This window comes from Theobroma cacao, chromosome 1 (assembly GCF_000208745.1).
Source record: "Theobroma cacao cultivar B97-61/B2 chromosome 1, Criollo_cocoa_genome_V2, whole genome shotgun sequence".
Classification (NCBI taxonomy): Eukaryota; Viridiplantae; Streptophyta; class Magnoliopsida; order Malvales; family Malvaceae; genus Theobroma; species Theobroma cacao.
In genome coordinates this window covers 1378208-1432538 of record NC_030850.1, presented here as the reverse complement: position 1 = coordinate 1432538, position 54331 = coordinate 1378208, and the positions used below count along the sequence as shown (strand labels likewise).

Sequence of the window (54331 nt, the reverse complement as noted above, 5' to 3'; positions counted from 1 at the left end):
AAGAGAAATGTGGGTTTGTTTATGACAAAGTGAGAACACTGCTACTTTACATATTTGGCTAGTGGCAGGCTATATTGGGGACAAAAGCCAAAGCAATGAAATGAAAAGAAGATACTGTCAATTGTTTAACTAGTTTGCATTTTGGATGCCCCAGACGAATAGAACCTAGATTACATCTTTTTATTTTGGACAAATGATGCAAAAGTATTAGGTTTTTTAACAAGGTAGCCATGGCTGGGGATAAATCATTGTTCATAGGCTCTTGGCAATCATGTCTTCATTGCTGTCATAAGTTTAGTTTAAAGTTTTCTGTCCCAAGAAGGTTTTAAGTATAATAAACCCTATTGATTTTATTGAAAAAAGGAAGAAAGAGAACCCTGTCTGTGCATGAACCAGATGCAACAAAAAAGCTGATCATGGTGGTCCAAACCCACAGCCAGAGGCACTAATGCAAATAAAAATGGGGCTATGAAAACGTTGGCCAAGGTCAAAATCAAGTTCAGCCAATTCAAAAATAAATTGGACCGCTTTGGAACCAGGGTTGCAGCCAAAGCCAAACCAACTGTTTAATGTTGGCCACCCCGTCCACTGGCGGTACAGTTACCTCTGCCCTCCTGGATGCCTGCAATAATCTTACAGTCGCTATCAGCTCCTTCCCCAGAGGAAGATGTGCATGTTTATCTACTGGCTTTTATGGACACTTTCCCCCATCTTTAACTCTTCCTTTGTTTGCCAGCTGCTAGTTTTCATGCACATAACCATAATTCTTTCTAGTTGGGGCCAATGGTTAGCTCAGCCTCTCACCTCTCACTTGGATTCACAGTTATATTCCCAACCATCCTTCTTCTTTACTCATTTCTTCCCTTTTGATACCCAAATTCTCATTAAATCAAATTCTGATATCTGTCAAAATGAGAGGAGATGGAACTAACTGAAGAGAACGTGAGCAAGGATTGAATGATTAGGGGGTTTAACTGAGACAGCTGGAAGCTTTGAAAATTATCAAACATAATATAAAAACCTTATACTGTGGAGGAGGGACCAAAGATAATTCTGTCTTGATAAGATGTCCGAATATTAACAATTAAGACTTAAAAGAGAGTTGAAAATCTTGGGTTACCACCAAATGATTTGCTGGCTTTTCAATCCAAGTGATTCGGCTGATCTCACCTTAATTCTTGTTTCACACCTCACACTTTCCTTGCCCGCCCCACCCCCCTCTCTTCATTCCCCCATCACATCAACCCTTCTCCTCCTCCTTTAGCTATGTCTAAATCATGATATCTTCTGTTGAATTCCCCAAATGGTTCAACTCTCAACTACCCGAAAAAGAAAAAAATATATATTTAAATATTAAAAGAAACCCAAGGGTACAAAACTAGGATAATTTTCAAAGAAAAAGACAAAGAAAAAAGGGTTTCAAGTTACAACAAGGATTTTTTCAAATTTCATGCACACACCCTAGTCTCCAAGGAATCAATAATAAGGCCAAAAGAACAAAAGAAAAATAAAAAGGGCCCAATGCCTCCAAACAAGTTCTGTACAGTAAAACAGTTTGGGGTTTGTCCCTTACGCTATATCATGTCATCTTCACTCTTACTTCGTTCCTAATTTTAGTACCACCTTCTTGTTACCTAATATACGACACCCTTGCTTGCAACTTCTCAACCACAATTCATTCTTTCTTACATAAATAAATGTAAAATAAACAAAAAGATAATTATTTAAAAATGTAAAATTAATTAAATAATTTATCTATCTCAAATTAATCGATGTTGTGGTAATTTTTTTAAAAATAAAGATGTTTAAAAGGTAAAAATAATTAGTAATTTTTTAATGTGATCCTTGCCGCAACTATCTCCATTTTCCCGCGTTGTCACCGGTTACCGGCTGCGTCCGTCGTTTAAAAAGTCACGGAGTGGTACAACAACGCGTCGCGGATTTTTTTTCTTAATTCTAACAGCAATTTTAAATTAGTAGTAAATAAAGTAATGCATGAAGTCCTTTTCCGTCATTTCGGGACTGTCCTTTATTATTAATTTATTTTTTAATGTTTCCTTTTTCGTCGTCCTCCTTCCGACTCTCTCTCTTCAGTCTGCCAGGTACTCTTGCAAACACAGAAAACACACAGGCGAAAAATAAATATATTTATATATTTTTGAAAAAAATAGAAAAAGAAGAAAGCTTCTTCTCATTGTGGAGCCCTAGAAGCTTTCGTTGTTGTCATGGAAAATCTCTCGCATTCTCGAAAGCCAAGCAGGGGTTCTTCTCAAGCTGCACTCACCAAGCGAACAGCGACTTGCAATGGCGCCACCCACTTCTCCGGAAAAACCATTTACGATGACGTATTCGGCGGCCCGCCGAGGTTCGGTACTGGTGGCCCGACTCTGTCGCCTAGGCCCGAGGACTATACCGAGATTTTCGGCGGATTTCACGCGTCTCGAGGAGCGTCGATTCCGGTGCTGGATCTTCCCTTGGTGGACGACAGCGACGAGGTGATGTTTGATGTGCGGAACCCGAGGTTTAACTACGCCGAGGTTTTCGGTGGATTCGACGGCTTGGACTTCGCTGCTTCGTACGAGGAGCTGATGAGACAAGCCAACGGTGGTGGCGATCATGATCGTGATGGTGATTCATCTGAAGAAGCTTGGTATGCTCATTTTTTCTTCTTTCTTTTTCTTTGTTAGTTTACTATTGAGGTAGTTTAATATAATAGTTACTGAACTGCAAAGTTTTGAATAATTATTCTTCTTTTTTGATGTTTTTGTATGTGGATTTAAGCAAAGAAGGGAATTTTTTTTTGGGAATTTTTAGCTTCCATTATCGTAATGGTATGATCAAGTGTTTGAGTTTGCTGTAGAAAAGATATAAAATTTCGACTGGAAATTTACCTCTTCCTTGAGGAATCTAAGGGGGTTTGGCAAAAGCTTGTTTCTTTGATTGACTTTGGCAGTTTGCTCTACGTATTATAGGGAGCAAAATTGTGTGCTTCTTAGATTCTAGATTTTTGCTTCTTCATTGAAGGGTAAAATGCATAAAAGAATCTCAATGTGCTGAAGGGTATTCATGCAAATGTTCTTTTGGTGTTTGGATATACATTGTTTCGAACAATGGATTTGTATTAATGCTATGGGTTCTATGCAAGAGTTCTAGATATGTTATGTTTTGCGGTTCCCTGCTTAATTTTTTCTAAGGTAGTGAGGGCATAATTTTGATGATAGTAAATGCATTTGTTTCCTCTCATAGGATGCAGGCAGAAACTGAGTCTCTGTCAGAAGGGTCAGATCACTCTGGAAAATATCAGTATTTCTCAAATGGAGATTATTATGAGCAGATTGATAGCAGTATGGAGTTCAATATATCATACCATAAAGCTAATCTTAGAAGAAACAGGGATATGTCAAATGGGGTTACGCACGTTGCTCAGCTGCATGCTGATCCTGAGTATGCTTATGTAATTGAAACTCCCTTGCAAAAGACAGACAACCTGAATCCACCATTGCATGTGACTGATGATATTGATCTTGAGTTCACTAGCAGAGTTACAAAGAAAAAACATCTTAGGAAGACTCTGTCTCATCCTTCTAATTGGACTGCTGGTGGTGGACAAACATTTACAAATGACTCGATTCAAAGAGAATATCGAAGAAATGGCTCCTCTTCCAATGAGATGTTTGTAACCATTTCAGAAATCAACCTAAGAACTCTGCCATCTGATGTGCCACCTCCCTCTAGGCCTCCGCCACTTGTCGATGTCAAAAATGGAGACTATGAAAATGGTCAAACTGCTGCTTCTGGAGGGAGAATGGGTGATGGTTCACCTCCTTTCTTTGATGTTGAGATAGATTCTAGCTCAGCTGCTGCAGCCTCTGCTGCTGCTATGAAAGAAGCTATGGACAAAGCTCAAGCTAAGCTGAAGAGTGCAAAAGAACTGCTGGAGAGGAAGAGGGAGGGCATCAAAAACTCTACAAAACCAGGTTCAAAGTCTAACGGAAAAGGTAAGAAGGAAAGGGCCAGTAAGGCTGTTCATGGATCCAGTGATATAAAAGATGAGAGACTGCAGGGCATCTATGAAAAAGAAGATGGTGGAATCGAAAGATCTGTTAGAGAGGAGAGGCAAAAAGGTGTGAAAACCCAGGCACCTATTTCACTGGAAGGTGAGAAAATTTTTAATGTGCCCAAAAGATTTGTAGTTGAGAAGCATGGGAAGGAATCCCAATCAATTCTAGAGGTCGATGACATTGATGCAGCTGATGAATGGCAGGAAGCAACTCAATTTTTTGAATTGGTTAGAACAGATAAGTCAAGAATGGGTTTTGAGCAGACAAACAATGACAAAGTTTTGATGCAGAGCATGCAATCTAATGAGCTTCAGCATAAAGCTAAAAAGGAAAGCATTGGAGCACTGGAGCTGCAACTAGACAGTGACAACAAAGTAGAAGCTGTTAGGGAAGACCATGAACTTGAGAAAGTGGAGAGAGACATGAAAACAGCAAAAGAAAGTTGTGAAAGGGGGGAACCAACCGGGATATCAAAAGCAGCTAAAGAGGCTCGTAGGCATAAAGGGCATGAGAAAAAGGTAAAAGAAGCTCAAGAGGTCAGTGTACTGGAGGAGAATGGGCAATCTATAACAGCACGGAAACCCTTGCGAAATGGGAAGAAACCAACTGGAGCTGATGAATTAGAACAACGTGAGAAGCGGGTAAATGCTCAACAAACAGAAATTAAAGTTGAAGTTGGGCTGGCTATGGAACTGAAAGAGAATGGGCAGCAGGAGAAAGAGACTAGTAAAAGTATTGAAAATGCGAAGAGAGTCGAGGAGAGTCAAGAAAGGGAAGGTCAGAAAAGGTGGAGGGAGGTTTTTGAGCAGGAAAAAAATGAGACAAAACGTAAACAAGCAGAGAATGAGAAGAGGCTGAGTGAGGCTCTTGAGCAGGAAGAAAAAGAGAAGAGATTGAAGGAAGCTCGAGAACGAGAAGAAATCAAGAAGAAAGAGAAGGAGGCTTGTGAACTAGAAGAAAGTGAGAAGATATGGAGAATGGCTCTTGAACAGATAGAGAATGAGAAAAGACTAAAACAAGCACATATGCAGGAAGTAAATGAGAGGAGACAGAGAAAGGCTCTTGAACAGGAAGAGATGGAGAAGAAACAAAGAGAGGTTCATGAGAAAGAAGAAAGTAAGAGACGATTAGAGCAGGTTACTGAGCAAGGAAAAGAAGAGAGGCAACAAAAGGAGGTTATTCAAAGAGAGGAAACCGAGAATAAAATTAAAGAGGCTTGTGAAAAAGTAGCAATTGACAAAGGGCTCAAAGAAGCTTGTGAAAAAGAAGAGACTGCAAAGAGACTCAAAGAGGCTCATGAAAAAGAAAATATTGAGAAAATGCTAAAAGAGGCAGTTGAGCAAAAGGATTACAGCAAACCAGTGAAAGAGGCCCAAGATACAGAAGATGAAGTCAAACAAAAAGTGGTTGAGCAGGTAGAAACTGAAGAAGTGCAGGGAGTTAATTGTGTGCACCAGCATACTGAAAGGGTTGAAAACGGGAAGAAACTCAAAATTGCTGAAGGAACTCACCAGCATGTGGAGGGAGAGGATCCTGTGGTATCTGATGAGGTAAATAAACTGGACTGTGGCAAGAAACATCAAGAAAATCAATTGGTTGGAAATAATGATCAAAATTGTGATGAGCTGGAACAAACTGAAGAGTCCAGGCTTGAAGAAAATGGGAAGAAGGAGGCTGAGTTCAGAGATGGTGAAAAGAAATCAGAAGCAATGGGGAAAGGGAATGTTGATGGTAAGTTCAATGCATCTGAAATGGCACCTGGTGACTTAGAAGTTAAAGTTAACCAGTTTAGAAAGGATGAGGTCTCAGACTTGTGTCATCAAGATGACGGTGTTAAGAAAGCTGGTGAAGCTGGAATTGGCATTGGACAAAGAAATGCTGAGAAGATTAACAGTGTGCCTGGAATGGACTCTGATAATAACAATCAAGGGTTAAAATTTGCTTATGAATGGAGGGAAAGAGCAAGGAATAACAAGGAGGCCCAGGTTCCCTCACATCTTGAAGAAAACAAGGATAAGTTTGTGTCAGCTCAATCAGTGAAAGAGTCTGTTGAAACTGGAAGGAAACCAGAAGTGGCTAAGTCATCTGTGTTGGAAGGGAAAGGAAGCACTCAGAGAACCGTTCAGCAGGTTAAGATACGTCAGAGCACAGAAAGGAGAGACAAGAATATGAATGACAGCCTTACACCTGAAGAGAAGGAGGCTGAAAGGCTGAAAAGAGAAAGAGAACTGGAAATGGAACGTCTTAGAAAGATGGAAGAAGAGAGAGAGAGGGAGAGGGAAAGGGAAAAAGATAGGATGGCTGTTGACAGAGCAGCTCTTGAAGCTCGTGAAAGGGGATATGCTGAAACCCGTGAGAGGGCAGCAAGGGCTGCTGTAGAAAGAGCAACTGCTGAAGCTCGTCAAAGAGCAATGGCAGAGGCACGTGACAGATTAGAGAAGGCATGTGCAGAAGCTAGGGAGAAGTCTTCTATGGAGGCCAGGCTCAGAGCAGAGCGTGCTGCTGTGGAGAGAGCAACTGCAGAGGCTCGAGAGCGTGCTGTGGAAAAAGCAATGGCTGAAAGGGCTGCTTTTGAGGCAAGAGAGAGAGTAGAACGGTCTATGTCAGATAAATTTTCAACTTCTTCTAGAAACAGTGGAATGAGAACAAGCACTTCATCCTCTGTGAGTGTGTCATTAATTTCTGTTTTTTATGACTTTCATGGTTCCAGACAGCATTTTAATGGATCTTAATTGGCAGGATCCACAGGATCAGCATTTCCAGAGCACTGGCTCTTTTGGTGGTCTAAGATATCCATATTCCTCTGCTTATAATGGTAGGTTATTTTGTGAAGTACTAGCTGTATTTTCTTAATACACATACACTGCTTCATAAGATCACCCGAGAAGAAGAAAAAAAAAAAATCTAATTTGCTTTTCTGCTACTGAACAAGTTTCTTTCTGTGCTTGAAGGAGTTGAAGGTGAATCAGCTCAGAGGTGTAAAGCTAGACTGGAGAGATATCGACGAACAGCTGAACGTGCGGTATGATATTTTTCTTCCTCTTTCACAAAATCTGGAATGTTTATTCATCCATACAAAAATAACATCTAGCTTTTGGATTTTTGCAGGCAAAAGCTCTTGAAGAAAAGAATATGCGTGATCTTATTGCTCAAAGAGAGCAAGCGGAAAGAAATGTAATCTGTCGTCTTCTTACCTGTGAAGATATTTCTTGATTGCAAACAGTCTTTGCATTTTTCCCTGACCGTCTTGGATCTTTCCTCTTTGCAGAGATTAGCAGAAACTCTGGATGCTGATGTCAAGAGGTGGTCAAGTGGGAAAGAAGGGAACCTACGTGCATTGCTTTCAACTTTGCAATATGTATGTTATATCATCCAAAATCTGTTTCGCCAAGCTTTTATTATCATTTCCCTTGTTTACTAGGTTCTTTAATTGGCTTGATGATTTGGTTACCATCATTAGGAGGCAACAAATTGTTGGTCTACCAAATGTTCTTATGGCTAATGTAGTTTGGTGCCTTAGCTTTTTGATTATGATTGCCATATAATGTGTGATTTATCACAAACTAATTGAACTTGGCGCTGGAACTTTTCTATAATGTTAGGTTTTGCCTGACTAATGATAAGTGACTTAACGTTTTCTCTTCAGTTATTATAATTTAAAGCTCTTGAGGGAGTTAACTAAAACTGAGCTTTTTCTCATTGGCAGATCCTTGGGCCTGATAGTGGCTGGCATCCAATTCCACTAACAGAAGTCATAACTTCAGCTGCTGTAAAGAAAGCTTACCGGAAAGCCACTCTTTGTGTTCATCCTGACAAATTACAGCAAAGGGGTGCAAGTATTCAGCAGAAGTACATTTGTGAAAAGGTCTTTGATCTTCTAAAGGTCAGTTACTGGCGTGCCACTTCTTTCCTGAACTTGGCTTGTACCGTTAATGCTCGCTGCTTTAGAAATAAAGGCCACCAAACTATGTTCTACACTAACATTTTTGTTGCCTGTTGATCTCAGGAAGCTTGGAACAAATTCAATTCAGAAGAGCGATAGCCCGATAGCCGAGTCTTGGTATGGATGCCAATTGCATCATATTACAAATTATTACTATGTTTTTGTAAATTTACACCCTTAGCTAGTAAATATCCTCATGTCTATTTTATACTTCTAGTGCTCCATGTAATTTGAGTGTAATTTAAGCCCAAAGAAATAGGTGAAACGATTTTTGGTTACAAGGATCTCTCTTTTCTTAGTAACCGAAAAAAGGGATCATCAATTATCATAACTCATGCAGATAATTTATGTTTTATTACTGGATTTAAGAGACTTTTACCAAGGTAGAGACAATGCATCCAGAACTGCAAAAAGATATGAAGGTCATTCTTCTTTCAACCTGACAGCTTACAAGTCTATGCTTCCTTCAAACAAACAGGTAGTAAATTTATTGCCACAGAAGTAAAACCAACATCTAAAACCATGATGTTATGGATTTTGCCAACAGCGGCATGGTCATTGTCGTTTAAACAACGAGGAATCAGTCCCTTCTCAATACAGGTTTTAATGGCTCCTGTGTACATGTTCTCGAAGCCATACTTGAACTGGAACCCCAGGTCCGTCAATGTCTTAGAGGAGAAAGAGATCACTTCCAAGTGTTCTTCGACACCCCTGAACCTGAAACATGTGCATGTTACTTACTGTTTAGAACAAAGTCTTACATTATCCTAAAGGTTGAAGACAAAGTTCATAGTGTATTGGATGGGGATGTCGTATCCTGGGTATTTCTGCCGAAGCATTTCCGCCAGATCGAATATGGTTGCATCATGAGAAGAGCAAATGTATCGACCATGGGCTTCAGGGTTCTCGTACAGGAAAACAAGAGCATTACAAAGATCATCCAAATGCACATACTGGCATTGCTTTATGATAGAGTAATGCCCTTCATTTCCTGCAAGCAATATGTGATGACTAATTTAGGGATATCAGATTAGAATAAAGCTCTGATAAATGATATGGTATGATGTACTCGTTATCAAGGAAAGTGCAGTGATCAGGCTTGGTGGCATCGATGGGATGATGAATGGGCCAACAACGAGAGTTGGTTTAACGCTGATGAAATCAATGTCGTTCTCTTGAGCAGCTCCCCATGCTGCTTTCTCTGCCAAAGTTTTGGATTCGAAATACATCTGAAACAAGAAATAAAGAAATGCTCACTGTTTTGGATAAGTATTCCATCTTAATAGTAATATATGTAATAATATGTACGCAAATGTAGAAGTGGACAAACGGGTTTAATTTAATTAATTCGATTAAGTAATTTTTTAATTAAATTAATTGAACCGATCCAAAATAAAATTTTAATCAATTAACTAAATTAAAACGGTTAGTTATTGAATTAACCTAATTTTTATATTATTATATAAACATATATTATATAATTGTAATTTATAAATTGTTTATAATATAAATCGATTAATTTAACAAAAAAAATCAAAATGGAAATTGACTGAATTAATTGTGTTTATTTTTGAATTAATTTATTAATCAAATTAACCAAAACCATTTTTATCAAATTTTTTCAATAATTCAATCGTAACTGAAAATTGCTCACCTCTGTGTAAATGTGTATATAGCGTTAGGGTATTTATATCTTTTTCCTCCAATGTATACATATAAACCTAACGAACCCTAATTTTTGTTATTAAATGAAAAGCAGTCTTCGTCATCTAAATCCGATATAACAATACCAACCCATCCGGTCATCTTCTTAGCTCTGATGAAATCAACATCGCTCCAACAAGTCTCATCATACTGGACAAGTTTCCGCTCCTGCATGGCAACAGTTCCACCGGATGACACAAACAACAACCTTTCCACAGTTTTTGCATTAGCGCATGACTTTAAGATGCTCAACGCCCCATCTACTGTCAGCTTAATCACTTCATTCTGTCCAAAAAACAAAACAGAAGACAACATTAGAGATGAGGTTGGAGCCACAAAGTTCACTATTCCACATGGTTGCAGTAATGGAACAGTGCTGTTCGACATGGTTGGGTCATATGCAAGCATAGTTTTGATGAAACGATAAGGAAAAACGTTGATATATAAAAACATTGTTTGTGCACAACCTCAGGGTCTTGTGACTCGAAGTCCTTAGGCGTGGCTACATGGAAGACTCCCGAGCAACCTCTGACGGCCTCGTCGAAGCTGCCTTCTTCCATAAGGTCTGCCTTCCACAATATCAAGTTTTCATCAGCTTTTGGCAGCTCTAGCAAATGCTTCACCTTGTTTAAATTTGCTGCAAACCAACCCCGGAATTCTGTGTTAGAACTACTTTAATCTTTTATCAAGAAAGCAAATTATTATAATTAGCTGATAATTGAGGGATACCGGGGTCGCGAACGGTTGCTTTAACTGTGTAGCCCCGTTGAAGAAGCCTCATGACAAGCCAGGAACCAATGAAACCGGCAGCTCCTGTGACACAAACCCTGGCAGCTGTTTGGCCTTCCATAAATTTACTGTTTTTCCGTAGTTTGCATTAGTGCCACCCCAACATACTATTTATATATATAGCTGGTAACCAAGTCCCTTGCATTAATTACTATATTCACAACTTGAACGTACAAAAGTTTCAAATTTCGAACAAAACAAATCCAATAATCCTAGGATCTTTTGTTGCCAATGAGGTTACCAAATGGCTGCGACTAAACTAACTAACCTAATTGCCAACCACTATTCTCTCCATGTTGGTGAAAACCATAGTTGTTTTGTAGTAAAGCATAATTCATATGTAACAGCTATCCTTCGTTAGCATTTACACTACAAAAAATCAACTCATTTTCGATAAAAAAAAAGAGGATATTTTCGATGAAAAATTTTGCAGAAAAAACTTTAAACAATAAAAATCTTCCGTAAAAAATTATTGATAAAGAGTCGATGAGAGAAATAATTAATAAAGAGTTACAACAAATATAATCGATTGGTAGAGATATAATACGTCCAATAATTTTTAGTTGGATGACAAGAAAACTAATTTCAAAATCTTCCAGTGGAGCCAATAAATCTAAATTTCTGTGGCAAGAGAAGGGAAAGTTTGAATATCTCCATTGAATAGTCGATGAAATTATGTATATACGAAACAAATGTTAATTAATCCAAATTTTGATTCAATAGATTAAGCTAATTTTATTTAATTATTAAAGTGGATATATATATATATATATATTCATCTTCTGTCTCGTTTTGAAAAGGTCAAAATGAAAAAAAAAAAAAGAAAAAAAGAAAGAAGAATGGTAGATGGTGTGGATGGTAGATGGTAGATGACAGAAGATGAAACTTTAAGCGTAGAAAAGAAAGCTTTTATGAGATGAACTCACAGATGATTTTGAGCCGAAGTCCGATGTAAGGGTGCATAAGTGGTGATTCCATTGTGGTGGTGGACCCGAGTGAAAGCATTGGTAATACTCATTGCAACATAAAAGAAGAGACATATGTAAACCCTTTTTCAGTAAACCCCATAGATTCTTGATAAAAGCTGAAATTTTAGAAACAAACTTGAACTTGAATTTCACACAAAAATTCGTGCCAACTTCTTTGTCGGATAATTTTGAAAAATGAAAGAGGTAAAGTGGGGACCATGATTTTTTAAATTTTTTTTTATTTTTGATTGGAAAATAAAGATTTTTGGCACGTTTGGTATAGAGAACAGCAAAAAGCTATTTTCTATCTATTCCCACGTTATCTGCTTACCTCCGTTTGGTACCGCGCCGCCACAAAGAATAGCTATTACCCATAATGGCTATTTCTTTAAAATGAGGTAAAACTTAGGCATAGTTATACCCGAGTTTCTCCATAGTTTTTGCTATTCAATGATTGAGAGAATAGCTCTGAATTATGATAAGACTAAAATACCCCTTGTAATTTAAAAATATTACAACTCTAGACATATAAATATTTTTTTTTCTTCTCATTTTCCCTTCTTCTTTCTCTCTCTTCTCATGTTCTTTCCTTTCTCATTCTCTCTCTAAGTGGCACCAACGTCGAAAATAACGTTCGTGGCAGCGGTGACGACGGTGGAAGCGACGACGACGGAGGTTTCACGACTGAATATGGTCGAAAAAGATTCAAACGGAAGATCTAGCCAGATCTGGCACTCAACGGCCAGATCTGATCGTAGGAAGCACCGGATCTGGTGCTTCTCGACCAGATTTCACGGTTGGATCTAGCACTCCACGATTAGATCCAGCCGTGGAAAAGCATCGATCTGGCGCCGTAGTGGCCAGATTCGGCCACATGGTGAGCCAGATCGACGTTTTGTTACACAGGTCGTCTTTCCGGCGATTGGCCCATGAAAAAGAAAAAGAGAAAAAATAGAATAAAAAAGAAAAATTATTTGTAAAATTTAAAATATTAATATTTTATATATATTTTTAAAAAATTTATTAATTATTTTNTTAATATTTTATTTATTAAATTATTAATATATTAAACTTTTAATGAGTATAAATAAAAAATAAAAATTAACCCTATTTTAATCATAATAATATTAAATTATAAATAAAAATTATTAAATAAATTATACTAAAATATTGATATTTAAATTATTAATTATTAATATTTTAATTAATTATAAATTATTAATATTTAAAAATAAAATAAAATAAATAATTATATATAATAAATGGTATTTTTGTCTTTTTATTTTTTATTCCTTTCTTATTCTAAAGTTATTGTTATCAACAAAATACTGAAATAAGTCATAATAATTATTTCTACTCTATTTCATTCATCGTACCAAACTACGTAATACTTATTCTATTCTATTCCCACCTCATTCTATTCCCACGTAATAACTATTCTATTTGATTCCTATCTATTTCACGAACCAAACGTGCCATTTAAGGGGAAACATGGTAATTAAAAGAAACTACTTGTTCATTTGTATTGTTACTTTTTGCAAACAAAATAACTTTAAAAAAAAATGAAAAAATATATAGGCTTTTTAAATTTTTAATCATAATTTCTCGTAATGTCTATTAATTTTTAAAATAAAAACTCTGTCTCGAAAGAATATCTTTGTTGGCCACATAAGTCCAATTGTTAATTAACTCAGTTAACTTGATGATGTGTCAATAATAAAAAGATAATTTTATCTTTTATTAATTTTAAAAAGTTACAAAATTATAATTTTTTTTTTTAAAAAAAGCTACCTACCTCCGTCGGCCGACCACTCCCTGCTAGATGGGTGCCCCCAAGGAGCACTAGATCTCGATGCTTCCTAGAGAGCACCCATCGTGGTGCTTTAAGGGAGCACCGATCTAGTGGTCGGCCAATAAGAAATGTCACCGATCGACTTAAAAGAAAGAAAAGAGTAAAAAACGAAGAAAGGCATCTTAGATATTTTATGATGAAATATTAACGTTGTTTACACGTTTGAGATTAAGTTTTCATTTTAAAAATTAATAAATTCGTATAAAATTATGATTAAAAATTGAAAGAGTCTGTATTGTATCTTAAAAAAGTCAAAAGTGAATTCCAAAAATGCTATACAAAGTCGAAAATTCCAAATTTACGTAGAAGGAAAAAACATTAATTGCAAACCAAAAAAAAGTAGAGAGAAAAGAAAGGCAAAAACTGCATGAATTGTTAATTTTCTCATTAATGGGTTTGGAGTGGTCATCACTCAAAATATTAAAAGAGCCACGTTAAGGTCTACTGTTGTCGAAAGGAGTCTCTAAGGTTTTGAGATACGTTACATGGCTTATTAATATGGAAAATCCCCAGGAATTGCCCAATTGTCCCTGTGTCGGTAAATTCAGTGGCTCTGCATCTCTCCTAACAGCGAGATATATTTTGGCAACATAACCTGACCAACGTTAACGGGTACCTTCCAACACCACTACTGCATTATTACACCGAATGCTGAGCTTGACACACGACACAATCCTAGGTGAAATCACGGAGAAAACGTACATTGAGAGGGACGGTTAATAATTTCAAAAACCTATAAAGTTAAATATTTAAATATAATTTTTTATTGAAATTAAGAAAAAACTTTTATTAAAATTTTTAATTCAATAAATCAATTATTATATAAAATAAAAATAATATAATATTAAAATATAAACTCTTAATTAAAGTAAAAAAGTTTACAAGGATTAGAATAACATTAACTAATTGTTGAATGCTTATTGCAAACAGCAAATGAAGTTCATAACTTTATGAAAATAATAGTATAATAAATTTTTTACATATTTTTTTTAAAAAATTGAAGTTAAAAGAAGAAAGAGCAAATGAGAAAGAATAATTCAAAAATTGATATTATAAATTAAATAAAAATAATTAATTATATATATAAAAAATAGCTACCGAATATAATTAAATATGTTAATTGATTAAAAAAATAGTTAAAAAAATTATTAGAGATCATTAAATACATATTAATATTAGTTTATTAAAAATATCAAAAATAATTGAGAATTAATAGTATTGCAAGAATTGAGAAACGATAAAAAATTGAGATTTATTAAGCATATAATTAGAGAAGTGAAAAAATATATTATTTAATTAATTATCTTGATTTTTATATGAAAAATGAATCAAATAGTTGAGAATCAATAAAAATGTAAAAGATGGATAAAATAGATATTTATTAAGTCTAAGAGAATAAATAAATATTTGATTAATTATTTTAATTTTTATATATTTTTATTTTATAAAATTAAAGGTTTATAAAAATTTAAAACCTAAAACTACCTTTGGTGGCTTTACCCTTGAGCCGGTGCCGTAACATTGGAAAGTGAAGGGAAAGCTACCCAGGAGGCCTAGAGGCCAGCGCTGAGAAGAGTGAAAATATGGAAAAAAAAAAAAAAACTTGGCTTCTCAAGGGTATTATTCCATCCCCTTTATTCATCCATGTCAGATTCTTTAATGCTTTAAAGTCCTTTCCAAATCAAATGACAGGCTTATATCTACAGGAATGCAACATAGGAATAGAGGGTTTCTTATCCTTTTTGGGTTTAGTCCTTTCCAAGTCCATTAAATTTCTGCACGAGCCTTCCTGCGGCCCTTTCCTTCCATCATTTATTTTTATTTTCGGTTGTTGGCTTTTCTTTTATTGAATCGTGGGATACATTTGGATTTCTTGAATTAGCTAACTGGTGGAGTACTGGGTTGATGGTTTTTGGAAGGTTCCAATCAGGCTGCATGGTAAATCATGTGCCTTTTGTCTATGTCCATGCTCACACAGCATATGCCTACTTATTTATCAGAAAGAGTTCCAGTGAGCCAATCACCTTTTATATATGATGAATTGTGATAACTTGCCCTAACTTTTCATTATTTAATGCCACTTGATGTAATGCCTTTTTTAAATTGGAGTATTTTGCAAGGAAATTTTCCTGTTTTCTCCACCGACCCTCTTTCTAGCTTATTCTTCATTATCAAGAGAAATGAAAAGAAAAACGTGATTGATTAGATACATTTTTTTTAAATTTTTCTTAATATTGTCGATGTTTTAATTCTATCTTCTAACATATCTGTTTTTCCTAGCTGCTTCCTTTTTTTGTCCATGGAGGATAGCTTTGAAGTCCCACCAGACGAAAATTTCGTCGTGTTTGTTGAGAATGGCGACGAAAAGTCAAAAGTCCAAATCAAAAGAAGAAATTTACGAAGCCAAAAGAGTTCGTAGCAAGCTTTGCCAACATGTACCACACCTGATAATAAATTTTATGTTAAAAAATGGAGCAGCCCGCAACACACCTAACTACGACCAGTTTTAATCAAAGAAGGCGGTGCATATCCTCTGCCAGTATGACTGTTTTATTTTTCTCCAGTCAACCATTGTCACCCACCTTCGTTTTCTATATTTCCAACTCTGTGCTATTCACATAACCATCTTTGCTAGCTACCTACCTATATTCCTCTTCTTGTCACGCCATGGCCATGCTTAGAGCTTTCAGCACGAGGAGAAGCCGTGGCGGCTACGAACGGTTACTTGAAGTTGATGTTGAAGTTGACGAGCCTGTTACGAGCACTGGTCACTTGGAAGCACAGCTGAAGAGGGCTAGGAGTGTGCCAGCTCGAGTTTTTGGTTTGTCAAGAAGGTTTACCCCGGCCTTGGCCTTGCCTGAAAATTCTCAAGTGAAGTCGAAGTCGTCGTCGTCGTCCACCAAGAAGGTTACCAAGAGTCACCCACTTTTCAGCCTCTTCGATGCTCGTCGTAAGAAGAAAACAACAGCAAAACCAGAATTCGCGAGGTATATAGAGTATCTGAAGGAAGGAGGGATGTGGGACATGAAGGCAAACATGCCTGTGATATACTACAAATGAACAGGTGTTTTCCTACTTGTTATTGAGCCAATCGCTCGATTATTTGAAAGAAAGAAGATTCGAATTTTTTTTTTTCAAAGTACATATATTGATGGTTTAATGAATTAAACGATCAAATGTAATTTTTATGATTTTTCATTAGTTGATTTAAATAGTTCTTTAAATTTCCAGAAGGCTTCACTTTCATCAACTGGTGCATTGATTTTGCAGTTGGAGTAATTAATTCCAACAGTGAAATTCTACTCTAAATTGCATCAGCAAATTCACTTACAATGAAAGATTTTGCTTTTATGTTAATTGTTTTCATTTTAGTTGATAGAGTTACTTAGTCCAATCAAAGTAATGTTCAATGCATCCATCAATCAAAAAATTAGGTAAAGAAATGCAACCTTAAAGTGTTTTTTTAATAGATTATAATTATAATTAAAAATTTTAATTATAATCAATAATTTTCATATATGTCACATTTACGAATCAATATATATAAAATTAAATTAAACTTATGTACTGTTAAACTTAAATTTGAAACATAAAGATTTCGAAATTCGTTTCTTACCATGCAGACAAGACCTCATTGACAATCTCTTCCTAAAACCCAACATTGTGTGAACAATTTGAAAAAAGTGCAATTGAATATTGGAAGTTCTAATGCTATATATTTCAAACTGTTCATGTTCCATGAGTAAAGTCATAATTCAAATCACCACTAGTTTTAGTTTTTAAAAAATATGTGTAATTGCTAGTAGCCTAGTAGCTAGTAACATAAAATAGTCCATTTTTCCATCATCATCATCACTAGAACCACTAGATAATGGAAAGGTATATAAACATAAGTGGCCTCCCAATTCCAACCCATTTCCCCACCTTAGATTCAGAATCCCAACAATTGGGATTTTCCCAAATAGTTTCGTTCACTTCCATGCTTGGAGATATTGACAGGATCTAGCTTGGATATTTCTGGGCCCAATCACCAAGAGAATATGGGCCTAAACGGCCCTATTTCTAAAAGGCAAAGGCTTTTCTTTCTTTGATATGATAATGACCGATTCCATTTCTTTGGTAGCCTAGGTCAGCCATTACTTAAGCACTGCCCTCAAAATAAATAAAAAATTAACACGTGTTGAGTTTCTCCCTGGACCGTCAATTTCCAGATTCCAGATGTTTATTTTATTTGACAAAATCATCACAAGATTCTTGTTGCTCGGAACAACTAGAAAAAAAGCTTTGGTCAAGGCACATGCACACCCCTTTGACATCGAAACCACAATAAACGAAGAAATTAATCTTGTTATGTTTTTTAATTTTATTTTTTCTAATTAAATTGTTTAGAGCTAAAACTAATTTGGTTTACCAATGAAAAGAATTTCCAATATAAGTAATTAATTAATTATTTTCCCCAAAAATATGGAGCCGTTGATTTTTGGCACGTGGAGATTTAATGATTATAAAATTTGATAGGGTGATGGTGAGGAAGTTGTTCCCCAAAATAAATAAAGCTCATGGACCATTCAACTAGCTTTAATGTCACGTTCTTTTCACCACACCACCCAAAGATATTTTCTTTTATTCAAATTTTTGAATTCATACCGTTTCAAAGTACAATGCTTTGTCAACACGTAACATATAATTATTAATTATAAATTTTTATTTAATTTAAAATAAAAATAAAAAAATTTAATTGAATGTAATAAAATAATAAAAAGTTAGTTAATTTTTTATAAATAATTTAAGAATTTTTTAAGTCTTATGCCTTATTTTAAGAACTAAATGAAAAGGGAGATTTTTAATTTAATTTTTTAAGCAATGAAGAAGGAGATCTATCTATCACAATTGTCATTTGTTCAAAAGAAAAAAAAATCATGCTTCATTAAATCATTATGCTCTTTTTAATGAAAATATGTAGTTTTAAGCTAAATAGAATTATTCAAATTAATAAATTTTAAATTAAAATATTAATATTTAAATTAGTCAATGCTATTAAAATAAAAAAATATTTTTAATGAAAACGTTTAATGCAATTAAAATTTGTTATTTATAAATTAAATAAATTTTACTAATAATTATGATAAAAAAATTATTTTAGTTATCGTCAGGTGATGAATTAAAATTTTTATATACACATTTAATAGATTTATTTAATATTTATAATAGAAATGTAAAATTATAATGAGTGAAAAAATTCACTTCATTGAGTCCAAAAAAATTGAATAAAATGTAAAGAGTCCTTGCTTAATTTTGCCGCTGCCACTTCATTCATAAGCTGACCTACCCCCCGGTCTGTTAATTATTTCGCCGTTTTGCCAAGGCAAGGAAGGTTCCAGTTTCAAACTTATCACAACGAAAAATATACATAAATCAGTCCAAACGATGTCGTATGACCTCACAAAACGGCAAAGTAGCGGATGTTTCGTTGTTTCCCCCAATCTTCCGGTTCCGAACACTTTGGAGACATCCTACATATATTATCAAAAACCCGAAAATGTCCCTTCCCAACGAATCCCTGCTTTCCTCCCCTAGTCAAGGTCAAATCCGACATTTCGGCAGCTAGGAATAGCAAAAATTTTTAGCGTTTGAAATATTTGCGGAGAGAAGTGGAGGCGGTCCTCGCGACAAAAACTTGGGGAAGAGGTTTCCATCTTCTTTTCTTCATTTGGGAAGATCAGAGAAGGGTTTTAATTTTTTAGTTTCTTTTAGGAATCTGAATATTTAAATTCCCCGTAGCATGTCTCTTCTTTTCACGCGCTCTTATCTGATCTATCCGATTTTTTCTCGACGCGCCACCATCACCACCGCCGTCGCGTCTCACGCCTAGGGTTTCTTCTAGAAGGTTCTCTCCTTTTCAGCATATAAGGTGATAAATCTCCTTTCACCTTTTATATATGGAATTCTTTTATTTTTTTAGGTTTTTCGTTGTTTTTAAAATTTTTTTCCAGTTTTTGTATTAGCTGCTCTTAATAGCTCCATTATATAACGGATGCGTTGCTGTTTTTCTTTTTAATGTTGAACTTTTCTCAGCTTCCAAACGAAGCCTTCGCAAAGAAATGAAGTTTTGAATCGTTCAAGGTTTTTTGTTTGTTTGTTTCGTTTCCGTTGTAAACTAGAAGAGGAAACGATTCAATTTTTTTTTGGACTTTTTGTTTCCGTATTGATGCTCGTGTTATTTATTGGTTTATAATTTTTGAGGTTTTTCTTCCTTTTTTTTTTGAATTCATCAAATAGTTAATATACATGCTTTAAAATTATATATTTAATAAAAAATTATCATTTTTTCTTTATTTTGCCGTTCTGTTTGGTTGCTGTTGAAATCAGGAGAATTCTTATGTGTTTCACTTTAGCTGTGTCTAATAGCACTGGTTTCGGCTTCACGTTTTTTCATTTACTCATACTTATATAGAGCTTTTATTTATTTATACAATTTGAGGTATTATATAGCAATATATGATTTCTGATTTAAAATCAGCCAATAGGTTTTTGTTTAAGAAAAAAATTTTAATTTTAGTATAACAGACACAGTATAGCTGAATAATTGTGTTTATATGAATTCACATACCCTTTTCTTTTCCTCAGCTAACAAGTAGAAGTTCAGGATTGTTTGAGCTGTTTTAATTTTTGTTACAATTTTTCTGGTTGCCAAGTAGGAAAGGGATTAACCTAACTTTTATTTTTTTGGCTGTGGGTTTTTTGCCTCACAGCCCCAATTAGAGGCAGGAGTAAAGTAGTTACAGTATTAGAATTTGAATTTTGTTGTTTCCATCATTTTAATCTTTAGCAGATAAAAGTTGTAGCTGAGTTGGTGAAACTAAAAACTAACAGCTATAAGTTTAATTGAGGGAATCTTCTCATGTTCATGGATAGTAGAATGTTCTCAAATGCAGCAGCAATGAGTTTTTCTTCTTTCCCTTTCCTTCATGTCTTTGTCCTACGAAAATGATACATAAGGTTTAATGACTTGAGTTTTTGTTGTTTGATTATGCAGAGCCATGCCAACTTTTAGTGCTATAGCTTTGGATAGGTTTTTAGAACCTGGAACTTCCAAATCTGTTGACAAGTCTGGTCCTAATTTAAAACCACCTATCCCCACCCCAAAGCCTATTACTAATTCAAAGCTGGAGAGGAGGAACAGTACATCAGTAACAGAGAGGAAGGTTAATCGCCCCCAAATATCACCTGCTCTCTATGCTACTCCTGAGGCAACCCCACTACCTGATTCACCATCTTCTTTCCCTCCTTCACCTTACATCATCAATCACAAGCGCCGTGGGCCTCGCCTTTTGAAGAGCTTTTCTGAGGACAATGTATCATCACGGAAAAAAGCCCTTGAAGAAAATGAGGTTAATGGGATTGCAAAGCTGGCAGAAACCAAGTCTGTTGATTCATTGAAGGATGCTGTTACTTTTAGCATTCCTGAACCTAATGAAGAGGAGCATGGGAATGATGGCCTTAATGGTTCTATGAAAATGGAGCAGGCAAATGGTGTCACTAATGGTCCTATCAAACTGGAGCAGGCAAATGGTCTCCATGGTGGCTCCATTCAAGATGAGCACATGAACGGTGCCCATGCTGGTGAATTTGGGAGCAGTAATAGGGAAGTTGGAAGCAGCCAAATGAGTAATGGTTTGGCCAGGGATAGTGCTGTGCTTGTTCCATTGGACTTGGACAGATGTGGTGACAGTGAAGATTTCTTTGATCCAAATGAATCAATGAGTGTCACAAGTAATACCGAGGGAGATGATGATACTGGGGCAGAAAGTGCTGCAAGGCTTGCTACACCAAGGGTGGAGTTTTTTGATGCATATGACGGTATGTAGAGTTTTATTTTAGCATGTTCATATGTAGATGCATATATGTTAATATAGCTGCTTTTTAGCTGGAAAATATTTTTCTTGCATGACTGCCATTTTGTTTTTAAAAACCTGATTTGTATCTAGTAGGAGTGTAATATTTTGATTTGTATATAAATATCCTTATTTTATACTAGCCTTCTTCTTTGTTTAAATGTCTTGATGGTATAGATAACAATGAAAAGACATACATTTTTTATTTTGATGTGTCTATGTTCACGTGTGCACATTTATACACATTTGGATTTGCCTGGAACATTAGACATTATTCTTGAACTATTGAGAAATATGGAAAATTTATCCATAGCTTTTTGCTTAATATAGGATAGTTCGACAAATGTGATGATTTTGTGGTTTTGGACTTCAAAGTTGTTTTGGCATGCTTACTTAAATTTGTTGTTTTCTCCAGAATTATCCTCTGAGAGTGGAGCGCAGTCTCTTCTTCGTGACATAGATGCTGAACTGCGTGAAATAAGATTGACTTTACTCATGGAGATAGAGAAGAGGAAGCAGGCAGAGGAAGCTCTGAACAAGATGCGGTGTAAGTGGCAAAGAATCAGCCAAGAGTTGGCTGTTGAGGGATTGTCACTGCCTGTGGATCCTATTGATGTGACAGAGGATGAGCTGGTGATACCAGCTGAGGAACTGAGGCAGCAAGTGGGTGTTGCAAGATTTGTATCGTTATCTTTGGGAAGGGGCATCGCAAGGGCAGAGATGGAGATGGAGATGGAAGCTCAAATTGAATCGAAGAACTTTGAAATTGCCCGGTTGTGGGACCGGCTACACTATTATGAGGCTGTGAATCGGGAAATGTCTCAGAGGAACCAAGAGGCTGTAGGTGAGAGCTTTGTATCCTGATTTTCTTTCCCTGGCGCAATCAGTTGTTCGGGAAAAAAAAAAACACCAACATTCTTTGAACTGGTTTCTTTAGTCTGATCCTCATTGTTGAAATTGTCATACCCGCATGTCTACATATTCTAATATTTGCAATTTATCATTGTTTCATGCAGAGATGGCACGGCGTGATAGACAAAGGAAGAACAAAAGGCAGAGATGGGTCTGGGGTTCAATTGCCGCTGCAATTACCCTTGGCACTGCAGCCTTGGCATGGTCTTACCTCCCAACGGGAAAAGGATCGTCTTCTACTAGCAGTTCTCAGGCTCCTGACCATGATGATGCAGCCAAGTGATAACTTACTCAAAATTCAATATAGCTGTCATCGTAGCAAGAGAATAAGATGCGTACACTCTTCCCTGTGAATAGCAGTCTCCTGCTTTTGTTGGTAGCAAATATCTCTCTCTGCCATGAGCCATCATCAGAGGATGTACAGTAGTACCATCAAAAATAATTTTTGAGTACTCCTACTAGTTTATTCCCCTCCCTGGCGATGTGGGAGGTGATGAATGTCAATTATGTCGGCCTTTGTTACCCAATTGTGGCCTTGTTGTGTGCGTTATGCACATATAATCTCGTGGGATATTTTTCTTCCGAAAGGTCTCTTTTGATTCAGGCAGATATCTTTCCTGTGCCGAAAAGGCATCGCCTAAATTTTGTTGTCAGATTTTCTTGCGGATGTTTCAAAGATGAAGAGTTAAATTGGAATAAATCAGAAAGATGATTGCTATGAATTATAGTTAAAAGAATTTGTCTATCATTCTATCAAAAAAATTAAAAAACAACTTATATTTTAAAAATATTTTGAACAAAAAAGTTTAAATAAATTTAAAATTTTTATTGCTTTTTAATTTAATTTTTATTATTTTTAAAGTAAATAAGTTTTTATTAATAACGGTTAGTGATTATGGTGCTGATGCTTCAAGTTGATTTCTTAGGTTACTCTTAAGATGAGGAGGTTTTTTAAAGTATAATCGCCTAAGGTCAGCTTATTTACCAAGTTGTGTTCAAAACGGTGCGTTTTATTTATTCGAAGCTGGATGTAAGGATAAACTAAAAATTCTGAATTATCCGATGTTTAAAATTCAGAAATGCAGGAACAGTTCCAGTGAAGCTGTCGAAGAAGCAGAGTACACATTCGAGCTCCGATAATGGAGCTAGTAGCTCTTCACATTTCTCCGACGTTCGTGAGGGAAAGTTTCTTGACCGCCAGACATAACAAGCCCTCTGTTTTCCTTCACTACGTTAGAATTCGGTACGAAAAATCGCGGTTCCGATTTGAAGCTCGAAAAGCCGGTTCCCGGTGCTGGAATCCGAACAAGATTTCCCGGTTAGATTTTATCCAACAGGAACTTGAAAGAAACAGCGTCATAGAAGATTCGGAAGAAGAAGCGAGTATAAGTGGTGACGAGGAGTCTTTTTTGTCTTTGAGTGAAAAGCCAGATAGGTACATGGCTTTGCTTGACGAGTACGAGTTAGAAGAGCTTGATTTTGCCTCTCACGCTAACCACCGCAGCGGTTTGTAGTCTCAGCTTATCGCTCTTTTTGTTTTCTTTTCTGTTTAATTCTCTGTTTAAAGTTATTAAATCTTTCGAAATTTAGTGAAGGGTATCCCGTTGAATTCTTGCTTTTGATAAGAACAAAAAGGAATCATAATTGATTAAAACGCTACAGCAATTCTATTATACTTGCTCAATGTGAAAGTAAAATGTTGCGTTTTATTAGTAAGAAATGTGTTTCAATTTTTAATTTTTCTGAAGTATGGTATACATTTATGTTAAAAGGCACTTTCTTTTGATTGTTATCTAAGAAATTGCCAAGGATTACATCGTCTGATGTTGTTTTTTTTTTTTTTTAAACTTGGTGAGTTGAATTGCAGGGTATGTGGCTGTACTTGGGAAGCCAAATGTTGGAAAGAGTACACTTGCTAATCAAATGATCGGTCAAAAGTTGTCGATAGTTACAGATAAACCTCAGACTACGAGGCATCGAGTCCTTGGTATATGTTCTGGCCCAGAATATCAGGTTTGAAGAATTATATTCCTTTGTTATATAGATTTTGTTTCTCGTGTTAGACTTATAGATTATGTAACAATTTCTGAGACTACAAGTGATGGCTTTGTGTTTAGTCCCTTGATGACTTAAGGGCAATATGTGTTTCATTTCTCATTCATGTGATCCTGGGCTTTGCTTTCAGATGATACTATATGACACTCCGGGTGTCATTGAGAAGAAAATGCACAAGTTGGACTCTATGATGATGAAGAATGTCCGAAGTGCTGCCTTAAATGCGGACTGTGTTATTGTTCTTGTTGATGCATGTAAAGTGCCTGAAAAAGTATGCTTCATGGTTTTTAGAATTCTTTGCTGAACTTTCCCCCCTTTTTCTAAGTTCAGTGTGTTGTGTCTAGATTGATGAAGTGTTAGAAGAAGGTGTAGGAGATAACAAGTGTAAGCTGCCCACTTTACTGGTTTTGAATAAGAAAGATATGATAAAACCTGGAGAAATCGCAAAAAAGCTTGAGGTAAGAATCTGTTGAGTTATATATTTGTTTGCATGTGGAGATTCCTTAAAATTTAATATTCAAAATTTTTGGTGTAACTAATTGGATTGTTGAGAAATAGATATAGAAATACTCTCTGTTACCAATGGATTTATTGCATTGCAAATGTTTCTCACCTCACCTTTGGTGCTGAACAAGCTTTTTGAATGACTGCCTGTTGTCAGACCTACAATAAGACTAAAGGTTATGGCTTTGGTGACCAATTTTCCTTGCAATGTTTAGGGTGTGTGCTTTACCTTGTCTCCCTATGGCCCTTGCAATTGAACTACAGTTTGATATGAGGTTCTGATTCATACAATAGTGAACATCTATCAAATTCTTTTTTCTGTTTCTGTAGTCTAGATTATAAGAATTTTTTGTACATTAAATGAAAGAAAGAAGCAAAGCTGATATGATTAGACCAACATTAGTCTTAACTGTTGCTTAGACCCTTAACCGAAGTTTGCAAATAGTGTTCTCATCTCTCTTGAGAAGTTTTTTAAGAGTAGTATCTGCTCCATATTGTTTTTCTCACCTATTTGCAACTGTGTAGTTTGCATGAAGTTCAACTTTCACTCATCAAATTTTAGGTTCATTCCCCATGTCCTGTACTTTTAAATTAGTAGCACATGTAATTGTGTTCAGCCTTCAAGGATGGTACTTTTTATGTTGGTTCCTAAATATAGATCCTATGCCTTGCAGTGGTATGAGAAATTTACTGATGTTGATGAGGTCATACCTGTGAGTGCAAAGTTTGGTCATGGGGTAGATGATGTTAAGGATTGGATATTGTCAAAACTTCCGACTGGGCCACCTTACTATCCAAAGGTATGTAGTAAGTCAACATATTTCTTCTTTAATCATGAAAAATGGTGCTAGTTCTTGTGTTGTTGGTAATATTACCTCAACCTTGTCCAATATTTGGGGCCAGTTACATGAATTGCTTTTAAAATGAAAATCAATGTTATAACAAGAAGAAGCTTTACCTAATTCAAAGCAAGAAGCAGCTGTTGACGTAGATCTCCTTTGTTTAGCTTATTTTGAGCTTAGTCTATGAGCAGAAAACTACAGATGTACCCAGACTTAGGTGCTACTAGAGTACAGTTTTCTAATGGAAACAAAAGAGCCTTGAGGGATGTTTTTACCTTTTAAACTCTTAAATCTCTGAAAAACTTTTAATACAAAATGTTCTTTTCTTATTTTATCCTTGATACCCTATTAAGCAATAAAATTTTTTTTGATATTCTGGGTTGGTTGGTACGTAAACATATCTTGAGCGTAGTTGAGAGGGACCTTTGTTTCCTGATCTTGTAAGTTATACAGTATTGGGGACATGATATGATAATTTTTTGAACTTGCAACTTGCAAGTATGCAGATAACTGAGGATTTCATTCTGTAGCTGAGATATGGTCTTCTTTTGATAACTTACCGGGAACAGTTTATTCTATGAACAACCTTGTAAATCAACAGTCACATTAGGCTTCACAATAATTGTTGCCTAACTTTCCCTCCAAAAGAATGTTGTCCAGTTTTTAAGGGGCTTGAAAAATCAATTGCTTCCTGCATATGAACACTTCTTTTTTATGCATTATCAGGACATTGTCAGTGAGCACCCAGAGAGGTTCTTTGTAGCTGAACTTATCAGAGAAAAGATATTTATGCAGTACCGCAATGAGGTTCCTTATGCATGTCAGGTATGGGACTACAATTGTCAAGATTGCCAGCAAGATGTAATTATCAACCCAACCTCACCAAATTTCTTATGGGTACATATCCGTTTCTTCCAAATTTTCCAGGTAAATGTCGTGAGCTATAAAACCAGGCCAACTGCAAAAGACTTTATAGAAGTAGAAATTGTTGTTGAGAAAGACTCCCAGAAAATCATCCTAATTGGAAAAGTAAGTATTATCCTGTGTTTATTGGATTTTTGCAATGTGCTTGATTAGTAGAGGTGGTCCTTTGAGCTTGATGAATAGTTCTAAATTAATTAATTTAATTTTAAATCTAAATAATGCACGTCTGCATGTGCATGCACACCTCCTAACCTTCCTTTGATTCCTTGTGACCTCCACTACCGAAGGGAGGGAAGGCTCTGAAAATACTTGCAACAGCTGCTCGACTTGACATAGAAGATTTCTTACAGAAGAAGGTCTTCCTTGAGGTACGAACTTAAATTCTAATGCTTCTCTTAATTATCAATGGTACACTGTGCCTGGTTTACTTTTGGACCTCATGTTTGCGCATGTCATTAAAACCATTTTCATTATCACTATCGCTAATGCTCTGCATTAAGGAAATTCATCTATCCCTGTGGTTTTGGTCAAGCATGGTCACCACATACTAGACATTGATCTTAAGGCAACGAATTCTATAAACAGGTTCAAGTGAAAGTAAAAGAGAATTGGCGGCAAGATGAAGGGCTGTTGAGGTACTATGGCTACGGGGGGCAGATTCAAGCACTATAACATTTGTCCCACATTTGATACAAGTTATCTTCTTGTAATAGTAAAGAGTAGCTGTATGGTTGTATGATGAAAAATGTTTTCAATCAGTTTTGGACTGAGTAGGTTCAAGAAGTATGGCATTGGTGTCAGATTTCATCATCCAGAAATTTGTTTCCCGTAGGCAATATGTTCAAAATCCATCCATAAAATACAAATATATCATTAATATTTGGTCATCCGCATTGTCTTTTGTCTCCATGAACTGGTAATGGTCGGTTTTCTGGCTGATGGTAGTGTTCCCCGGGTTTTGCTATAGACAAGAATTATTATATCACTAACCTGTACACGAGCAGGAATGGTGAAAGCTGTAATTGTTGATCTGGGGAGTGTTTATTTAGCGGAAGATCTGCTGCCACGTGTCGGAAAAAAGTGATGGGTCCCTAGGTTGCGCCATGTTTTTTGGTCGAAGTATTGAAACTACATTGATTGGCGTAGGATGAGGCGTTTAATCTGTCGGTTCACGCAATTTATGACCAGGGAAAAGTGGATAATGTTTTGACGATTCCGAAGTGAAACATACGTGCGAATTTTTTCATCATAGTTTAAATGCGAGCATGAGACATTATAAATATATAATTAGATGTAACAAAATAAATCAAAATCAGTTAATTCGATCAAATCGAATTAATAAAAAGTTAATTTCGTTTTAATCTTAATTCGAATTCAATTCAAATTTGAAATGATAAAATATGATTCAAATCCGAAATGATTCTATCTAGAGCTGTCAATTTGTTACCTCTATATGTAAGTAAATCGGTGGAGTTGGGTAGTATTTTCTTCAATGCAAGTATGGTCGAGTTGGGTAATATAAGATTGTCGGTTTGTCTTTTTAAAAGATAAGTACTCAAGGCAGAGTTAAAAAGTGCAGAAGAGAGTGATATGGTGGACATCTTCGCACTTATTGTTCTTAAGCATCGAGGGGTGGAGCATTGATGGAACAATGGCACATGCAGTCCTCGAACTATTAAATGAGAAAATGTGGGGGGACATTGGCCTAAACTGGAGTGGTGGGTCATGCAAAAAGGGCGCTCTAGATGCCGACTCTCACGTGGGCTCAACCGTGGAAAGCCACAGCCACAATGCCGCGTTGTGGTTAAGTAAAGACATAGAATTCAAGGAAGATTGACGAGTACGTGATGATGATAAGTTTTCTGTTCTCTCTGCAAAGAACAACGAGGGAGAATTGATAAGTTTTCCATGGAAGGGAAATAACAGCCACTGAATTCTGACCGTATCTGACTATCTGTTCCCCCGGTACAGAAGGAATAGAAGAGATTGAACCCTTCCCTTGGAACCCACCCTTCAAAGTTTGAAACAGGTCCTGAAATTGGCTCGTACCCCATGTGTACGGCTATGGTTGGTTGGGATAGGCAGGTGAAAAAATGCAAAAAGGAGCATCTCACAATCTCATTGGGGTCCATGCTCTTTGTTTCTTTCTCCTTTACCAATCTTATTTATATGCCAAACTTAAACAGAATTGAACCTTTTTTCTTTCTTTTTCCCTTTTCTTTCAACCCCACTTGTCTCCCATGCGTTGCATGATGACAATGGTCGACATATTAGAGCATAGTTTTGGCATAAGACATAAGGTTGATTATCCATGTGATGAAGGGCCAACTGAAATAAGCTTGAGAGCTACAATAAAGTGAAAGGATGCAATGTTTTTCCTTTCGAAGGCAGTAAACAAATTAACCTCAGAGGGGGGAACCTCGTCAGTTTCTCTCTGTTGACGGTTACTGTTGGTATCTTTTTTTAATTATTTAAACGAGTGTTGCAGTTATATGAGGACAAAATGTTTAAACAGCCTCATCTTCTTTTCTGCAGCTTTTAAACAACACCCTTCACTCCATTCAGCTAAGAAATTCCTTCTCCGCAGAAACTGAGATAGAGAAAATGAAGCATCTGGTTCTGGCTCTTTTTCTTGCTGTTTTGTTCAACCAGCACCTTCTTTCTGTCCAAGTTGAAGCAAGGGATGATTTTATCAGGACCAGAGGGGTCCATTTCCTGTTGAATGGTAACCCTTACTATGCAAATGGTTTCAATGCTTACTGGTTGATGTATGTGGCTTCTGATCCATCTCAGAGGCCTAAAGTCTCAGCTGCATTTCGTGAAGCTGCGGCTCATGGCCTCACAGTGGCTAGAACTTGGGCTTTCAGTGATGGTGGTTATAGACCCTTACAGTATGCGCCAGGTTCCTACAATGAACAAATGTTTAAGGTATCTTTTATGCTGATTCCTTCTATTAATTTAGTATCTATCTTTACAATCTTTAAAGTTCAATATGTAGATGATTTTGGATCTTTTTTCCTGTTTTGGAATCTGTTAAAAGGGGTTGGATTTTGTAATAGCTGAGGCTAGAAGGTATCGAATCAAGCTTATCCTGAGCTTAGCTAATAACTATGAGAGCTTTGGAGGAAAGAAACAATATGTAAACTGGGCAAGAAGCCAGGGGCAGTACCTGACATCTGATGATGATTTCTTCAGAAATCCTGTTGTTAAGGGCTACTACAAGAATCATGTAAAGGTAAGCTCAGAAACAGAAAAATTTATGCATTTTCTCTTGCTGGTACTTGATATTGGATTGCCATCTCTGACAAAGCTGTACAGAGCTGTGTTTTGGTACTGATTATTAGCATATAATCATATAGCTAAATGTTATATGTCATTTAAAGCAAAAAGAAAATCTAATCTTATGTAACTTCATTTTTTGTTTAGATACTTTCTCAAGTCTTTTTATCTATGAATTATTATGAATATATATTTTACCTATGACTTTCTGCAGACTGTTCTCAACAGATACAACAGCTTTACTGGAATGCATTACAAAGATGACCCAACAATAATGGCCTGGGAGCTTATGAATGAGCCTAGATGCACATCAGATTCCTCCGGAAGGACTATTCAGGTTTGGACAATCTTCCCTATCTAGATCTGACTGTCTGTGAAAAGTTGTTTCTTAAGCTAAAAATCATCTTCTGGGATTGATTGATTCTATAACTTGAACATTGAAGTCAATAATTTGCATGTAAGGTTGCTATCATTTTCATCCAGCAGATGCAGTCCACCTCTACCATAAAGATGCCTTTTATGTTTGGAATTATCCCCATTTCTACATTAATTAGCACTAGTTAGGTAATTAAGTTGCTTTACAGCGTTAGATTTCTCACTTGCCAACATTTTTAGCCCCACGTTCGTGAATGTCAGTGTTTCCAAAAAGTTTGATGCCTACAGTAATTGTTTCAACAACTAGCTCTTAAATGTTCTTCACTTGCATTGTATTCAATGTTCACTTTTAGGTAAGCAGCAATTCGCTGTGACTTTAAGCTATTGATGCTTTGTTGACAGGCTTGGATAATGGAAATGGCTTCTCATGTCAAGTCCATAGACAGAAATCACTTGCTGGAAGCTGGTTTAGAAGGATTTTATGGACAATCAACTGCTCAGAAGATGAGACTAAACCCCAACTTGAATATTGGAACAGATTTCATTGCAAATAATCAGATTCCTGGCATTGATTTTGCAACAGTCCACTCATATCCTGACCAATGGTAACTATCATATAACTTGGAAGGAATCTGAGCATTGAGCTTACTGAATTGAAATCCAATTACTTTGTCAGTTGAGACAGATCTCATTAGAAGTTCTAACATAAACATTGTTGCGTGAGCAGGTTATCCAGCTCAAATGATCAGTACCAACTCTCTTTCTTGAACAAGTGGCTCGATGCTCACATCCAAGACGCACAATTCATCCTCCGAAAGCCGGTACTCCTCACAGAATTCGGAAAATCATGGAAAGATCCTGGTTTCAGCACCTATAAGAGGGATCAACTGTTCAACACTGTCTACTACAAGATATACTCGTCAGCCAAAAGAGGAGGTCCAGCTGCTGGTGGCCTGTTTTGGCAACTCCTATCCGAAGGCATGGACTCTTTCAGGGATGGATATGACATAGTCTTGAGTGAGAGCCCCTCAACAGCTAATGCCATTTCCCAACAATCCCACAAGCTCGACCAAATCCGTAGGATCTTTACCAGGATGAGAAATGTGGAGCGGTGGAAGAGGGCAAGAGCCATGAGGAGGGGTCAGTGGCATGGTGGAAACGGGGGCAGGCACATTGGAAACTGAAGAAAGACCATCTGTTTGCTTGTGTGAAATCGTTAGTGTGAAGTTTGTGAGGTTTTGGAAGTGGGTTTCTCTCTTAGTGATGAATGTTGTTCGTCCAGGAGAGTATAGCTAGGCATTAGGTAGTGTAATTCCCCTGTTAAAAGCTTGAAAGGAAAAGGAATACAGAAGAGCCTCAGACTTTGTTCCACCATATACTTAAGTTTTGCTATAAGAGAATGGCATCAAAATCTAGTAAAGAGATGTTCATTGCCATTCTTTCTCTTTCATTTCAATGGGTAGACTCTAAGAAATTGTTCATCAGCAATCTCAAAGGTATAAGTTAGTTCTTGTTTATGAAATTGAGTGATTTCTCAATTGATAATAATATTTATCTTTTAAATGTAAAAGAATTATAATTGTGTCGAATTGCTTCATTTCATAAGAGAATGATTTACCAGAATTCTAATTATTTATACTTCATTTGTTATATAGTAAAAATATTTGTTTTATATATATTTATTATTTACACATAATTTAAAAAAATAAGTATTTATGTACTTTGTACATGATAACAAATATTGATAAAAAATTTTTATTGATTAAAATTGGCATAATTTTTCATTATAGTTTTAAATATATTTTTCAATAATCTTGTAGGTGGTGATTTTAGTAATCTAAAATTACTAAAAACATTAATTTTATTTCCAAAATAAATATTAAAATTTTAAATTTTTTTAACATACATACATACATACATGCATATTTCATACATATAAAATGCTACTCCATCTGTCATGAAGCCCACATGACCTTTGGGCTAAACTGCAATGGTTGAGCACGGACTCCTCCATCTATGAGCCCATTTAGGGACCAAATTTTGGGCTCAGATCCGTCTCTGGTCCAATGGACTTTGGACAATACTTCTGACTCGTCGTTCCTGCGCTTGCCAACTTCTTACTGACAGAAACATGGTACTATCGATCAGAAGCTGCAACCTCAGAAAACTATGCATCGCTTTCGTCGAAAACAGAGACATCCTCGTTTCACAAACAACGCCAAGCATCTCATCCCTCAAAGCTCATGTTCCCAATTATATAAACATGCCCCAACTCAACTCTCATCTCAAACAATTGGTCAAAAAGGGCCATCTTAACGAAGCTCGTCAAATGTTCGACGAAATGCCTCACCGAGACGAAATTTCATGGACAACCATGATTTCTGGTTACGTCAATGCCATGAAATCAAATGAAGCATTGCTTTTGTTCTCCAAAATGTGGGTCTCACCTGGGCTTTCTATGGACCCCTTCAGTCTTAGCATTGCGCTCAAAGTTTGTGCACTTGATTTTAATTTGAGTTATGGAGAATCACTTCATGGGTATTTAGTTAAATCTGGTTTTATTAACTCAGTTTTCGTGGGGAGTGCCCTTTTAGATATGTACACAAAGTTTGGCAAAATTGAGCAAGGGATCAAAGTGTTTGATGAGATGCCTTTCAAAAATGTGGTTTCATGGACTGCTATTATTACAGGGCTTGTTCATGGTGGGTATTTCAAGAAGGGTTTGGTTTACTTGTCTGAAATGAGGAAATCAGGTGTGGGATATGATTCTTATACTTTAGCTATTGCTTTGAAGGCTTGTGCTTGTTTAGGTGCTTTGAATATGGGGAGGGAGATTCATACTCATACTATAAAGAGAGGTTTTCATGATACTTCATTTGTGGCCAATTCTCTTTCTACTATGTATAACAAATGTGGGAAATTAGACTATGGTTTGCATTTGTTTGAAAAAATGCACTCACGGGATGTGGTTTCTTGGACATCTATTATAACTACTTATGTTCAGACAGGAGAAGAGAAGAATGGCATTGAGGCATTTATAAGGATGCGAGAATCAGGCGTGAGTCCTAATGAGTTTACTTTTGCTGCTGTCATCTCTGGTTGTTCTGGTCTTGTGAGAATTAGTTGGGGTGAGCAATTACATGCCCATGTTGTACATACCGGTCTTGCGGATTCTTTATCAGTGGCTAATTCCCTCATGACCATGTATTCAAAATGTGGGCAGATATCTTCCGCTTCAATGGTATTTCATGAAATGACAAGAAAGGATATCATTTCTTGGAGCACTATAATTGCAGTGTATTCTCAAGGAGGCTGTGGGGAAGAAGCTCTTGAGTATCTGTCCTGGATGAGAAGGGAAGGGCCAAAGCCAACTGAATTTGCTTTTGCTAGTGTGCTGAGTGTGTGTGGAAATATGTCTATTCTTGAGCAAGGGAGGCAGGTTCATGCTCATGTTCTTTCTGTTGGTTTACAACAAGATGCGTCAATACAGAGTGCTTTAATCAATATGTATTCAAAATGTGGGTGTATTAAAGAAGCTGAAAGAGTCTTTAATGAGGCTAAGAATTATGACATTGTATCATGGACAGCCATGATTAATGGATATGCTGAACATGGATATAGCCATGAAACTATTAATTTGTTTGAGATGCTTACCAAGGTTGGTTTGAAACCAGACTCTGTGACCTTCATTGGTCTACTTACTGCTTGTAGTCACGCAGGACTGGCAGATCTTGGTTTCTACTATTTCAATTTAATGAGTAATGAGCACCAAATAAGTCCTTCAAAAGAACACTATGGCTGCATGATTGATCTGCTCTGCCGAGCTGGACGATTAACTGAAGCAGAGCGCATGATTCGAAGCATGCCATTTCATAGAGATGATGTCGTTTGGTCAACTCTTCTTAGAGCATGTAGAGTCCATGGTGATGTTGACTGTGGAAGACGCGCTGCAGAAAAGCTTCTTGAAATGGATCCCAATTGTGCAGGGACTCATATCACCCTGGCTAACATATATGCTGCCAAAGGGAAGTGGAGAGAAGCAGCAGATGTTAGGAAGATGATGAGGTCAAAGGGGGTTATCAAGGAGCCAGGATGGTCCTGGATTAAGGTTAAGGATCGGGTTTCTGCATTTGTTGCTGGTGAAAGATCTTATCCAGAGGGTGAATTAATATATGGCATGTTGGATTTACTAGCTTCAAGGGTGGATATGTCTGTCCAGGAGTTAGGTTCTCTTCTAGATCTAGAGGATTAGCATGAAGTGAAGATTCAATTCCATTGTTTCATTATAGGTTTTGGCCCCTTTCCCTTGATGTTGTTACTTGTTGAAAGCTGCATTCAGCAGCAGCCAGGAGCTAATTAGTAGTTAACAATAACGACATACAGCAATTAGTACTTGGTATTTGTGCAAACAAAGTTATGAAGACAAGGTCTCCATGGAGCTGATCAGAGAGATCATGCAAGATGGTGCTACTGGTGCTTAAAAGAAATTTAAAGTTAAAATGAGATGGCATCTTTATAAGCAGCTTAAATTATGAAGTAAGCAGCAAACATGTTGCACTGGATGGTCGCTGATATTGGGGTAGGTGGATATAACTGGTATGTTGCTTTCGTGTGCACTCATGTGCTGCCTCAAGGCAAGCAGTGGCAGTCTGCATTTCTTCAATTCCTCAGAACATCAGAATTTTGCCCGGCATCTAGTGAAGAATTTGGCTCTCATTTGAGCAAGATTTGCACTTTATAGTCCAAGACAAGCAGTGACAATATTCATCTCTTCGACATTCGAGGCCTTCAGAATTTACCCGGGATCTAGCAAATTATTTAACATTCTTTTGAGCAAGGTTTTTGAAAGTTACAATCACATCACAGTTCAAGGACATTGGTTTCTTACGGCAGAGTCTCTGATGACTGATTTTTTGGTTGGAATGCATTACTTGGATCATCCTTTTTTGAAAGATAAGAGAGGGGAGGGGGTTTTGCAGATTCAAGGAGTTGATCAACAAGGTGAAGAGCAGCTCTCTGCCAACCTATTCCCAAAGTATTGCGTAAGAAAGTTTGTTCTGACAGTTTTCAGTTTTTGACTAGGAGTGGATCAGTTAGATTCACTATGAGATCAAGTACTTGAATCACATCAAATTTTTCAGAAAAAATAGATAAGAGTATTTCAAGTCAAATATTTTAGAAAAAGTAGATAAAGTATTTCAAGTCCAGGTTGATTTTGAGAGATTAATAAGCGTGGGATGCTGTTGTGTATCCCATCAAGTTGGTTTTTTGCAGAGAAAATAATGATGTGTGACACTTGAACGTGGTCACTGAAGTGTCAATAAGATTCTTTCTGGTGTATAGAAGTTAATATACTGTAATTTGTGTTCTTTTCCATCATTTGACTTAATTTGATTTAGTTACCAATGCGCACTGAATCGCCTTGTTAAAGCCTAAAACGCAGAGAATCTCTCTCAAATATATTCCGTAACTCTTGAGAGGATCGAGTCAAAGGACTTTTACATAATTAGCTCTGTTAAGCTTCAGACATGAGACAATTATTCTTGTCTGTTCATGAAATCATCTGTGGAATCTTCATCCGTCTAAAACTAAATCTATTTACATCGTTCATCTTTCATCCCTAAGCCAATACTGAATCACATACAGAAGAAAGCCAAGGCAAAATCCCGCAGAACCCAGAAGAACAATTACCCGTACCAACAATGAGGAATGAAATGCTTCCAAAACAACAGCTTTCCATGACATGTACCACAAAACTGAGAAAATGGACCCTATGATAGCACCCACAAGGATTTGACTCATCGTGTGAAGCTGCTGTGACACTCGAAGCCATGACTGCAGACCACAAATCAACACAAAAACCAGTCAATGAGATAGAATCATAGATTTCCACCGATGAGAAACCAAGAATTAAGTTTAAAGGTAATTTTCGAGATGTATTCTCACAAAATATGAACCAAATGCCAGAGCCAGAGCACTGATGCTCACTGAAAGTTCATTAACTCCCAGCCATTCCAAAACTGTAAACACCAAAAAATCCAGAATTTAAACTCAATTGCCTATTGAAAAATGCAAAGTAAATAGAACAGATCAAAATATTCTCCATGGAGTGAATGTAAGGGCTTACTGGAAGCTATGGTAAAAACGACAGTGAAGAAGATGGATTGGGCATGAGAAGATGGCATCCCAGGGTCAGACTTAAGCCCAGCAACAGGCCGCTCCTGATTCAGCACCCTTTTCAGCCCAACTGACAGCAGCGCGTTCACAATCGACCCCATCGCCACCCATATAGCCTCCGCGTCATGCCTCCACAGAAGCACCCCACCAAACGTCGCCGCCACCAACCACTTGCTCTATCACCCCCAACAAACCAAAACCCCATTTCAGCAAACATAGAAAAAAAAATTACATACGTTTACTTTACTCAAATACGTATCCCAGTATCCCGTATACAAATACACTCACCATACGATTCAAGGTTGTCTCCAGCCCTCGAAGCCGCGCTGACCCCTCGATGAAAGCTTCTTGCTCAAGCACTTGAAGACAGTCATCTCCATTCCTAGAGTCCCTGACCGCGGAAGTTTTAATCATGGCTCTCGGAAGGTCCCACACCCCGGTTTTCTCGGCCAAAAATCCTCCGAGAGAGCTTGGTTTCCGGGTCCGGAACTGACAGAAAAAATCTGGGTTCGAAGATTTACAAAGCTTAGGAGAAGAACCAAGCTTGAATCTAAAGAGCGGAGGATGGAAAAAAGTTGAAATTGAGGACATCTTTTGGAGACCCCTTTGGGGAAGGAAGAAAATCAATGGAAAGTGCTAAAAGAATCATTTTCTCTCCTTTGCTTCAAGTTTTGTAGTTTTAACGTGGAAAATGTGTGGACAGAGGACAGGGGTTTGACTATTTTTTTTTTTTAAATGTGTAATTATTGGTTGCGAAAATTCGAAGGTAAGGATCTAGTTTACAGCCCTAAGATTGAATCTCCGAATCTGGACATTTTTACGTTGGTTCTTGTAAGATGTGCCGCTGTTCTCCTCGATTTTAGGCATGTCTCCGACAAGATCTTGCCACGTGTTACGCGTACAACGTTTTTCCCTGCCTTCCTCATATTCATAAATATTGCGTAAGTTATTTATTTTCATTTAAAAATCATACAAAATAAGATAATTCATGGAATGAGCCGTCTTTGATTAGAGAAAAGGACTTTTTATGAACCCCCTTCTATTCTATTGAATATTCTTTCCTTATTAATGTTAACTAATTATAATAATTGTAAAAATTATAAACTAAATCGAGATGATTTTATTAAATTACGATTTTATTAATAACACAATTATTAGATTACGATATTATCAGTAATATAATTTGTTTTGTGTACATATACCTCAAGTCACGTTAGTTTGAATACCAAATTTTTTTTCTTTGACCATTGAAATAAAATTTTTTCCCCAATTAATGGGCCACATGTGACATGTTGGAGCAAATTTCTGGACCAGACCAAGGATGGCCTGCAAGAAGGTGATGAGCTCATTGAACGGACCCCATTTCATGGGAGATCAAGGGGCATAACTTGCCTTTGGTGTGTCCATACTTGGCCCATAGGCCTAGATAAAACAAAACTGTGGGATGCTTCAATTGCAAGACTTGTCGGCTCATCCGAGATGCAAATCCAAAGAAGTTATGCTCATGGGTTATGACAATCGAGAAAACAAAGAATTGAGGAGACGAATAAAGAGAAGGAATCAATGAAAAGAAGAGTGTTGAAACCGTGTGCACCTAGGTAATTGAAAAGAGAGCATTACAGATGTTGGATTACATGGAACAGTGTGGAATTTCGAGGATTGCTGATATAAAGAAAGAGGGTTATTTTCATCGTTGTGTAGAAAGCATTTCAGTCCACATAATCCATCCCAATAATTAAAGAAGCTAAAGAGTTTAGGCTGCCTCCATCAACCTTCACAAATATTCCTTAGGTCTTTACGGGCAAGATAGTCTCCATTATGTTGTTTCAAATAAAAATGGTTTCATCTTTTGAATCAAAATCACTTTTTGGAGATCATCATGTTGAAAATCACCAATTTCCCATCAAATGATGCTAGAATCACTGAACTTTTAAACTGACAGCTGATTCCATGGAGGGCAATTCTCCACCGTTGAATCATCTTTCTTTTACCCTTATTAATGTGTTTATCTTTCCCTTATCTCCTCAGGCTTTTGGGATAACATAGATTTTTTTGGAGCACACCTGTTTAGAACCGGAACTGGTAATATACCTGGAAGGAAATAAGGAACAAATTCAGGCTGCAGAGCAAGTGGAATATATGGAGTCCATAAAAGAATAAAAAAAATTATTTTCTTGTTTGAAATCAAGGGCCTGCTGCTGGGGAATATATTACTATGAACTATATGACTTTGTCTGCCAAGTGCATGAAAAATCTATTGTGGATTATGTGATTCTAGTTAGATTATCTTACTTGATTTATTATTCTTAAGAAACTTCCATAATTTTTGGTTGAATTCAGCTACCTCAACTTGTCTGATGCATCCTAGGACACTCCAATTTTCCAAGAATCCGCCCCTTCAAGAGCATTTATTATTAAAATTTAGAATAATTCAGAGATTTTTTTTTCTTTTGTAAATGATTTTAGGGATCAATACAATGTTTTCTTCGATGGTGATGGAGGAACTTATTCTAGTGGGTCATTCTTTACGATCTGCAGTGGTCAGGCAGTATCGACCATGTCTCACATAATTAAATAGTCTTTTTCATGCTAGGAGCTTTTTCCCTTAGCTTCTTTGACAAATTTGCAGTTAGATCTCTAGGATGAGAAGGCCTAGAAAAGTAAACCAGGGAGGGGCCTACGTACAGCTTTGAGTTGCCTGAATGCCTCCATGATTTTTTTTTTCTTTTCCCACAGCTCTCTTTTAAGTTGAATGGCAGATATCTTATGCACAATATCAATGGGATTCAGATGAATCAGGGTATATGTCTTGGAAAAGATTGCAATTCAATTTTTGTCTGATAAAACACGGAACTCATCCAAAACCAGGTTACAGAATTCTAATTCCCCTACACAATTGCTTGATTACTCTACTCTTAACTCACAAATGAACAGTTGAACCCCAAGGTCCCTTCTGCAATGTAATTGTCAACGGATTTTGGGTCGGCTCGAAAAGCAGGCGGGGGATGTGGATGGGGCGGGAGAGAGCGTAGGGTCCAAATCAGAGAGGGACTCGTGCAACGTGTAGGGAGCGGATGTCCTGGTGTCTTGGGAGGAAGAGACACTACAGACTTTTATCAATCTCAAACTCAGAGAAGAGAAAGCGAGGGCCGGTGGTCAGACTTCAGAGAAAGGAGAGAGGGCGACCGAGTTTGGTCCTGTGTGAAAGAAGTTTGGCCCACAAGTTTCCACAACCGCAGTAAGCAGTAGCCTGGAACCCACACAGACAGTCAACTTTGCATGAGGAACCTGGTAAAGTGGCAATGGATAATGAAAACTAGACTTTTCCTTTTTTACCCCCTTGATAAAGCTAATGCGGGATTTTCTGTATCCGAAAGATCTAAATCAAATTAAATGGAAAGACCAAAACAATAATGCTTGAAAAGAAAGGTCCCTGGCAAATTTTAGTCTTCTTCCCCTTTTCTTTATTAGAAGGTAGGTGACAGGCAGAAGCCATGGTAGCACCTACAGCACAGTTAAAAGTCCATAGTTTTGAAAACACCAAGCAGGATTCAATCAATGTCAGATATAAAAAACTTTGGCTCTTTCATTTCATTTCAAATTATGAAGGCAGAGTTCTTTCCACAGGCCATGCACTGCAACAGCCTCCTTTTTGCCCCCAGAAACTGTTTCCGAATTTATATCAAGTAGTATTAGCATTAATGGTAACTTTAATTCCATGCATGCATGAAATGAATTACACTTATGATTGAAATTTAGGGTTTAAAATGACAGTAAAGATATGATTCAAATCTCCATAAAAAACCCAGGAATTTTATTAAATTTTTGTGGCATTGTACTACAATATGAACATATGGAGAGCCAGTGGCAGAGGCTATTATCCCATGTCAAAATCGATGACAACAACAGGATTCCTGAAAGCTGCTTACATCAAAATGTACAGAAATCATCATCGGCAACTGAGATACAATAAATTTTAGAAAAATATAGGAAATTAAGGTGAATAAAAAAATTCAATAAATAAAGGCGCACACACAATCGCGTGTCTGACAAATCACGTCTTCTCTATTGCAGTTTGTAAGGCAGAACATTTGTCAAAGACAAAAATTAAAAATAAAAAATGAAAAAGAGCTGTAACTATTAATTACGATTATCTAACCAGCAAGTTAAGGATGAGAAAATTTTACAGTTTTTTTTTTCCCCTTTTTGGCAGTGATCAATTTCAGGGGCCACGTGATGGCATACTGCAGAGGCTGCAGCCTGTGGCCTTGTGATGGTAAAACGGACTTAGTCACTGTGAAGAGTGTTTCTTCATGCCTTTTGCCTTCATGTCTTCCTCCTATGCTTGTCTTTGGGAGATGAACATGTAAATTGAAATCAATCAACATGAAAGGTTAGTCCTAATGGAACATTTAATTTATTAATTGTGTATAACTTCTTACTTAAAGAATATAATTCGAATTCTTATCTTTAAATTAAAAAAAAAACACACACACACGATTAGTTAGTGTTAATGCTAACAATTTTTGTCTGAGATGAAGCAAAAGCAGTTCAGAGAGTGCCGGAGCTTGAGCTCCAATTAAGAAGGAATAGAAAACTGATTAATTATAGAATTAAAGTCAAATTTGTCATTGTACTCTGAGTCAATACTGAATTTTTATCAATACACTTCAAATTTTATGTTAATCCCATTAATTGTAAGTGAACAAATTTAGACTTATTGTCTATACATCAGGAGGCAAGCATTTAGATGTAAATATTTAAGGCAAAACAGAGAAAGATAAGAAAAGGTGAAAAGGGGCAAAGTCATTCTCTTAACTTAAATGCAAATTAAGATAACAAAGCAGGGACAAAAAAAAGAAGAAGAAAAAAGCATTAAAAAAGGAATGTTCGGACCAGTCCATATAATTGTAGTTTGAATTTGTACAACAACTCGTGAGGATAACGATGTTGGCACCAATGGACCAGGATTACCTAAGCCCCTTCCCTTCACGTGAAAACTCATGATCCCATTTCTCTTCCTTAACTAATATTTATGAATTTCCATTCAATTTTTTATTGTTTTAATATTTTTTCACATAAAAAATTTCTATCCTCATTATGAGAGATTAAATTGTTAAATTTTTTTAATAGATTATTAGCATAATCTCAATTTAAATTAATCTATTTATTTATAATTACGGATTTAAGTCGTGTCTATAGATATTCATTAACATTTTAATAATAATAATAATTTTATATTAAGACAAAAACTTGAGAAGCAAAAGGATGAAGAGAACTATTTGCGCATGTCATGTACGTTGTGGCCCTCTAATCCACCCAATCTAAATGGATATTACTATATATTGATTAGACCCCTTTTAATCTTTATTTATGACTATTAAAAATGAAATTTACTAAATAAAAAGAAAAGTTCCATGACTATGAGTCTATATAAGCATTTCCCTACAAAGGGTCAGTTCTCTGAAGACAAACCTTGATGCTCTTTACTGTGTACGACTCCATAACCATACCCCTTCACCTTCTTTTTTTTTTTTTTTCCGGTTCCTTCATTTACTTTCCCGGAAAATCAAAATCAGTTTCCAGAGAAACAAACGGAAGTCTTTTTTTTTTTTAACTTTTCAAATACCTTACGCTTTGTCACCTTTTGCGGAATGCCTTGAAACTCGTTGTGGATATGGATTCCTTTGATTTCGATAACGTGAAAGCGGAGAAAGTTAAGGCGATGAGGAGGTACAATCGGCTTCGGAGCTTGACGACGGCGTTTCGTTTCGTGGAATTGCTTGTGGCTTTGCTGTTCTTGGCGTGGACCTTCGAGCGCGTGCCTTTCGCCGTCAAAATCTCCGGCGAGTTCGTTTTGAGACTCGGAGGAGTCGTCGCGAGTCCGCTCTTCGTTTTCCTCGTCTGCAACGCCATCATCGTCACTCTCGTTGCTAAGTCTGGCGTCTTCTCTGCCGTTCACAATGCGGATTCTAAACTCTACGAGGAAATCGTCAAAAACGCCGAGAATCGCTCCAAAATGGAATCTCGAGAAGAGATCGTGTATGAAGACAAGGAGATCATCTCTGGAGTGAGCACATGTACTCACACGTTCGAACAAATGGAGCCGGAGTCGGAGCCGGAATCAGACTCGGATGCTGAGGTAGATACTCCGAGAGTTTATCGGAGGAGTAAGTCGGAGAAGGTGGCGATAAAGCAGAGTGAGGAGAAAGTGAAAAAGGACCTACGACGATCGGAGACGGAGAAGTGCCGAAAATTTGAAAATATCGATGAGAAATTGTTTCCCGAAGACGAGTTGAGCAATGAAGAGTTCCAACGAACGATCGAAGATTTCATCGCCAAACAGTTGAGGTTTCGCCGAGAAGAGTCTCTGTCCATTGTTCCTCAAAACCAAGCTTGAAAAAATAAAAAAGAAAAAAATTAACCACCAAAAATAATAATCAAAAAAAGAAATTGAAGATGAAAAGTGTTAGTTACTGTTTTCTTTTTTTACCTGTTTATGGTATTATTGGACAGTGGTAAAAAGATAATGCCCTATTCGTAATTACCACGTGATTTTTGTTAACAAATAGTATGATTATGTTTTCCATTCAATCTTTTTTTTTTTTTTGCTTAGTCCTCAATTTTTTCCCTAATATTTTTAGAAATACAATGGTGAAAAGTGAAAAAAAATGAATTGAATTTATTCGAAATTCGAATAAAAAACATTGTTGCCTAAGTCATTTAATATGTTACTTTTTACTTGTATTGAATACGAGATATAAAAAATCAGATAAAATAATATTTTGAGGATAAATTATAAATAAAATAATTAATTTGAATTGAATCATCGTTCTCTTTTTGTTTTTAGTGTAGGAAAATGATAATGTGTAAATTAATCGTTATTCTCTTTTCCTTTCTTTCTCTTTCTTTCTTACCAAACATAATGTTAGCAAAGTTGTAAGGTGAATTTGGACTTTAATACAAATATAGAAATAGTTATTATGATTGTGATGAGACTTTAGGAAGCATATAGAAAAACATAGAGTTAGTTAAACAATCAATCCAACTTTTTATTGCTTAAGGCTATGCAATGATTAAGTAAATAACAAGCTTGAATATTTGGTGAGATTGAGCTCAATGTGTAGAAAAAAAAGTTGCAAGGTTGTTCTTTGTAGGAATGATTGATAGTCCAATCAATCAGCCCACTGTTTTTTATTTTTGTTTTGGGTTTGCTTTTTTTATCAGTGCAAAATTAAGCAGTGTCCCCACAAAGGAATAATTTCTAGAATTCCTTCCTTAAGCAACCAGAATTTAGTGGTTAAAAGCATCAATCATCATCCGATAATCTTCAAACCCCAAAGTCTTCTTTCTAATTTACTTTCAGTACTTTTACTTTTCCATGTAGTATTTTTTGCCTACCCAACTTTATTTCATTCCTCCACTTGTGATTTAGAGAGGAAAAAAAAATGATTAATTCCACCATGAAAGACAATTGGGGGTGGTTGAATTTGCTATAAAAAAAATGGGGCTTTTAACCCAAACTCAAGGAACAAATTTTGCTTTCATTCATCAAACCTATATTTTTTTCTTTTTTTTTTGCATTAATTAAATTTGTAAATCTTCTCCTTAATCCTAAGCAACATGTCAAAACAATGACACATTGCTTTGGCCCTTTGAACTCTTTTATGTCTCTTTTTCCCTTGTCCATATGTGGCAAAGGGAAGGCCTGTAGGGTTTGTTTTAAAATGGAGTCAATTGGGGTGGGTGCCTGCCAACAGGCATTGCCTTTTTCTAAGGGTTTACATTCTTTCTTTCTTTTTCCATTTGTAAACAAATTATGGATTTAATAATTTTTTTAATGTGCCCTTTTTTTTTTCTTCCAATCAATCTTGGAAACCACTCTTAATTAAGATTAAGATTTCCTCTATTTCATTTCCACCACCTCTAAATGAAGATTAAGCAATGTCTCATTTCTTTCTTTTCTTAATGACTGTCGCCCATGTTTTTATATGCATTTCAATTACAATAATTGAAGGAATTTTTAGGATGGATTTGACTATTTATATTTGATCCAATGAGCATCCAAATTTTGATCAGTTCTTGTTTGTTAAAGTACAAATTATATACAAGCTATTGATTAAGTTCAATATTCTCCAAAACCCACTTTTTTTTTAAAAAAAAAAACTAACTTAAATTAATTATTAAGTAAAGTATAAAATTGAATTCATATTTTAACCAAGGCAGAGATAAATGTAAGTTTGGACTTGAGAAAGTTTGTCCCACAGGGGCAACAAAAATCTATTTGATGGCATGTGTTCGTGATGGTTTTTGCCCCATAGTTTAATGAGGGTTTTTCTAATGACAAGAAAAAACCCACAAAGAGAAGGCATCTATTCCCTCAAGTCAGCAGCATTGGCCAATCATTTCTAAAAATGAAAAAAGGGGCAGCACTATCACCTACTCTGAGAATAAATTCTCTTTTCCTGTTCTTTTCAAGGCCTTAGTTACCAGTTGTGGTGTTTCTTGATGGGTAATATGCCTATCCTTTGCATTAGATTTCAGTTATAACCTTAAACCAGATGATGCAGATTAATAACTATAGCTAATCTTGTTTGTTCCCTGGCTGTAGGTTCAGATTCTGATGACATTGTGGGTTCTTCTGGATAAAAACATTAATGAACATAAATCTTTAAATTAACAAAACCGAGAATGACAGAGAATTCGAATCTTGAACTTGATTACTTCTTTAAGAATATCGTTAAACCATAGCATCGTTTTGATTTATCTTACCTAATTGCTATGACAAAAAGTTTGGGTAAATTTTATTTTTGCTTTTGGCAAGGTGGTCATTTGCACTCTATTTGTGCAAATGCAAAAGAATCCAGAAATTGACTAAATGTACATATTCTGCCATGGTTTGGGAGCACAATCATGATGGGTTTCAAATCAGCTACCGAAGGGCACTAAGAAATGGCAGGGTTAACCTTCTTGATTCCCTTTTTCCCTTATTGGTTTCTTGTAACTTTTTCTGTCTGGGAAAGCACCTATCTAAATCACCCTGATTTTTTTGCAAATATCATTCCCAAAATTTTGCACTTTGGCAGAAAAATTCAAACTTCCATCATCAAGTTCAAAGCATCTACAGTCCCCTCGTTACCCAAAATCGAAACAACTCCACGCTTTCAATGGTGCTTGGGAAACCCATAGCTAGCAATCATGGGAGAAAGACACGGCAGGGAGGGGGAACAGATGCCCAGTTAATCAACAAATGCTGGGGGGTTGGGACAAAATATCCTTGCTCATGTACAGCACCCAGCACAGATCATGTTGTAGTCCAATTGTCCAAAAGCTCGGAACATAAATGTCTTTACCTTGCATCGAAAACACATTGGGAGTCTCAATCTTTGTTGTCATTGACAAGAAACCAATTACAGTATCCTAATGGAGATTGCGCCCACTATTCAACACCATGTCATGCCATATGTCTTGCAAATAACAATCACTCTTTCAACTTTCTAAAGGGCCCCTATAAATGGTAGCAAAAGAGAAGCTAGAAAAAGGGGAGGGGAAACGAGCCCCCATAAGAAACCCATTATATATGAAAAAGATTGCAAGACAAAATAAATGCATGGATTTATTTCCGTTGGCCACAGTTGGTAACTAGCAGCTGCTTAATTAGATAGCATAAATGTTTTTATTTTTACAGAACTTTGAATGAGGAAAAGTTGGGTTGAGGGGATTCAAAAGAGTAAAATTAATAGTACAGATTGCCTAGTGAAATTACTCTTAAAGGCAAAAGGAAGGCTTGTAGGCTTTAGCATAGTCAGCTATATAGTTAAGGCAATTAAACACCTTCATGGGCATTTACAGCAGTGAGGCTCTGGAAGACTTTTTTCAAGAGCTGGGGTCTTTGGTAGTCTGTCTAGCTATCTTGAATGTTTGGTTGAATTATTGAATAGCATGTCTCAATGCCTATGCTTATGTTTACCTACATTCCCCCCTGATAATGGCATGTGCATTTTACCAGGATGTGTACATGGTGGTAATGTCTGTTGAATTTTTTAAGTTACTGACAGGTACAGCTACAAAAGTATCTCATATATGCAATTTATACATGCATGTGTGGTTGCTTAAAATGCTAACCAAAAATTTACTTCTTGCTCCCCATATCTTTATCTGTAAATCCTGACCTTTGTTATTGTTTTTTACGTCTGCTGTTTTTACCTGCAACTGACTTAGAATGATTTCAATTTTCCCAATTCATCAAGGATTGCTTTTATGATTACTTTTAAACTCGTCATGGTAATCCAAGGGGACTAAGCATACACAGCAACATGAGGAAACTGCTAGATTTTCCTCCAAACTGAGTTTGAATCAATGAATATTCAACATTTGTAATCTGTAGCCTGTCTATATCAGAATAAAGAAAAGGAGATGGTTAATTCAACAACATTAAACATCTCTTTCGGATACTGAAATCAAGGAGAGGATAGAATAATGCATGGAAATTATCAGTTAAATGCTGACTTTAATAGGTTCAAATCTCTGCTACTCCCTACCTAACCACAGCATGCCTGCCGTTAAAAGTTTTATACAGGTGTCAACAAAGGCAATTACTATATTACATACGCAAAAAAAAGTAGAGAATGCTATACATCAAGGGTAATTTTCACATTTTCTAATGCCCGGGTATTAAGGGTTAGGTAAGTTTGGTCTTGTCCATACTTCCTTATATCATTTCCCATTATCCGAAGAAGATCATATTAATTATCTGCCATCTTAGTCAATTAGGCCAAAAGTGTTCGTTTTCTATTCAGAAAAATCTGCAGTGAAACTGATGCAGTGATTGTTTATGAAGTTCATATCAGTTTATGTCCCCTTTCTATGGTTCCTAAGGGTTCCATTTCATCTTATTAGGTACTCAAATAAGAGGAAAAAAGAAAACAGATGAGAAGAAAAGATGTTTGGGAACAAACTTATTTATGTTTTAACGGAGAATGTTGTTGCTTTTAGCAGAGCTCACTAATAAATTTTATGGCTTTCTCGAAAGATGGATTAGTTTAAACAAAGGTTTTCTGTCTCTATTTGATGTCTCGTTTAGTATCTCTTTCATTATTTTACGTTACCCTTTTTTTTCTAACAATTTTACATTGCGTGTATACTAAACTGCTCATATTCATACTCTAGTTTCAAGAATTTTTATTCGGATCCATTCATTCATTCGGCAGTTAATTCATCTCTCTTAGGACTTACCTATAATACTTTGGGTAGGCCTATGCCAGGGCAAAGAGTGACTTATAGGCCTACTACAGCGGCCAACCCATTTGGAGGCAGAACCTTTGATCCGTTTTAGACTAGAATAGTTAACTGTGAGCCCAAGTCTATGGGCTATGGCAGCACCAAGGCTAACAAAAAGGCTAGTACTCTGGGTTGGTCTCTTGAGCCTTAAGCTCTTGATTGCTTGGCAAAACTCTATCCTAAGTCAAAGTTTTGTATTAAATATAATTGGATAGAAAATAAAATTAAAAGGAATGACAGAATATAACATAATCCCTCAAATCCTAATTTCATTTTGATTTCATGTAGACTAAAGATATATATGTAGAAGGGGGCTAAATAGGAACAAGAGTACTTAACTTCTTATCCATATGAATAGGATGCCTCACTTTCTTTTTTCTCTCTTCAAAGTAGATAAGGGAAACCAAACTATAGGTTAACTAGTGAACTGGTCCATACTTTAAAAAGGTTCATACCTTTTACCATTAAGATTAAAAAAAAAAAAAAAACTCTTCCCCATGTTTGAACATAGGAGAGGCATTTCCAACTTTCCAAGGCAAGGCAAGGCATTCACAGTAAACAGTTTGAAACCCATGCTGCAACAATATATACATGTTTTAATAGATCGATAACATAAATATTCATAATTTCTTAAGAACTACAACAAAAGTGATGGGTTTAATTTCTTGTTTAGCCATTTCTTCATCTACCATTTTCCCATAGTTGTTAAACAAGGTGTCTAAATCTATCCCATCTCCAAAATGGTTGCAGATCATGGATTCTTGGATAGCCCTCACTGTCATAGCCACTGCTGTGCCATAGCTCTCTCCATCCTTGGCTTCCCTGTCTATCTCGAACATCTCTAGCCTGTCTACTTCGAAGGACCCTTCCCTTCCCACTTCATCTTCTATTTCATTTGTTGATGGCGCATAAAAATGCACCTCGTAAGAATCAAGCTTTTCCCGGTCAATTTGTCCCTGCATAAAGAGAAGATGTCATCAAGAAGAAGTATCAAATATGTATTATGCATAATTATAATTACATGATCCAGATGTAAAAAATCTGGGACCTGAGAAACCGAAATGGCAAGGGATCTTGAGAGAATTTCCCAGAAGAAAGAATTGCCTCTATCAACATGATCTTGGCCTATTCTTCCCAATAGAATGAGCACCATTCTCCCTCCCGTGACTACCTCCACCGATCGTGATTTCAGGAACAATGAAAAGTCCTCTTGGAATTGGTTCCAGTAGGCTTGGGACACACTTGGAGGGCTAGATTCAGAAATGTAAACGTTTCCTTTGTTGGTAGACTTGCCATGCTCATCGTAAAGAGCTGGAGGTACCTGCATGGCATTGTGATGATTCGTTGAATTTCTTGTCAGCTCACCAAGACAGAAAAAAATCAACAGACTATTAACATGCTTGTCAACTCCTTAAATTGGTACATGCATTTTGAGGGAGACGAAGAGTTTGGTCAATTACTGCTGGATTTTGTTTGTTAAGCTGCTTTTGGTTTGTACTCGACAAAGTGACTTTCTTGGTTTGTCATTGGCTCATTTCATGGCAGTAGGAGTCTATGTAACTCAGAGTTCTAAAATCTTAGAGGAAAACAATGGAACAGAGAATTAATCTCACCTTGGAGAGCCAGTGTAAACTGTAAGATGAATAGATGAAGTGCAAGCAATTGTTTGGAAACAGTCTTCCATAGAATGAACCAGGGTAGCCTGCTATGAAAATAGCAGGGCCACCTTCATTTCTGTCTTTCTTAAGGTCTCTATAAAAATCAGGCAAGGACTTGAAGACTGAATTGAAGTCGTTTGTTGGAAGATCATTAAGGTATACTCGAAATTCTGGTAGGGGATGAAATAATTTATGGCTAGTTTCTTCAACAACTTCAACAATATCTTTGATGAGAGATAAGGAGTTGGGTCCAGAAGAACAGCCCAAATCAGCTATGCCTAAGCTCTTTGGAGCTATAGCATAGTAAAGTTCTTCTATTGTTTCCATGGTTATATGTTTCACCATATCTGATGCCTTTTTCTGTCAAAACAAAAATAGTCAAGAAGAAGACATAATTAGAAGAAAGAAAAGACAGAAAATGGAGAGAGAGAGAGAGAGAGAGAGAGAGAGAGAGAGAGAGAGAAGGGAAGTCCAAACCTGGAGAGAAGAATTCTGGGCATAGCTAGTCTTGCCGACTCCTCCAGTCATATGAAAGACTTTCTCCACATCCATGTTGGTCACATAGCCAGCCAGCCAGTGCCTGTGAATTAGAACTAAGTGAGTGGTGCTTGCTTTGGTCTCCTTTTAAGGGCAAAAATCAATGATAAAGCCCTTTACTTTTTGGTTTTTGTTTCTTTTCTTAATATATATATTACTTATCATGGTAGTTCAAGTTACATTTTATCAATGATGATTACACCTTCGTGGCAGGGCCGCTCCTGAAAGAAGCCTATCTCAGATTTGTTAGTGCTCCTCTTGGTTTTTTGATGGGACAACCATTCAAAGTTCTGTTCATGTGTGAAAACTTTGCATGTAAATCAAGAGCAAGAGAATTAAGCCTGTACAATCATACTCCACTATATGTTCAAGAAAATATGGACCTAATTAATTCGATTTTCTTTTTTTACCTCAAATGGATTTTTCTTTTGATTTAAGGGGATGGGAAATACCAAGAAAATCATATATCAATCTGAAGCAATTTTGAGAAGAAATATTTAGGAAATGAACACAGGATCAAAAAGAGAGAGAGAGAAAATAGAGAAAAATAAAATTAATTCAAATTTGGAAAAAGAGATATTCCACTGTTAATCACTTGTTGTATTTATATCAACCTCCTTAGATCTAGTTATGGAAATTGTGCATTACAAACTGACTCAGCTTAGCACGGAAACAAATGCTATGGATTTCTATGCTTCAGCAACAAGAGCAACGACTCTCAACTAACAGAGCAAATTGAAAGAGAAAGACACAAAGATAAAACGGATAAGCCTGATGCCGTATGACTCAAGACATAGACTTACAACAAGACGACAACGTTTAGAGACTACAATCTTTAAAAGAAAGTAAAACTACATCGTTTAACTAACAAACTTCCATCTTCATAATGCCGTAAGTTCCCTTCAAGCTCCAATAGCTTCCAATCTTCATTCTTCAGCAAACTCCAAAGCAGAGAAAAGATTAAATCTCCAACACTCGCCCTTAATCTTTGATCTAACAAACTCCCAAGCATGATCTAAGATACTCAAACCTTTCCCGATTTAAACTTTTTGTGAAAATATCAACATGTGGTTCATTAGTAGGACAATACTGCAGATTAATCTCATTCTCCTTCACAGCATCCTTTAAAGCATGATATTTAACCCTTATATGCTTAGTTCTACCATGCTGAATAAGATTCTTAGCAATTGCTATTACAGACAACTTGTCAACAAATAACATAGTGCCATTTTCCTGCTCAAACCCTAAATCCTTCAATACCTTTCTTAGCCAAACAGCATGATTAGTAGCAGCTACCGTAGCTACATACTCAGCCTCAGCTGAAGATTGAGCTACTACTTGTTGTTTCTTAGAATTCTAGGTAAAAACAGCACTACCAAAAGAAAAAACAATATCCCTCAGTACTCTTTGAATCATCTAAAGATCCAGCCCAGTCATTATCACTAAAGCCTTTCAAATCACCATTTTCTTCCTTCAGAAACTTCAAGCCATAACCAACTGTACCTATAATATACTTGAGAATCCTCTTGGTAGCTTTCAAATGTAGAATTGAAGGGTTTTGCATGAATTTGGACAACAAACTGGTTGCAAACATTATGTCAGGCTTGGTAGAAGACAAATACAGAAGAAAACTAATCAAACTTCTGTAAAATTGACCATCAGAGGGTTTGAATCATCAATCTTATTGAAACTAACACCAGAAACCAAAGGAGTTGGAACTATCTTGCATAAGGACATGTTAAATTTCTTTAACAGATCTTTTGCATACTTGGACTGATGCAAAGCTATCTCACCATTTAATTGAACCACTTCCATCTCCAAAAAATAAGTCATCAACCCCAAATCAATCATCTCGAATTCCTTCATCATTTGTTGCTTGAACTCCTCTAACACATTACTGTTATAACCAATAAGTAATAAATCATCAACATAAAGAGCTATTATAATAGCTACTGAACCATTTAAACACTTCACATACAAAGTTGACTTAGTAACACTCTTCTAAAACCCTGGCTTCATAAAATGATCATCTAGTCTCTCATACCAAGCATGGGGTGCTTGCTTTAGATCAAACAAGGCCTTGATTAATTTGCAGACTTTTCCTTCAAAACCTTCCTCCACATAACCCTCAGGTTGCTTAATGAAAATATCTTCTGAAAGGTAGCCATTCAAAAATACAGATTTAACATCTAAACAGTAAATAGACCATTCTTTTCTAGTAGACAAGGCAATCAACATTTTGATTGTATCGTGCCTAGCTACAGCAGCAAAAGTCTCTATATAATCTTCACCATACACTTGTGCATACCCTTTAACAACAAATCTTGCTTTATACTTATTCACTGATCCATTAGGATTCAACTTTATCCTAAATATCCACTTAACACTAATTATATTTTTTCTTTTAAGCCTGTCTACAAGCATCCAAGTAATGTTCTTCTGAATCATACTAATCTCATTATTCATAGCATTCACCCAATTCTTATCAGTTGCAGCTTCTGTATAACTTGCAGGTTCTGAAATAGCCACATTACACCTGTTGTAGATCTCACTCAAACTCCTAGTGCCTTTCGCAGCAAGCCTTTCATTTTCAATATCATCTAAATCAACTTCATCATCCCCCAGAAATGGATCTTTACTAGTATCAGTCATTGTTTCAGAAACCTCAATAGAATTTTTAATATAGTTTCAACTTTGCCCTTCATCAAAGTTAACATCCTTGCTTATGAATACCTAGTTTAATTCAACATCATACAATCTATAGCCTTTGGATACATCATTGTAACCAATATGAATTGCTAACTTTGACTTTGCATCAAACTTGGATCTTCTTTCATCAGGCACTTTTGCAAAACAAACACAGCTAAACACTCTAAGATGAGTAATAGATGGTTTGTATCCAAACCATAATTCAAAAGGAGTTTTCTAAGATAGAGCTTTAGTATAAACTCTATTTTGGATATAATTGGCAGTGTTAACTACCTCTGCCTAAAACTTTTTAGGCAACCCTATTTGGAAGAGTAAACATCTTCCTATTTCAACTAAGGTTCTGTTTTTTCTCTCAGACTTACCATTGTGCTGTGGATTGTAGTGACAGTCAACTAATGCTACACACCATTGTAGACACCTAAATAAATATAAAAATTAAATAAATTAAATAAAATAAAATAAATAAAATAATAATAATTAATAAAAATAAATAAAATTGGGGATGGCTGGGCGTACGCCCAGCCATCCCTTCGCCATCCCATCCCCCACCCACTACGCGGGATGGGGGTTCTGGCCACCAACTCCAGGGGTGCCAGAACCCCCTTGCCGGGTTGTCCAAAAAATTGGACAACCCGGCTCTTTAAAACCCTGCAACCTGCAAAAAGAAGGAGCCAGCAGTTAGCCACAGAAAAGGAGAGAAACAACACAAAGAAAAACAAGGAGAAAAGGGTGAGATCTGAGAGGAAAGAGAGAGAGGCTGACGGAAGGGTGAGATCTGAGCGAAGAGAGAGAGAGACCGACGGAATGGTGAGATCTGAAAGGAGAGAGAGAGAGGCCGACGGGAAGGGAAGGATCGTCCAACGGAAGGCGAAGTGATTCGCCGAGTAAAAGAGAAAACCGAGAAAAGAGGAGAGGACGTCGGCGCCGGCGAAGAGAGAAGAAAAAGATTTTTAGAGAGAAGGGAGAGGGTGCGGTCTAGAGAGAGAAACAGAAATGAAAAAATGAATAAAAAAAGCTGAAAAGGGATTTTATAGCCAGAGGAAGCACGCCTAAACGACGCCGTTTCAGTGAAGTGAAGGATTCCAAGGGTCGACGCCTAAACGACGTCGTTTGAGGGAGTCTCCAGAGCCCAAAACGGTGCGTTTGGGAGAAGGCCAAGCGGACCAAGGAAGCGGGCCAGGCAGACCTCCGCGCAGCCCAGACCACTTGGGCCATCCTTCCGGCCCAAGCAAGGTGAGGCCTTACCCATCTCTTGTGGATTTGGGCTCATCTAGTTTATTTTAATTATTTGTTTAGCTTTAATAAAGATATGTAAATAATAAAAAATATTAGTATTATAAATATATTTGAAGGCTTGCAAAAAAATAAAATAAATAATAATAATAATAGTAATTCATGATGCAAATATACATATATATACTATATTATATTTTTAGATAAAAAAATAAAAAAATATATAAAATAATAATAAAAAAAATAATGATAATAATAAAATGAAAAATAAATAAATAATAATAATAAATAATATAATTGGAAGAAAATATTTGAGTATTACCGCCAAAAAGGGGGCAAAGAGTTGCCTCTTTCGGGCGGATGTTTTTCGGGTGCGAAGTTCGAGACGGATTTTCACCGAAGCGTCGGGATAAATCTGAACTCTAAATTTCAAAACCCATTAAGTCAAATAGTCATTATTAGAAAATAATATATGTAGAAAGATTTTGTTAATTCAAATAAATATTACTAAACAAAGTTAAATTAATCGTTTAAAAGTTAATTAATTAATTATTTAGATAAGCTTTGTAAACAAGTAAAAAAATTGACCAACAACAAACATGGATTTAAATAACCAAAAAATAAAGTATATATA

At 36.4% G+C, this 54331-nt stretch overlaps 10 protein-coding genes across 10 annotated transcripts; 7 read left to right on the top strand and 3 right to left on the bottom strand.

Moving 5' to 3' along the window:
• LOC18610897 (auxilin-like protein 1) lies at positions 2083 to 8378 on the top strand. The gene is made up of 8 exons (XM_007046817.2): positions 2083 to 2650; positions 3247 to 6724; positions 6801 to 6876; positions 7013 to 7083; positions 7170 to 7235; positions 7330 to 7419; positions 7768 to 7944; positions 8068 to 8378. The coding sequence occupies exons 1-8, from the start codon at positions 2226 to 2228 to the stop codon at positions 8101 to 8103; spliced, it is 4419 nt and encodes a 1472-aa protein (XP_007046879.2). The 5' UTR covers positions 2083 to 2225; the 3' UTR covers positions 8104 to 8378.
• Positions 8442 to 10558, bottom strand: LOC18610896 (dihydroflavonol-4-reductase). The gene is made up of 6 exons (XM_018129818.1): positions 10438 to 10558; positions 10176 to 10345; positions 9799 to 9993; positions 9074 to 9233; positions 8803 to 8995; positions 8442 to 8721 (listed from the first exon to the last, which is right to left on the bottom strand). Exons 1-6 carry the CDS (start codon positions 10556 to 10558, stop codon positions 8460 to 8462), a joined length of 1101 nt encoding a protein of 366 aa, XP_017985307.1. The 3' UTR covers positions 8442 to 8459.
• Positions 15795 to 16615, top strand: LOC18610895. The gene has a single exon (XM_007046815.2). It carries the CDS (start codon positions 15985 to 15987, stop codon positions 16375 to 16377), a length of 393 nt encoding a protein of 130 aa, XP_007046877.2. The 5' UTR covers positions 15795 to 15984; the 3' UTR covers positions 16378 to 16615.
• On the top strand, positions 18910 to 22846 carry LOC18610894. The gene is made up of 4 exons (XM_007046814.2): positions 18910 to 19228; positions 20354 to 21177; positions 21628 to 22056; positions 22229 to 22846. Exons 2-4 carry the CDS (start codon positions 20358 to 20360, stop codon positions 22405 to 22407), a joined length of 1428 nt encoding a protein of 475 aa, XP_007046876.2. The 5' UTR covers positions 18910 to 19228; positions 20354 to 20357; the 3' UTR covers positions 22408 to 22846.
• On the top strand, positions 23178 to 27336 carry LOC18610893 (GTPase Era). Its single transcript, XM_007046812.2, has 9 exons — positions 23178 to 23630; positions 23992 to 24137; positions 24310 to 24450; positions 24524 to 24637; positions 25358 to 25483; positions 26252 to 26350; positions 26453 to 26554; positions 26737 to 26817; positions 27035 to 27336. Exons 1-9 carry the CDS (start codon positions 23264 to 23266, stop codon positions 27119 to 27121), a joined length of 1263 nt encoding a protein of 420 aa, XP_007046874.2. The 5' UTR covers positions 23178 to 23263; the 3' UTR covers positions 27122 to 27336.
• Positions 28788 to 31625, top strand: LOC18610892 (mannan endo-1,4-beta-mannosidase 7). Its single transcript, XM_007046809.2, has 6 exons — positions 28788 to 28898; positions 28985 to 29377; positions 29490 to 29684; positions 29943 to 30065; positions 30506 to 30708; positions 30831 to 31625. The coding sequence occupies exons 2-6, from the start codon at positions 29054 to 29056 to the stop codon at positions 31285 to 31287; spliced, it is 1302 nt and encodes a 433-aa protein (XP_007046871.2). The 5' UTR covers positions 28788 to 28898; positions 28985 to 29053; the 3' UTR covers positions 31288 to 31625.
• On the top strand, positions 32235 to 35477 carry LOC18610891 (putative pentatricopeptide repeat-containing protein At3g47840). The gene has a single exon (XM_007046807.2). The coding sequence runs from the start codon at positions 32235 to 32237 to the stop codon at positions 34353 to 34355; it is 2121 nt and encodes a 706-aa protein (XP_007046869.2). The 3' UTR covers positions 34356 to 35477.
• LOC18610890 (lipid phosphate phosphatase epsilon 2, chloroplastic) lies at positions 35551 to 37014 on the bottom strand. Its single transcript, XM_007046806.2, has 4 exons — positions 36569 to 37014; positions 36231 to 36456; positions 36050 to 36123; positions 35551 to 35938 (listed from the first exon to the last, which is right to left on the bottom strand). The coding sequence occupies exons 1-4, from the start codon at positions 36869 to 36871 to the stop codon at positions 35711 to 35713; spliced, it is 831 nt and encodes a 276-aa protein (XP_007046868.2). The 5' UTR covers positions 36872 to 37014; the 3' UTR covers positions 35551 to 35710.
• On the top strand, positions 41733 to 42874 carry LOC18610889. The gene has a single exon (XM_007046805.2). The coding sequence runs from the start codon at positions 41958 to 41960 to the stop codon at positions 42678 to 42680; it is 723 nt and encodes a 240-aa protein (XP_007046867.2). The 5' UTR covers positions 41733 to 41957; the 3' UTR covers positions 42681 to 42874.
• Positions 48116 to 49832, bottom strand: LOC18610888 (salicylate carboxymethyltransferase). Its single transcript, XM_007046804.2, has 4 exons — positions 49696 to 49832; positions 49174 to 49578; positions 48609 to 48881; positions 48116 to 48516 (listed from the first exon to the last, which is right to left on the bottom strand). Exons 1-4 carry the CDS (start codon positions 49768 to 49770, stop codon positions 48181 to 48183), a joined length of 1089 nt encoding a protein of 362 aa, XP_007046866.2. The 5' UTR covers positions 49771 to 49832; the 3' UTR covers positions 48116 to 48180.

Bases quoted from the DNA above. Each gene is read 5' to 3' on its own strand.
- LOC18610888 (XM_007046804.2), bottom strand. From the start codon at position 49,770: ATGGATGTGGAGAAAGTCTTTCATATGACTGGAGGAGTCGGCAAGACT. The intron at 49,579-49,695 runs GTTTGGACTTCC...TTGTTTTGACAG, and splicing joins CCCAGAATTCTTCTCTCCAG to AAAAAGGCATCAGATATGGT. The intron at 48,882-49,173 runs GTGAGATTAATT...AATGCCATGCAG, and splicing joins GTTTACACTGGCTCTCCAAG to GTACCTCCAGCTCTTTACGA.
- LOC18610893 (XM_007046812.2), top strand. From the start codon at position 23,264: ATGGAGCTAGTAGCTCTTCACATTTCTCCGACGTTCGTGAGGGAAAGT. The intron at 24,451-24,523 runs GTATGCTTCATG...TGTTGTGTCTAG, and splicing joins CATGTAAAGTGCCTGAAAAA to ATTGATGAAGTGTTAGAAGA. The intron at 25,484-26,251 runs GTATGTAGTAAG...ATGCATTATCAG, and splicing joins GGCCACCTTACTATCCAAAG to GACATTGTCAGTGAGCACCC.
- LOC18610892 (XM_007046809.2), top strand. From the start codon at position 29,054: ATGAAGCATCTGGTTCTGGCTCTTTTTCTTGCTGTTTTGTTCAACCAG. The intron at 29,378-29,489 runs GTATCTTTTATG...ATCTGTTAAAAG, and splicing joins ACAATGAACAAATGTTTAAG to GGGTTGGATTTTGTAATAGC. The intron at 30,066-30,505 runs GTTTGGACAATC...CTTTGTTGACAG, and splicing joins CCTCCGGAAGGACTATTCAG to GCTTGGATAATGGAAATGGC.
- LOC18610890 (XM_007046806.2), bottom strand. From the start codon at position 36,871: ATGTCCTCAATTTCAACTTTTTTCCATCCTCCGCTCTTTAGATTCAAG. The intron at 36,457-36,568 runs GTGAGTGTATTT...TGGGGGTGATAG, and splicing joins AGACAACCTTGAATCGTATG to AGCAAGTGGTTGGTGGCGGC. The intron at 35,939-36,049 runs GTGAGAATACAT...TGTGGTCTGCAG, and splicing joins TGGCATTTGGTTCATATTTT to TCATGGCTTCGAGTGTCACA.
- LOC18610896 (XM_018129818.1), bottom strand. From the start codon at position 10,558: ATGGAAGGCCAAACAGCTGCCAGGGTTTGTGTCACAGGAGCTGCCGGT. The intron at 9,994-10,175 runs GTTGTGCACAAA...TTTTTTGGACAG, and splicing joins TCGAGTCACAAGACCCTGAG to AATGAAGTGATTAAGCTGAC. The intron at 9,234-9,798 runs GTTGGTATTGTT...TTCTTGTTTCAG, and splicing joins CTAAGAAGATGACCGGATGG to ATGTATTTCGAATCCAAAAC.
- LOC18610895 (XM_007046815.2), top strand. From the start codon at position 15,985: ATGGCCATGCTTAGAGCTTTCAGCACGAGGAGAAGCCGTGGCGGCTAC.
- LOC18610889 (XM_007046805.2), top strand. From the start codon at position 41,958: ATGGATTCCTTTGATTTCGATAACGTGAAAGCGGAGAAAGTTAAGGCG.
- LOC18610894 (XM_007046814.2), top strand. From the start codon at position 20,358: ATGCCAACTTTTAGTGCTATAGCTTTGGATAGGTTTTTAGAACCTGGA. The intron at 21,178-21,627 runs GTATGTAGAGTT...TGTTTTCTCCAG, and splicing joins GTTTTTTGATGCATATGACG to AATTATCCTCTGAGAGTGGA. The intron at 22,057-22,228 runs GTGAGAGCTTTG...TGTTTCATGCAG, and splicing joins GAGGAACCAAGAGGCTGTAG to AGATGGCACGGCGTGATAGA.
- LOC18610891 (XM_007046807.2), top strand. From the start codon at position 32,235: ATGGTACTATCGATCAGAAGCTGCAACCTCAGAAAACTATGCATCGCT.
- LOC18610897 (XM_007046817.2), top strand. From the start codon at position 2,226: ATGGAAAATCTCTCGCATTCTCGAAAGCCAAGCAGGGGTTCTTCTCAA. The intron at 6,877-7,012 runs GTAGGTTATTTT...CTGTGCTTGAAG, and splicing joins ATATTCCTCTGCTTATAATG to GAGTTGAAGGTGAATCAGCT. The intron at 7,236-7,329 runs GTAATCTGTCGT...TCCTCTTTGCAG, and splicing joins GAGAGCAAGCGGAAAGAAAT to AGATTAGCAGAAACTCTGGA.